Source organism: Petromyzon marinus, unplaced genomic scaffold, assembly GCF_048934315.1.
Source record: "Petromyzon marinus isolate PM22_M1 ecotype Great Lakes invasive population unplaced genomic scaffold, UKy_Petmar_22M1.pri1.0 PM_G_Scaffold_62, whole genome shotgun sequence".
In the NCBI taxonomy this organism is placed as follows: domain Eukaryota; kingdom Metazoa; phylum Chordata; class Hyperoartia; order Petromyzontiformes; family Petromyzontidae; genus Petromyzon; species Petromyzon marinus.
In genome coordinates this window covers 348,144-409,091 of record NW_027423016.1, presented here as the reverse complement: position 1 = coordinate 409,091, position 60,948 = coordinate 348,144, and the positions used below count along the sequence as shown (strand labels likewise).

Below are 60,948 nucleotides of genomic sequence, written 5' to 3'. Positions count from 1 at the left end.
CTTTAAAATATCCGACCTTTGTTGTTCCGCAAGAATATTAACGCTCAAACTCGTATCGAACTCTTCATGAATTCACTTGGTCAAACAGTTCAGGTACTCGGCAAAGCATTTCACCACCCGGTATGCAACAGTTAAACAATCTACTCCAAATCAACACCGAAATGTCTAATTATCATCCACCATTGACTTCCACATCGATGAAAGCCATTTGCCATGACGTCCAAGCCATTAAACACCGGAACAACGAACGTGCCATTCAAGTACATCTTGAAACCCATTATCTGAAGTAGTTTGTATTAAACAATAACTAAATAATAGAAATACGTTTACAATATTGAGCGAAGTTATAGTCAAGGACATTTTCCAACTTTAGCTCAACAGGACCACAAAAGCTCAGATATGTGGTGCATAATAAATGAATCAATCTGATTGAAATCATCAACTGGCTAAACACTTTTCGATTTCAACATCACCTTATAAAAGAATAACATTTTAAATATAAGCGCACAACTTTATCTATCTGTGATGAGCGCTGCACTTTCCGTTGTTTTCATGCAGGGGGCGCTGCAAACCGACGCACCCCCTGCATGGACGACGGAGGTGCAGGGACAGACGTTCGATTACGTTGGAATCGATCTGCAGACGGCGGTATTCTCGCACGGCCAGCTTCGTGTCGCCTTATCTCGATCCCGCAATCCCAAACAGGTGAAAGTCCGCATCGAACCGAACCCCCGGCAAGGCTGTCTACTTAACGTTGAGAGAAAATTCACTAGAAATGTCCTTTTCAATGAAGTCTTCCAGATGTAAATTGATACAAGCTTTTAATGAAAAAATGAAATCATCTAATTCAAAACAACACAATTCAAAGATGTTTCATTTTACAACTTCAAAACAGAGCATGGGGTACTTGCGTGAATGCGTCCTTCGTGTGCAAATGTTGTGACTTTCCTGGCCTGAAGGCCGTCAATGTGTTGGACCCTTATTGGTGCACAGCGTCTCAACAACAGCAGTGGGGTTTGCTTCAACCGATAGGTACGAACATCCAGACGTCAATCAGCAAGGACCATTTCTAGTCCTAGTTAGACAAAATCTACGTCAACACGTAAGACAAAACTACAATTCGTGTTGTAGAGAATGTACCTCCTCCTATACGTGTAACTTTTAAGTGGTAACTGATGAATGATCCGAGCGTGCTACCTATTTCAAAGACAATGAGTTGCTCCAGATGCTTCGTGGAACACAAAAACACCGTTTGACCTGTATCACAAGAACAACGGGTCTCACCTGAGTTCTCTGTACAGGTTACTTTCAAACACACACACACTTTGTCCTAACATCACTTATTCAATGTTTGACCCGTATAGATCAAATGTTACAAGTATGCACAAAACCAGACAAGTATACATTCTAAATGATTGACAGGCATATAAACAAAATTGGATTACTGCAGTGAAATATACTGCATCACGTTACATCGTATTAACAAGAAGCTTTTACAAAAAAGTTGCACAGTCTGCTTCACAGTGTAAAACATACTATTGTGTCATTCAAAACGAGTAGGCCATTGCATGCTGGCGTCTGAGTGAAAATGTAGCATATTCAAAACATTACCTACAAACTACACAACTGAGATGACACATCAATCATCGCCCAGTAAGGACAGGCTCTTGTCCACATGCAGGCCGGTGCAGGGCCACTACCTTGTGCCACACAGGGGCAGCTGCTACTTGGGGATGCTCTTCGAGTGTTTCAGACGAGGTACGACACAAAACTCCGAGTTGCTGAGACAGTTAAGCAAGCACCATGTAAAATAAATTATAACATAGTGAATGCTTGGGGGCTTATTGTCTCTTGCTCCTGGTTATAGATCTACCCAACCCACGGGTCCACAAAGTGTTCAACTTCACATTCTTGTCATTAAAGGCCCGTGACAAAGGTGTATCTATTGTAGTGACATCGTCTCTGGCTTACACATCTACCGTGTCTCCACTTGACTTTGTATTGTCTAGGAGGAAGTCCACCCACACCTCCACTTCCACAAACTGCTGGGAGTTGCCTCACTCTGCCTCAGTCAGAATTCTCCTCCTGCTTTACGATGTGAAGGTCCCATTTTGGAGTTGAATCTTCATCTTCACATTTTACCTTCACTTCTTTGCTCATCACTTCTTCACATTTCACCATCACCTCTTCATATTTCACCTTGTTACCTTTAAAAGTGTCCGAGCTGGGATTTTCGTCCGGTTCTTGTTTCATGAGGGATGGGCTCATTGCGGCATTTTGACTTTCACAAGCTGATTTCAGACTCCGACTCCATTCCTTGTGGATCTTCCGATGCTTTTGTGTTCTCTGGTGTCTTCGAAGAGTTGATGAATGTATAAACGCCATCCCGCACATCGTGCACCTGAAGGGTTTCTCTCCCGTGTGTGTTCTCTGGTGTTTTACAAGATTACATGAATCTGAAAATGTCTTCCCACACACACTGCACTTGAAGGGTTTCTCTCCCGTGTGTGTTCTCTGGTGTACTTTAAGATGTGGTGACTGTTCAAACGTGATCCCGCACAGAGTGCACTTGAAGGGTTTCTCTCCCGTGTGTGTTCTCTGGTGTACTTTAAGATTTGATGAATGTGCAAACGCCTTCCCACAAACACTGCACCTGAAGGGTTTCTCTCCTGTGTGTGTTCTCTGGTGTGTTACAAGATTATATGAATCTGAAAACGCCTTCCTGCAGACACTGCACTTGAAGGGTTTCTCTCCTGTGTGTGTTCTCTGGTGTGTTACAAGATGACATGAATCTGAAAATGCCTTGCCGCACAGAGTACACTTGAAGGGTTTCTCTCCTGAGTGTGTTCTCTGGTGTTTTTTAAGAGCAGATGAACATGAAAATGCCTTCCCACACACAGCACATTTGAAGGGTTTCTCTCCTGTGTGACTTCTCTGGTGCCGTGTAAAATTTCCAGTCCGGTCCGTGCTGTATGCACGCTGGTCGCATTGTTGACTTGTCGTACCGAGCTGCGCTGAGTGCCTTTGCTCCATCAGACCAATTCTGCAGAGGAAGCGTCAGCTGCAGACATAAAAAATAATATCCACACCATCTACACGTCAGGCACAGAGGAATGCACACGTGACTTACACGTCTATACTTATTAATATATTCATGATGTAGTGGAAAAGTTTCCCAAATTCATCAGATTTGATGAATCTGCAATCACCTTCACGCACTGAGGGCACCTGAAGGGTTTCTCTCCACGGGCTGTTATGGCACACAATGAGAGGGAAAATGTCATTAATATGCCTGGAAGCCTTCATATTTTCAAGATGAATGTTAACCCAAAACTCTAAGCACACAATTTTGGCTGTCTGACTACAAAAGGAATATTTATGAGAGCTAAATTCAGCTGACATAGCAATACTATTTGTGTTATGCAGAAATTAATGTTCAATCGCAACTTAGAGGTGTGAATCCAGGCTCAGATGTCCTTGAATGCTGGGATGAACAGTTCTGACTTCAGCTGCATGTGTGTGCTGTGTCCACCTCCTGTTTCCATTCTTACAAAGCGTTCCAGAGGAAAACAAAAATAAACTATTGTTTTGATATAACCTCCGTGTTCAACAGAGTTAATAGACTTTACTGCAAACACAAACTTGACACTGTCACACACTGCCATGGGTAAACAGGTGGCGGTGTGACCAGAACCATGCCTGGCCATCTTCATCTGCTCAGAATTAATTCTTCCTCACTCCACCAAGTAATGAATCGAGGATCAATCAACATAGCCGAGGCTATCCGTGTCTCTGTCTCTCTCTCCCCGTGGTGAAGGTGTTCCCCTTTACACATTCAGAGTCAACAGCGGCACGCGCTTAGCGTCTTTGACTGATAGACATTGACGTACGTATTGTTGGTTCTTTCAGTAAAGTCACGTAGATAGAAAATAAAAATAACAGATTAAATTCAATAAGATAAAGACCACTTGTGTTGTGATCGAAACCTCGTGGGTTTTTTGCTTCATTTTCATTTTTTTATTTTTCATTTAATTTATAATGTTATTTTATTTTCTATCTACGTGACTTTACCGAAAGAACCAAGCATATTAATTCCTGCAATCACCAAAGTTTTAAGTCAAAACATTCACACACGTTGACAAAGCCTCACCTTGTGTTGTTGTGGGCAGGTCGCTTCTGATAACAAGAGCGGTATAGCAGCTCAAGCGGGCTTGGCCAGGTAACAAAAGAACGAAAATAAAAACTGCGTGAATATTTACAATAAAACAAAGTTACAAAGTGGCGAGCCGGGCGAAGACAAATTAAACTTAAGCGAGATAATTAAAGCGAACGCAATCAGGCGAGGGCAGGAGGCAAGGCCCCGCGTGGCTAGGCCCCGCGTTGTAAAGTTCCAACCTGGACATCGATTCCCATGCTCGCTGCTACTCAACTGACATCCCTATGAGAGAGAGCGAGGCTCTACCTTGGTAAACAACAACAACAACCACCACAACCACCACCACAACAACCACAATCGCAATGAGAATTTCTCACCTCGGATTTCAGTGCAGGAAGCGATAGCTTCCTGTTACCTCGTGACGTCACGCGGCAGCAGGTGATGTGACGTCACATCCGGGGTACGAGACACGGTCCTCCCACAATGAGCGGCTCCGTAACTAAATAAATTAGAGAATGAATAAATTATGTTAATGTAACTCGTCCCATGTGTCGTAGGCAATGAACTCGTCGCAAAAAAACTCGCGACCTCTTTATCGAACACATTTTGTTAATTAGTTACCGTCACCGGGCGGAGCTTTGCCCAAATAAGGACTGGAACGCAATCGGCAGTGACCCAAGCGCAAGGTGACGTCACGCTCAAGAGCGCGGTGGACGGGGGAGGGGTGAATACCGTGGTGACATGACGTCTCTAGCGATGTACACCTCCCCATGGCGTTTCACGCCGATGAGGTATTGCAGAGTGGTGACGTCACAGAGCGGGGTTGGAGTTTAAGTTGATTTAGATTCATTTTCCATTGCTCCCTCCCTTGGGTGTGTGAGCTCAGCAACAACGTGGACTGTGTGTGTGTGTACACAATGTGTGTGTATGCACTGTGTGTGTGTGTACAATGTGTGTGTACACTGTGTGTGTATACACTGTGTCTGTGTGTACACTGTGTGTGTACACTGTGTGGACACTGTGTGTGTATATACACTGTGTGTATACACTGTGTGTGTACACTGTCTGAGTGTACACTGTGTGTGTGTACTGTGTGTGTGTGTACACTGTGTCTGTGTACACTGTGTGTGTGTACATTGTGTGTGTACACAATGTGTGTGTATATACACTGTGTGTGTATACACTGTGTGTGTACACTGTCTGAGTGTACACTGTGTGTGTGTACTGTGTGTGTGTGTACACTGTGTCTGTGTACACTGTGTGTGTCTGTACACTGTGTGTGTACACAATGTGTGTGTGTACACTGTGTGTGTGTGTGTACACTGTGTGTGTACACTGTACACTGTGTGTGTACACTGTGTGTGTATACACAATGTGTGTGTGTACACTGTGTGTGTGTACACTGTGTATGTGTGTGTACACTGTGTGTGTACTCTGTGTGTGTATAAACAATGTGTGTGTGTACACTGTGTGTGTGTACACTGTGTGTGTACACTGTGTGTGTACACTAAAAAATCTGGGACAGTCAACTCTGCTTGACATCTTATTGACAAATGCTCCTCACAATTTCGCACTGACTGGTGTTCTGGGTAATATCCTTAGTGATCACTCCTTCATTTTTGGGGTGAGATCATCAGCCAGACCCAAAGCCCCCCCTAAAATTGTTTAGAAGCACTCTTTGAGACACTTCAGCACTCAGGCATTTACTAATGATGTGCTTCACCCGGATATTGACAAGGTCTGTGATATCCATAGTTCCATTTAGTTCCATAGTTTCTATTTACTTTGTATAGCCCTGTGAGCCATTCGGCTCTTGAATCGGGTGCAACCTCAACAAACAAAAACATGAACAAGAAAACATCTTAAAGTGATTATGTGACTTTGTGCAAACAGGAACTCCAAGAAAAGACAGCAAAATATTCCTGAAATAGCACCGTACACCAACGCTGTGTGCAAAAATCATAGTGAGATGCAAGTCAAACAACAACAACAACCACAAGATAACTAAGATTTAGGCCATCAGTCTAACTCTGTACTACAATAAACAAAAACATGGCCAAAACAAAAAAAAGTTTTTGAAATCACCAAAATAAAAGCCATAAATGCAATGTAACAGTGATCATAGGGACTGTGACCGAATTTTTAACAATAAAATACATAAATAAATAATAACACCAAACCCTAGAGCCATATTTTAGGCCACTGAATAGCAGTGGCAGCTAGGAGTGTACAACTCCTCTAGAGCAGTTTTGAGTGAAGATCTCATAGGTAGTGATTCAAGTTGCAGTTTATTGGCAATAGCATTCCAGACCCTGGGGGCATCAATAGCAACACAAGCAATCGAAACGTCGAATGCTATTATATAATTTTATTTTTTATTATTTCTACGTGACTTTACCGAAAAAACCAAAGAGTAATTCCTGCAGTCACGAAAGCACCATATCAAGTTCTATGGTGCAGTGTTGAGTCTATGGTGCAGGGTTGAGTCTATGGGCAGTGCTGAGTCTATGGGTAGTGTTGAGTCTATGGTGCAGTGTTGAGTCTATGGTGTAGTGTTGAGTCTATGGTATAGTGCTGAGTCTATGGTGTAGTGTTGAGTCTATGGTGCAGTGTTGAGTCTATGGTGTAGTGTTGAGTCTATGGTGTAGTGTTGAGTCTATGGTATAGTGCAGAATCTATGGTGTAGTGTTGAGTCTATGGTGCAGTGTTGAGTCTATGGGTAGTGTTGAGTCTATGGTGTAGTGTTGAGTCTATGGTGCAGTATTGGGTCTATGGTATAGTGCTGAGTCTATGGTGTAGTGTTGAGTCTATGGGTAGTGTTGAGTCTATGGTGCAGTGTTGAGTCTATGGTGCAGTGTTGAGTCTATGGTGCAGTGTTGAGACTATGGTGCAGTGTTGAGTCTATGGGTAGTGTTGAGTCTATGGTATAGTGCTGAGTCTATGTTGTAGTGTTGAGTCTATGGGTGGCAGTGTTGAGTCTATGGTGCAGTGTTGAGTCTGTGGTGCAGGAAGCTGCCGTGTGCGCGCTTGCACTGAAATACGAGGTGAGAAATTCTCATCGTTGTGGTGGTGGTCGTTGTGGTGGTTGTTGTTGTTGTTTACCAAGGTAGAGCCTCTCTCTCTCAGGGATGTCAGTTGAGTAGCAGCGAGCATGGGAATCGATGTCCAGGTTGGAACTTTACAGCGCGGGGCCTAGCCACGCGGGGCCTTGCCTCCTGCCCATGCCTGATTGCGTTCACTTTAATTATCTCGCTTAAGTTTAATTTGTCTTCACCCGGCTCGCCACTTTGTAACTTTGTTTTATTGTAAATATTCACGCAGTTTTTATTTTCTTTTGTTAGCAGGCCAAGCCCGCTTGAGCTGCTATACCGCTCTTGTTATCAGAAGCGACCTGCCCACAACAACACAAGGTGAGGCTTTGTCAACGTGTGTGAATGTTTTGACTTAAAACTTTGGTGACTGCAGGAATTAATATTCTTGGTTCTTTCGGTAAAGTCACGTAGATAGAAAATAAAATAACAATAAAATTAAATAAAAAACTGAAAATAAAGCAAAAAACCCACGACGTTTCGATCGCAACACAAGTGGTCTTTATCTTATTGAATTTAATCTGTTATTTTTATTTTCTATCTACGTGACTTTACTGAAAGAACCAACAATACGTGCGTCAATGTATCTATCGGTCAAAGACGCTAAGCGCATGCCGCTGTTGACTCTGAATGTGTGGAGGGGAACACCTTCACCACGGGGAGAGAGAGACAGAGACACGGATAGCCTCGGCTGTGTTGATTGATCCTCGATTCATTACTTGGTGGAGTGAGGAAGAATTAATGCTGAGCAGATGAAGGTGGCCAGGCATGGTTCTGGTCACTCCACCACCAGTTTACTCATGGCAGTGTGTGGCAGTGTCAAGTTTGTGTTTGCAGTAAAGTCTATTAACTCTGTTGAACACGGAGGTTATATCAAAACAATAGTTTCGTTTTGTTTTCCTCTGGAACTCTTTATAAGAATGGAAACAGGAGGTCAACACAGCACACACAATCAGCTGAAGTCGGATCTGTTCATCCCAGCATTCAAGGACATCTGAGCCTGGATTCACACCGCTAAGTTGCGATTGAACATTAATTTATGCATATCTGCATAACACAAATAGTATTGTTTTCAACACCCTTTGCTATGTCAGCTGAATTTAGCTTTCATATATTTTCCTTTTGTAGTCAGACAGCCGAAATTGTTTGCTTAGAGTTTTGAGTTAACATTCATCTTGGAAGATATGAAGGCTTCCAGGCATATTAATGACATTTGCCCTCTCATTGTGTGCCATAGCAGCCCGTGGAGAGAAACCCTTCAGGTGCGCTCTGTGTGGAAGGCGTTTGCAGATTCATCAAATCTGATGAATTTGGGAAACTTTTTCACTACATCATGAATATATTAATAAGTATAGACGTGTAAGTCACGTGTGCATTCCTCTGTAACTGACGTGTAGATGGTGTGGATATTCTTTTTTTCTGTCTGCAGCTGACGCTTCCTCTGCATAATTGGTCTGATGGAGCAAAGGCACTCAGCGCAGCTCGGTACAACAAGTCAACAATGCGACCAGCGTGCATACAGCACGGACCGGACTGGAAATCTGACACGGCACCAGAGAAGTCACACAGGAGAGAAACCCTTCAAATGTACTGTGTGTAACAAGGCATTTGCATGGCCATCAGTTTTTCAGAACCACCAGAGAACACACACGGGGGAGAAACCTTTCAGATGCACGTTGTGCGGGATGGCGTTTACACAGTCATGTAATCTTGTAACACACCAGAGAACACACACGGGAGAGAAACCCTTCAAGTGCAGTGTGTGTGGGAAGGCATTTTCACGGTCATCTGGTCTTAAATCACACCAGAGAACACACACGGGAGAGAAACCCTTCAAGTGCAGTGTGTGTGGGAAGGCATTTTCACAGTCATCTGCTCTTAAAAAACACCAGAGTACACACGAGAGAGAAACCCTTCAGCTGCAGTGTGTGTGGGAAGGCATTTTCAGATTCATCAAATCTTCAAGTACACCAGAGAACACAGAAGCATCAGAAGATCCACAAGTAGTGGAGTCTGAAATCAGCTTGTGAAAGTCAAAGTGCCGCAATGAGCCCATCCCTCATTAAACACGAACCGGAAGAAAATCCCAGCTTGGACACTTTTAAAGGTATCGAGGTGAAATATGAAGAGGTGATGGTGAAATGTGAAGAGGTGATGGTGAAGAGCGAAGAAGTCAAGGTAAAATGTGAAGATGAAGATTCAACTCCAAAATGGGACCTTCACAACGTGAAGCAGGAGGAGAATTCTGACTGTGAGTCAGAGCGAGGCAACTCCCAGCAGTTTGTGGAAGTGGAGGTGTGGGTGGACTTCCTCCGAGACAATACAAAGTCAAGTGGAGACCCGGTAGATGTGTAAGCTTGAGACGATGTCACTACAATAGATGCACCTTTGTCACAGGCCTTTAATGACAAGAGCGTGAAGTTGGACACTCAGTTGCTAGGTGCAACCTGCAGAGTAAGGGCGGCCAGTCTTTGTGGACCTGTGGGTTGGGTAGATCTCTAACCAGGAGCGAGCCAATAAGGTCCCAAGCATTCACTATTTTATCAATTGCATTTATATGGTGCCTGCTTAATCGCCTCTACGTGACTTTACCGAAAGAACCAAGGGGTATGGGTCCCTGCAGTCACAAACTTCAAATCAAGATTGTCTCAGCAACTCGGAGTTTTGTATCTCGTTTCAGACACACGAGGAGCATCCCCAAGTAGCAGCTGCCCCTGTGTGGCACAAGGTGGTGGCCCTGCACCGGCCTGCATGTGAACAAGAGCCTGTCAGTAGGGGGCGTTGGTTGATGTGGCATCTTAGTTGTGGAGGTTGTAGGTAATTTTTCGATTTAAAGCTTTCGTGACTGCAGGGATTCATCTTCTTGGTTCTTTCGGTAAAGTCACGTAGAAGGGAAATAATAAGATAATAAAAATAAAACATAATAAAATAAAATTCTCACGACGTTTCGGCTGATTGCGAACGTCGTGAGAATTTTATTTTATTGGTTTATTATTTCCTTTCTACGTTACTTTGTAGGAAATGTTTAGAATTTTATCAATTTTGACCGAGATGCCAGCATGCAAATGCAATAGTACGTTGTACATACACTGTTAAGTAGACGGTGCATATATATTCTTTTAAATAGCTTTTTGTTAATACAATGTAACCTGATGCGGTCTATTTCACTGCGGTAATTCAATTTTGTTAAAATGCCTGTCAATAATTTAGAATGAATACTTGTCTGATTGTGCGTGTGCATGTAACATTTTGTCTGAGGGTCAAACATTGAATAAGTGATGTTAGGACAAAGTGTGTCTGTTTGGAAGTGACCTGTACAGAGAACTCGGGTGAGACCCATTGTTCTTGTGATCGGGGTCAAAGGGTACTTTTGTGTTTCACGAAGCGTCGGCCTCTGAAGCAACTCATTGTCTTTGAAATAGGGAGCACGCTCGGATCATTCATCAATTACAAGGCACACCACTTGAAAGTTACACGTATAGGAGGAGGTACATTCTCTACAACACGAATTGTAGTTTTGTGTTACGTGTTGACGTAGATTTTGTCTAACTAGGGCTAGAAATGCCCTTTGCTGATTCACGTCTGGATGTTCGTACCTTTCGCTTGAAGCAAGCCCCACTGCTGTTGTTGAGACGCTGTGCACCAATAAGGGTGCAAGCATTTTAGGGCCTTCGGCCAGGAAAGTCACAACATTTACGGCACACGAAGGACGCATTCACGCAAGCGCCCCGTGCTCTGTTTTGAAGTTTTAAAATGAAACATCTTTTAATCGTGTTGTGTTTTGAATTAGATGATTGTTATTTCTTCATTAAAAGCTTATTTCATTTTACATCCGGAAGGCTTCGTTGAGAAGGACATTTCGTGTGAGTGTTCTCTCGTCGTTTAGTAGACGGCCTTGCCGGGGGTTCGGTTCGATGCGGACTTTCACCTGTTTGGGATTGCGGGATCGAGATAAGGCGACACGGAGCTGCTGGCCGTCTGCAGATCGATTCCAACGTAATCGAGCGTCTGTCCCTGTGCCTCCGTCGTTGGTACAGGGGGTGCGTGTCTCTGTTGTGGAGTTTCTGGATCATATTTGGAATTAACCCAATTTTGACCGTCACACCAACATGCAATGACCTGTGCGTTGTGAGTGACACAACGTTATGTTTTACATCTGCCGTTTAGCAGATTGCACATATTGTGGTGAATGTTACTGGGGCTTTAACCTTGAACCTCTGCAATAAATAGAGAATGTGCTACCATATTCCTGGTTCTTTCGGTAAAGTCACGTAAATAGAAAAAAAACAAGAAAATTGGAAAATAATAAATTGATGAAAAGATGCCCATTGGTCGACTGAGATGACTGTGCCCCCCACAATGTACACACACACAGTGTACACACACAGTGTACACACACACAGTGTTCACACATACACACAGTGTACACACACAGTGTACAGACACACAGTGTACACACACACACAGTGTACACAGTGCACACACACACAGTGCACAAACACAGTGTGTACGTGTACACACACACTGTGTACACACACACTGTGTACACACAGTGTGTGTGCACACAGTGCACACACACAGTATACACACAGTGTGTACACGTACACAGTGTACACACACACTGTGTACTTGTACACACACAGTGTACACACAGTGTACATTCACAGTGTACACACACACAGTGTACACACACAGTGTACACATACACAGTGTACACACGTACACACTGTGTACGTGTACACACACAGTGTACACACACACTGTACACACACTGTGTATGTATGTGTACACACACACTGTGTATACACACAGTGTGTGTGTACACGTACACAGTGTACACACACACTGTGTACTTGTACACACAGTGTACACACAGTGTACATTCACAGTGTACACACACACAGTGTACACACACAGTGTACACATACACAGTGTACACACGTACACACTGTGTACGTGTACACACACAGTGTACTCACACACTGTACACACACAGTGTGTATGTGTACACACATACACACTGTACACACACACAGTGTGTACGTGTACACACACAGTGCACACACACACACAGCGTGTACGTACACAGTGTGAACACAATAATTTCAGTTTATATATTTTGGTATACCCCTGTGAGCCATTCGGCTCTTGAATCAAGTGCAACCACAACAAACACGAACAAGAAACACATCTTAAAGTGACTACTTTGTGTGACTCTGCAAACAGAAAATCCATGAAAAAAACAGCAAAATGTTCCTGAAAAAAGCACCGTACACCAACGCTGTGTGCTAAAAATCCCAGTGGGATGCAATGTCCACGTTGTTGTTGTTGCTGAGTTCAAGGGAGGGAGCAATGGAAAATGAATCTAAATCAACTCCAATCCCGCTCTGTGACGTCACTACTCAGCATCACCTCATCGGCGTGAACTCCAGGGGGAGGTGTCCCTCGCTAGTGACGTTATGTCACCAAGGTATTCACCCCACCCCGTCTACCGCGCCCTTGAGCGTGACGTCACCTCTGCCTGGGTCAACTTTCGTTATCTGTTGAAGTACAATCCTTATTTGGGCAAAGCTACGCCTGGTGACTGGCGGCTCATTAACATAATGCATTCGTGACGGCCGTCGCGAGTTTATTGTGACGGGTTTCAGCACCCACGCCCCCATCCCTCCACGTATGGGCCGGGCTCATTAACATAATTTATTTAAATTAGGACCCGCTCGTTGCGGGAGGGGAGTGTTCTTGTACCACGCAAGTGACGTCGTCTCCTGCTGCCGCGTGACGTCACGAGGTAACAGAAATCTGCCGCTCCGCGCGTGAACTGAAATCCGAGGTGAGAAATTCTCATCGCGGTTGTGGTGGTGGTTGTGGTTGTGGTGGTTGTGGTTGTGGTGGTTGTTGTTGTTTACCAAGGTAGAGCCTCGCTCTCTCTCGCGTAGGGATGTCAGTTGAGTAGCAGCGAGCATGGGAATCGATGTCCAGGTTGGAACTTTACAACGCGGGGCCTAGCCACGTGGGGCCTTGCCTCCTGCCCTCGCCTGATTGCATTTACTTTAATTATCTCTCTTAGTTGAGCAATCTTTGTAAGAAAGTAATCTACCAGGCTATGCGTTTATTGTGTGTTGACCGACTCTCTGTGTTGCATTGCATTACATTTCCAAGTTTTACTCAGTTTGTTTGATTAAGTGTGCTTTTGATTTAAAGCTTTCGTGACTGCAGGGATTCATATTCTTGGTTCTTTCGGTAAAGTCACCACCACGTAGAAGGGAAACAAAATAATAAAAATATAAAACAAAATTATCACGACGTTTCGACTGCAACACAAGCAATCATCATCAGGTGTGAAAACCATCAGCAAGAACATTTTCTTGCTGTGGTTTTCACGCTGTGGTTTTCACACCTGATGATGATTGCAAGAACATTTTCTTGCTGTGGTTTTCACACCTGATGATGATTGCTTCTTGTGTTGCAGTCGAAACGTCGTGAGAATTTTATTGTTTTATATTTTTATTATATTATTGTTTCCCTTCTACGTGGTGGTGACTTTACCGAAAGAACCAAGAATATAAGTGTGCTTTCTCTCTCTGCGTGTCCTCGTGTTATTATTATTTCCTGCAGTCACCAAAGTTCCAAATCTCTCATTGACACAAGGCCGTAATTATAATATATTATAATAATTATAATATATATTGGTGCGGGACATATCCCCCCCCCCCCAATAATCATATATGCTCAAAATGTCCCCCCCAATATATTGCTATAAAAGTATTTTTTTAATAATAATTGCTATGCTATGTTAATAAAAACAATTTGCTAAACCTTGGCCACAAAATGTGGACTTGTCTTCACGTAACAATGCGTAGATTTGTGTTTGTATGATTGCCTTGTACTTTATGAATCCCTAATCTCTGCCAATACATACTATGAAACAAGAAAAGTTAAAGAATAAACAACAGAGCAATGTAATACAATACAATATTATACATTATTGTATCAAATAAAACAAAAATTCCATCCCATGTGTTAGTGAAATTTTTCAATATTTTAGGAAATGTCAGGAAATTAGTTTTCAAATTTAGATTTTTCTTTCTGGGGGGGGGGGGGACCCCAGACCCCCTGGTAGATTTGGTCCCCCCCAATGTTGACTCCATGGCTACGGCCTTGCACTGACTCGTTGATTTCTCTACACCCCCTCCCCTCTCTCTCTGCCCCCCTCTCTCTCTATTTAAGGCCTCGACACTGAGGCGTTGTTTCTCTGTGTGCCTACAGTGAGGGAAAAAAGTATTTGATCCCCTGCTGATTTTGTACGTTTGCCCACTGACAAGGAAATGATCAGTCTATAATTTTAATGGTAGGTTTATTTGAACAGTGAGAGACAGAATAACAACAAGAAAATCCAGATAAACGCATGTCAAAAATGTTATAAATTGATTCGCATTTTAATTGAGTGAAATAAGTATTTGACCCCCTCTCAATCGGAAAGATTTCTGGCTCCCAGGTGTCTTTTATACAGGTAACGAGCTGAGATTAGGAGCACACTCTTAAAGGGAGTGCCCCTTATCTCAGCTCGTTACCTGTATAAAAGACACCTGTCCACAGAAGCAATCAATCAATCAGATCCCAAACTCTCCGCCATGGCCAAGACCAAAGAGCTCTCCAAGGATGTCAGGGACAAGATTGTAGACCTACACAAGGCTGGAATGGGCTACAAGACCATTGCCAAGCAGCTTGGTGAGAAGGTGACAACAGTTGGTGCGATTATTCGCAAATGGAAGAAACGCAAAAAAACTGTCAATCTCCTTCGGCCTGGGGCTCCATGCAAGATCTCACCTCGTGGAGTTGCAATGATCATGAGAACGGTGAGGAATCAGCCCAGAACTACACGGGAGGATCTTGTCAATGATCTCAAGGCAGCTGGGACCATAGTCACCAAGAAAACAATTGATAACACACTTCACCGTGAAGGACTGAAATCCTGCAGCACCTGCAAGGTTTCCCTGCTCAAGAAAGCACATATACATGCCCGTCTGAAGTTTGCCAATGAACATCTGAATGATTCAGAGGACAACTGGGTGAAAGTGTTTTGGTCGGATTAGACCAAAATGGAGCTCTTTGGCATCAACTCAACTCGCCGTGTTTGGAGGAGGAGGAATGCTGCCTATGACCCCAAGAACACCATCCCCACCGTCAAACATGGAGGTGGAAACATGCTTTGGGGTGTTTTTCTGCTAAGGGGACAGGACAACTTCACCGCATCAAAGGGACGATGGACGGGGCCATGTACCGTCAAATCTTGGGTGAGAACCTCCTTCCCTCAGCCAGGGCATTGAAAATGGATGGTGGATGGATATTCCAGCATGACAATAACCCAAAACACACGGCCAAGGCAACAAAGGAGTGGCTCAAGAAGAAGCACATTTAGGTCCTGGGGTGGCATAGCCAGTCTCCTGACCTTAATCCCATAGGAAATCTGGAGGGAGTTGAAGGTTCGAGTTGCCAAACGTCAGCCTCGAAACCTTAATGACTTGGAGAAGATCTGCAAAGAGGAGTGGGACAAAATCCCTCCTGAGATGTGTGCAAACTTGGTGGCCAACTACAAGAAACGTCTGACCTCTGTGATTGCCAACAAGGGTTTAGCCACCAAGTACTAAGTCATGTTTTGCAGAGGGGTCAAATACTTTTTTCCCTCATTAAAATGCAAGTAAATTTATAACATTTTTGACATGCGTTTATCTGGATTTTGTTGTTGTTGTTCTGTCTCTCACTGTTCAAATAAACCTTCCATTAAAATTATAGACTGATCATTTCTTTGTCAGTGGGCAAACGTACAAAATCAGCAGGGGATCAAATACTTTTTTTCCCTCACTGTATGTATCTCTCTCTGTGTGTCTCTGTGTTATCTCTCTCTGTCTATGTGTCTCCGTGTCTGTGTTTTGTCTCTCTTTCAAATTGAGCAATCTTTGGAAGAACGTTATCAACCAGGTGGGGTGTTGACTCTTATGTTGGCCGACTCTCTGTGTTGTATTGCATTACATTTCTATTCTAGATTTTAAAGCTTTCGTGACTGCTAGGATCCATACTCTTTGGTTCTATTGGGTAAAGTCACGTAGGTAAAAAATAAAATAACAAAAATCACTACGTTTCGGCCACAACACAAGCGGCCTTCATCAGGTGAAGGGACGAGACTGTCTGGAGGACAGCACATAATTACAAGTTACCGTTGTAATTATGTGTAAGATGTACCCTTTTTTGAGCTGCCGTTTTGTATTTACAAGAGATGGTCCTTTTTTGAGCTGCCGTTTTGTATGTGTAAGATGTTGCGTGTTTGAGCTGCCGCTCTCGCTCTGGCCCCTCCCCCCCTCCAACCGTATTTCCTATTTAAGCTTCTGTTCATCCCTCCCCCCCATCTCTCTCTGCCTCCCTGTCCGTCTTTCCTCCCTCCTTACCTCTTGGTGGACTTGTATATGTATTTCTACTGACCGTGTACCTCGTATTTTTCATTCTATCTATGCTGGTATCTGCAATCCAAAGGTTGAACACGAAATTTAACACTCTTCTGAAATTCGTGGTCTGCCAGGAACTGTCTAACTGTGTTGTTGGCCTGACTGGATGTGCTTCACATATTGTTTTTTCAGGTTTGTTGAATTCTAGTCTCTCATTTTTAGTTGTATTTACCTCCGTGATTTGTTCTTGACACCTGATGAAGATCGCTTGCGTTGTGATCGAAACGTCGTGATTGTTTTTTGTTTTAATATAATTTTATTGTATTTCTACATACGTGACTTTACCGAAAAAACCAATGAGTAATTTTATACAGTCACGAAAGCTTTAATTCTTTATCCTCTCCACCACCCCACCACTCTGACCCCCCCCATCACCTCCTCCTCTCTCTCTGCCTGCCCACCCCCGCCGCCACCCCTCCCCCCGCGCCCCTCTCTTTCCCATCATCCTCTCCGCGATCTCTCGTCCCCTATCGACGGATTCTCCTTTCAACCACACTCCCCGTGCCATCGATGCGGCCACCTCCAGTTCCCATAAGTGTCGAATCCTCCGACCGCCTCTGCCTTGCGTCAAAATCTCTCTGCCTCCCGGCCTCCCTCTCCCCCCACGACTCTCTGCCCCCCCACCCACCCCCCCCCCCGGTCTGCCCCGTTCGTCTCCCTCTGGGACTTCCGCTGGTCGAGCTGTATCCCGTCTGTCCCTGACGATGAACTGCCTCAGTCTCTCCGCGACTGCACGAATTCCTCTCCTCTCCCGTCCCTTCTGCCGCCGCTCTCCATCGCAGCCCTCCGGTTGCGCTGCTCCTCCGGACACCGCTGGGCCTCCCTGTACCGTCACAACCATCGCCACCGTCACCACAGCCGTCACCATCGTCGTCATCACAACCATCACCTCCGTCGCAACCATCAGCATCGTCATCATCATAACCATCGTCATCATCACAACCATCACCTCCGTCGCAACCATTAGCATCGTTATCATCACAACCGTCAACTTCGTCACAACCATCACCACCTTCGTCACGGTCACCATTACCGATGTCGCCATCGCCACTCTCACCGCCATCACCCTCAACACAGTCACCACCTCCAACACCTTGGCGATCATCATTACCAACAATACACACGCCTGTGTTTTAACTGCAAATAACCTGAAACCGAGTCTGATGGCAAACTCCAGGACACACTCCACTCATTCACTCTCACTCTGCATGATCTCCCCCTGTTCTACAGAGTGAGTGGAGTTTGTATGATCTCCCCCTGTTCAAGAAACTCCACTCACTCTGTATAACAGGGGGAGACCATACAAACTCCACTCACTCTGTAGAAAAGGGGGAGATCATACAAACTCCACTCACTCACTCTGTAGAACAGGGTGAGATTATACAAACTCCGCTCACTCTGTAGAACAGGGAGAGATCATACAAATTCCACTCACTCACTCTCTCGAACAGGCAGAAATAATACAAATTCTAATCACTCTCTATAACAGGGGGAGATCATACAAACTCCAATCACTCCCTCAGTAGCACAGCAGGAGATCATACAAACTCCACTCACTCACTCTGTAGTACAGGGGGAGATCATACAAACTCCACTCACTCTGTAGAACAGGGAGAGATTATACAAATTCCACTCTTTAACTTTGTAGAACAGGTGGAGATCATACAAACTCCACTCACTCTGTAGAAGAGGGGGATATCATACAAACTCCACTCTGAAGAACAGGGGGAGATCATACAAACTCCACTCAACTGTAGAAGAGGGGGATAATATACAAACTGCACTCTCTAGAACAGGGGGAGATCATACAAACTCCACTCACTCTGTAGAACAGGGGCAGATCATACAAACTCCACTCTCTAGAACAGGGGGAGATCATACAAATTCCACTCTCTAGAACAGGGGGAGATCATACAAATTCCACTCTCTCACTCTGTAGAACAGGGGGAGGTCATACAAACTCCACTCACTCTCTAGAACAGGGGGAGATCATACAAACTCCACTCACTCACTCTGTAGGACAGAGGGAGATCACAAACTCCACTCACTCTCTAGAACAGGGGGAGATCACACAAACTCCACTCACTCTGTAGTACAGGGGGAGATCATACAAACTCCACTCACTCTGTAGAACAGGGGGAGATCACACAAACTCCACTCACTCTGTAGAACAGGGGGAGATCACACAAACTCCACTCACTGTAGAACAGGGGGAGATCACACAAACTCCACTCACTCTGTAGAACAGGGGGAGATCATACAAACTCCACTCACTCTGTAGAAGAGGGGGAGATCATACAAACTCCACTCTGTAGAACAGGGGGAGATCACACAAACTCCACTCACTCTGTAGAACAGGGGGAGATCATACAAACTCCACTCTGTAGAACAGGGGGAGATCATACAAACTCCACTCACTCTGTAGAACAGGGGGAGATCACACAAACTCCACTCTCTAGAACGGGGATATCATACAAACTGCACTCACTCTGTAGAACAGGGGGAGATCATACAAACTCCACTCTCTAGAACAGGGGGAGATCATACAAACTCTACCCTCGCTCACTTTGCAAAACAGAAGGATATAATACAAACTCCACTCGCTATTATCAGGTAAGCTACTTTACGTAACTTTCAGCCAAGGATTATTCAATGCGCACTATAACTGCAGTTTGTGTGTTTTCATGGTTTTGGTCGAACAGTTGGTTAATATAGCAGCAGACACAACACCGTGCATTACTAGGCAAGAACCAGGCTCTTCCACGTGGGCGACCCACTAGGCCCAAACTCGTGGTCGGCGAGGCACCGATGTCCGTGTGGACGTGGAACCGTGCCTCTAACGCTGTTCTTGCCATTGTTGTTGCTGCTTCTGCTGTTGTTGTTGCTGTGACACCTCTCAGCGTGGTTGTCTCTCTTTCGTCTCATTGGGCACCCTGCCTCGTTCTCTCGTCCGGAAGACTCCACCGTCCATTTCAACTGGGTGGACCCCTTGCCCTCTGAATCTGGTTAGACCTTCACACATTCGAACCTCATGGTGGGACCTCGGGGTCCCGTAAGCCCCCAGCTCTCGCATGAACTGCGTTGCGACGCCATTGTATATCTGTTGAAGGCGAACTATTCCTCTCGACGAGCTTTACAAGATGCGCTAATCAAAGTTTTGTTCAGTCTGCTCATTCGTCCTCTGCTGCTGTGCTTGGACGACGCACGACGAGGACAGAATTATCTCAGCGCCAGGTGGGTCACGCGTTTACGTGCGCGGTGGGGACGGAGTCGCCCAAAATAAACGAATTTCGATTTTTGACTTCCGTTTGGTTCATTTCACGTCAGGGGCTCTCCGACAACATCGACCGCCACTGAGTTGTCACGTGACTGTTCATTACTGCACCCCCCACCACCCCCCACCCCCCCTTTGCATTTTACAATTCTCACGAAGAAAAATTAGTTGCAAAGAAAAATAAAATACAAACATCATCCCAATGTCTGTGTTCACTTTCATTATTTTTTTTTATCTCGAAACTTAAACTCAAAATGTCAATGCCAAGACAACTATCTCCCCATCCCCATGTAGACTGTAACAGGTTGTAGGGGCAAGTGGTGCTAGTAGCGAGCAGCAGCACCTACGGCGGCACCGCCCTCGGGGGGGGGGGGGGGGGGGCAGGGTCAAGGTCAGGCACGGGGTAAAGGTCAAAGTCAGGAGCATCAGGGTCAAGGTCACGAGCGGGGTGATGGTCAAGAGCCAATCCAGCTCGTGCCCTCACCCTTGGGGAGCAGGACCCCTCTGGAGGCTGCAGCTCCACGCCACCAAATCGCTGCACCGCCACCGCCGCTCCCACAACGCAGCAGGGACGTTGCAGCAGTCAGAACAAAGGGTTTGGATATCCACTGCGGTCATTCTCAATGCAGCAACGGACGGAGGCCTCCACCCACCCCCCACTTTACATCGCCGTCGGTAAATCACGCGTCACGCATTGAGACTCACACGAGCACTGTCAGTAGTGGGCGCAGTGGTGGCTGGGAAGTCGTGGGTTCGATCCTGACCCTGACGATGCCTGCTGCTGCTGCTGTATATTTGGAGTTTGTGTGCCTCTCATCACGGTGGCTATGAGATGTTAACTACCTCGCCTGGTGTACAGGAGGTCGTGGGTTCGATCATGTCCCTGAGAGATGTTAACTACCTCGCCTGGTGTACAGGAGGTCGTGGGTTAGATCATGTCGCTGAGAGATGTTACCTACCTCGCCTGGTATACAGGAGGTCGTGGGTTAGATCATGTCCCTGAGAGATGTTAACTACCTCGCCTGGTATACAGGAGGTCGTGGGTTAGATCATGTCCCTGAGAGATGTTAACTACCTCGCCTGGTGTACAGGAGGTCGTGGGTTCGATCATGTCCCTGAGAGATGTTAACTACCTCGCCTGGTGTACAGGAGGTCGTGGGTTAGATCATGTCCCTGAGAGATGTTAACTACCTCGCCTGGTCTACAGGAGGTCGTGGGTTAGATCATGTCCCTGAGAGATGTTAACTACCTCGCCTGGTGTACAGGAGGTCGTGGGTTAGATCATGTCCCTGAGAGATGTTAACTACCTCGCCTGGTGTACAGGAGGTCGTGGGTTAGATTATGTCCCTGAGAGATGTTAACTACCTCGCCTGGTATACAGGAGGTCGTGGGTTAGATCATGTTTTTGAGAGATGTTAACTACCTCGCCTGGTGTACAGGAGGTCGTGGGTTAGATCATGTCCCTGAGAGATGTTAACTACCTCGCCTGGTGTACAGGAGGTCGTGGGTTCGATACTGACCCTGACGATGCCTGCTGTTGCTGTATATTTGGAGTTTGTGTACCTCTCATAATGGTGGCTATGAGATGTTAACTACCTCGCCTGGTGTACAGGAGGTCGTGGGTTCGATGCTGACCCTGACGATCATCACGGGGGCTGTGAGATGTTAACTACCTCGCCTGGTGTACAGGAGGTCGTGGGTTAGATCATGTCCCTGAGAGATGTTAACTACCTCGCCTGGTGTACAGGAAGTCGTGGGTTAGATCATGTCCCTGAGATATGTTAACTACCTCGCCTGGTATACAGGAGGTCGTGGGTTCGATCCTGACCCTGACGATGCCTGCTGCTGTATATTTGGAGTTTGTGTACCTCTCATCACGGTGGCTATGAGATGTTAACTACCTCGCCTGGTATCCAGGAGGTCGTGGGTTCGATCCTGACTTTGACGATGCCTGCTGCTGCTGTATATTTAGAGTTTGTGTGCCTTTCATCACGGTGGCTGTGAGATGTTAACTACCTCGCCTGGTATACAGGTGGTCGTGGGTTCGATACTGACTTTGACGATGCCTGCTGCTGTATATTTGGAGTTTGTGTGCCTCTCATCACGGTAGCTGTGAGATGTTAACTACCTCGCCTGGTATACAGGAAGTCGTGGGTTCGATCCTGACCCTGACGATGCCTGCTGCTGCTGCTGTATATTTGGAGTTTGTGTGCCTCTCATCACGGTGGCTATGAGATGTTAACTACCTCGCCTGATGTACAGGAGGTCGTGGGTTCGATCCGGACCCTGACGATGCCTGCTGCTGCTGCTGTATATTTGGAGTTTGTGTCTCTCTCTCCGTGATCGTGTGGATGTTTCTCCGGGTCCTCCGGTATTTGGCTGCGATCCATGTCCACGTGATAAGCCAACTAAGTTGAACTTTCATTTGTGGCCAGGTCGCTTCTGAAAAAAATATCTACGTAGCTCTGGAGACTTATAAATATATTTTTTTACGTAAAAAATGGTTTATTATAACATATTAAATATAAAATATAATATAACCATTAAAATAAAATGCTATATTATATGAAATAAATCTATAAAAAGAATTATGAACAAAAAGGTGTATTATATATTTAATATTATAATATGAAATGTAATAAAACCATTAAGGGGCCATCAATTTAGTCGGCACGCAAAAATCTGTCAAAACTTGACCCCTCCCTCCCTGTACGCACGCGGAATTTTTACACCACCACCACCAGCACCACCCATCAGCACCACCCACCACCAGCAGCACCAGCAGCACCACCACTACCACCACCAGCACCACCAGCAGCAGCACCACCAGCAGCAACACCACCCATCAGCACCACCCACCACCAGCACCACCCCCCTCAGCACCACCACCAGCACCACCACCCCCCTCAGCACCACCAGCAGCAGCAGCACCACCACCACCAGCACCACCACCATTACGATCCACTACCACCACGATCCACCAGCACCACCACCACCACGATCCACCAGCATTACGATCCACCACCACGATCCACCAGCACCACGATCCACCACCACGATCCAGCACCACCACGATCCAGCACCACCACCATCAGCTCCATGGCTTCGGGATTTGTCCGCACGACGTCTCTGTACAGCAGCAGGAGGAGGAGGCGTCTGGGGTCTCTCCTCGCCGTCTGCGTCGCCGCCACCGCCGTCTACGCGGTGGTGACCGCTCACGAAGGTAACGAGACGAGTGGGGAGCTCACAAAGTGTGTCACACTGTCACACTGTGTGTGACAGTGTGACACTGTGTTAGTGTCACACACACAGTGTGTGACACTAACGTGTCACACACACAGTGTGTGTGTGTGTGACACTGTGTGTGTGTGTAACACTGTGTGTTACACACACACACAGTGTGTGTATAACACACACACTGTGTGTGTGTGTGTTACACACAGTGTGTTATACACACTGTGTTATACACAGTGTGTTATATACAGTGTGTTATATACACTGTGTGTTACACACACTGTGTGTTATACAAAGACAAAGACAAAGATCCCCCGTATAGCCTTAACAGACTGTAGGGGCAAGTGCTGTTAGCGAGCACCTATGAAGGCCGGAACGGTACACGAGGGGGTGGGTGGCCAGCACCACGCCCGACCGCCTTTGTCTCCCTAGTGACGATGTTTACACACCGCACCAGGTACTCATTTGAGGCTGAGTCGACCTAGGGGAGGCCCGGGACCGGTTCAGATAATCGTCACTGGTGTTGGCCGTGAGCAGGAATCGAACCCGGGTCGCCAGGTTCATAGCGCAGCGCGCTAACCGCTACACTACCGCTCCCTCCCTCCCTCCTTGACCCCGTGACCCCCGACGCTCGTCCTGACCCCGTCACCACCCGGGGGGCGGCTCCCCCCTCCCCCCTGCGTGCAGGGCGGGGCCAGCCCCAGCGCCCCTCCCTGCAGGACGGCCTCCCGGCCAACGTCACGGCGGTGGTGGGGAGCGACGCTCAGCTCCGCTGCGTCGTTCTGAAGGGCAGCGATGGCGGCGATGAACACCACCACCAGCAGCACCAGCACCACGTGCAGTGGCTCAAGCACGTGGAGGTGAACGGGAGCCTGGAGGCGCCCAACGGCTCGCCCTACATGCGCATTGTCACGGTGAGCGAGCGAGGCACGGGGGCACTCACTCACCACTCACTCACCCACTCACTCACCACTCACTCACCCACTCACCCACACTCACTCACCCACTTACTCACCCACTCACCCACACTCACTCACTCAACCACTCACTCACCCACTCACTCACCCACTCACCCACTCACTCACTCATCCACTCACTCACTCACCCACTTACCCACTCACTCACCCACTCACTCACCCACTCACCCACTCACTCACCCACTCACTCACCCACTCACTCACCCACTCACCTACTCACTCACCCACTCACCCACCCACTCACTGACCCACTCACCCACTCACACACCCACTCACCCACCCACCCACTCACTCACCCACCCACCCACCCACTCACCCACCCACCCACCCACTCACTCACCCACTCACCCACCCACCTACCTACCCACCCACTCACTCACCCACCCACCCACCCACTCACCCACCCACCCACCCACTCACTCACCCATCCACCCATCCAAACTCAGTGGAGGCCGACATCACCCTCAACACAACAGGACCCAGCAGCTCCCCGCTTGGCTCAGACTCTACGCGTTCGCTGAGTGACGACAGATACAAAAAAATGAACCCCACGTTGGCGTGGGAACGCAAGATTCTGACTTCCTCTCGTCTCTCTCTCTCCGTGCCGCCCGTCGGTTCGCATCAAGACGGTCGGAGTGGAGGTCACGGACGTGGAGACGAACGTCCTCTACCTGCGCAACGTCAGCACGGACGACTCGGGCCGCTACACCTGCCTGGCGGTCAACGCCGTGGGGTTCGCTCGGCGCTCCGCCTGGCTGCTCGTCGTGCCGGGCGAGACGCCGGCGGGGGGCCGCACGCTCGCCGCCACGACGACCTCGGGGGCCGGGAAGATGTTGACCACCTCGCCTGGTACGCAGGAGGTCGTGGGTTCCATCCCGACCCTGACGACGCCTGCTGCTGCTGTATATTTGTGGAGTTTGCGTCTCTCTCTCTGTCATCATCATCATCCTCACGGTGGCTAGGGAGACGTGACAACAAGAGTGACCCCGGCAGTGTCTCTCGCCACTGCCGGGGTCACCGTGTGTCACCGTGTGTCACCGTGTGTGTGTCACCGTGTGTCACCGCGTGTCACCGTGCGTGTGTCACCGTGTGTCACCGTCTGTGTGTGTGTGTCACCGTGTGTCACCGTGTGTCACCGTGCGTGTGTCACCGTGTGTCACCGTGTGTGTGTCACCGTGTGACACACAGTGTGTAACACAGTGTGTGACACACAGTGTCACACACTGTGTGACACTGTGTGTCACACTCCCTCCCTCCCTCTCCTCCCTCTCCTCCCTCCCTCCTTGACCCCGTGACCCCCGACGCTCGTCCTGACCCCGCCACCACCCGGGGGGTGGCTCCCCCCTCCCCCCTCCCCCCGGCGTGCAGGGCGGGGCCAGCCCCAGCGCCCCTCCCTGCAGGACGGCCTCCCGGCCAACGTCACGGCGGTGGTGGGGAGCGACGCTCAGCTCCGCTGCGTCGTTCTGAAGGGCAGCAATGGTGGCGATGAGCACCACAACAACCACCACCACGTGCAGTGGCTCAAGCACGTGGAGGTGAATGGGAGTCTGGAAGCACCCAACGGCTCGCCCTACGTACGCATTGTCACGGTGAGCGAGCGAGGCACGAGGGGACTCACTCACTCACCACTCACCCACCCACTCACTCACCCACTCACTCACTCACCCACTCACACACTCACACACTCACTCACCCACTCACCCACTCACACACTCACTCACCCACTCACACACTCACACACTCACTCACCCACTCACACACTCACTCACCCACTCACACACTCACTCACCCACTCACTCACTCACCCACTCACTCACCCACTCACCCACTCACCCACCCACTCACTCACTCACTCACCCACCCACTCACCCACTCACTCACTCACCCACTCACTCACTCACCCACCCACTCACACACTCACCCACTCACTCACCCACTCACTCACTCACCCACCCACTCACTCACTCACTCACCCACCCACTCACCCACTCACTCACCCACTCACTCACTCACCCACTCACTCGCCCACTCACTCACCCACCCACCCACTCACCCACCCACCCACCCAATCTCAGCGGAGTCCGACGTCGCCCTCAACACAACAGGACCCAGCAGCTCCCCGCTTGGCTCAGACTCTACGCGTTCGCTGAGTGACAACAAATACAAAAATATAAACCCCACGTTGGCGTGGGAACGCAAGATTCTGACTTCCTCCCGCCTCGCTCTCTCCGTGCCGCCCGTCGGTTCGCGTCAAGACGGTCGAAGTGGAGGTCACGGACGTGGAGACGAACGTCCTCTACCTGCGCAACGTCAGCACGGACGACTCGGGCCGCTACACCTGCCTGGCGGTCAACGCCGTGGGGTTCGCTCGGCGCTCCGCCTGGCTGCTCGTCGTGCCGGGCGAGACGCCGGCGGGGGGCCGCACGCTCGCCGCCACGACGATCGCGGGGGCCGGGAAGATGTTGACCGCCTCGCCTGGTACGCAGGAGGTCGTGGGTTTCATCCCGACCCTGACGACGCCTGCTGCTGCTGTATATGTGGAGTTTGCGTCTCTCTCTGTCATCGTCATCATCGTCATCATCACGGTGGCTAGGGAGATGTGACAACAAGAGTGACCCCAAGGTCACCGTGTGTCACCGTGTGTCACCGTGTGTGTGTCACCGTGTGTCACCGTGTGTGTGTCACCGTGTGTCACCGTGTGTGTGTCACCGCGTGTCACCGTGTGTCACCGTGTGTGTGTCACCGTGTGTCACCGTGTGTGTCACCGTGTGCCACCGTGTGTCACCGTGCGTCACCGTGTGTCACTGTGTGTCACCGTGTGTGTGTCACCGTGTGTGTGTCACCGTGCGTGTGTCACCGTGTGTCACCGTGTGTCACCGTGTGTGTGTCACCGTGCTCACCGTGTGTCACCATGTGTGTGTCACCGTGTGTCACCGTGTGTCACCGTGCGTGTGTCACCATGTGCTCCCCGCTTGTCACCGTGTAACACCGTGTGTGTGTCACCTTGTGTCACCGTGTGTCACCGTGTGTGTGTCACCGTGTGTCACCGTGTGTCACCGTGTGTCACCATGTGCTTCCCGCGTGCGTCAGCGATGTTTACCAACGTCCCTGTCACAGTGGAGGCGGGGTCACCGTGTGTGTGTCACCGTGTGTCACCGTGTGTCACCGCGTATCACCGTGCGTGTGCTCCCCGTGTGTCACCGTGCGTGTGTCACCGTGTGTCACCGTGTGTGTGTGTGTGTGCTCCCCGTGTGTCACCGTGTGTCACCGTGTGTCACCGTGTGTGTGTCACCGTGTGTCACCGTGTGTCACCGTGTGTCACCATGTGCTTCCCGCGTGCGTCAGCGATGTTTACCAACGTCCCTGTCACAGTGGAGGCGGGGTCACCGTGTGTGTGTCACCGTGTGTCACCGTGTGTCACCGCGTATCACCGTGCGTGTGCTCCCCGTGTGTCACCGTGCGTGTGTCACCGTGTGTCACCGTGTGTGTGTGTGTGTGCTCCCCGTGTGTCACCGTGTGTCACCGTGTATCACCGTGTGTGTGTATGCTCCCCGTGTGTCACCGTGTGTGTGCTCTCCGTGTGCGTGTCAGCGATGTTTCCCGATGTCTCCGTCACGGTGGAGGCCGTCTCGGCCGCTCCCTTGACGGCGGGCGACGTTTCTTGCACCGCCGGCTTCCTCCTGCTGACCGCCATCGCCGGCGTCGCCGCCTTCTGACTCACGCAGACGCGGAGGGCGAGGAGAGAGTCGACCGGCGGAGAGGTGGAGATGCAGGTACAGTTGAGGTGGTGGTGGTGGTGGTGGGGGTGGTGGTGGTCGTGGAGGTGGTGGTGGAGGTGGTGGTGGAGGTGGCGGTGGCGGTGTGTTGTGGTGGTGGTGGCGGTGGAGGTGGCGGTGACGGTGTGTGGTGGCGGTGGTGGCGGTGGCGGCGGTGGCGGTGGCAGTGGCGATGGCGGAGGCGGCGGCGGAGGCGGAGGCGGCGGCGGCGGTGGCGGTGGCGGCGGAGGCGGTAGTGGCGGTGGTGGTGGCGGAGGCAGTGGAGGTGGCGGTGGCGGTGGAGGTTGTGGTGGAGGTGGAGGTGGCTGTGGCGGTGGTGGTGGAGGTGGTGGTGGTGGCGGTGGTGGTGGTGGTGGAGGTGGTGGTGGTGGTGGTGGATTGGCAGTCACTTGTAAGTGCAATAAACTAGTTTTAATAACAATGATAATGATAAAAACAACGATAATAATGGTAACAATGATAATAAAGGGGGAGTAGTTTGCATGTCTCTGCCATCATCATCATCATCCTCATCACGGTGGCTACGTAGATGTTCACTGTGAAAAGAGTGACCCCGGCACTCTTTTTCACAACATTAAACAAACGTTAAACAAACGTTTGGCGCTGAGCAGTAATGTTTAGTGTGCCTCCCAACATGCAAAACAAACTTGAAATTTGGCATTTGGGTAGCTTCCAGACTGTACACAATGCAAAAAGTATAAAAATAGACTCGTGTATTTTGCACGTCAAGTGAGCGGTGACGTCGCGTCTGTGATGTCACCGGCATGCGGCAGCGTCACGCGGTCTGCCTGCTGACGTCATCCCTCCCCAAGCCTCCGCGTAGGCCGTGTGTCCCGCACAGACGCGCCGCATCATTGTCTCGATGTTCTGAGTCAACGCGGCTGTTTCCAGTTCGCCCTCATAAACACAAAGCAGAAGGTTCGTCTTCTTAGCTCTTTCGGTAAAGTCACGTTGAAGGGAAACAATAAAATAATAAAATAAAGTCTTCTTTGGTTCTTTCGGTAAAGTCACCACGTAGAATGAGAATAAAATAATAAATTGATAAAATAAAATAAGACAATAAAATTATCTTATTTTATCAATGTATTATTTTATTCTCATTCTACGTGATGGTGACTTTACCGAAAGAACCAAAGAAGATGAATCCTTGCAGTCACGAAAGCTTTAAATCGAAATAAAATAAAGATTCGTCTGTTTGTGCGAAGCGGCAAAAAACTCTCGAACGCTGACCCTCCAACGTCATGAAATTTCGTTTTTGGTTCTTTCGGTAAAGTCGCTGCGTAGAATGAGAATAAAATAATAAATTAATAGAATAAAATAACACAATAAAATTCTCACGACGTTTCGGCCACGACACAAGTGGCCCTCTTCAGGTTGGACGACAGGTCTGTTCCTTTCACCTGAAGAGGGCCACTTGTGTTGTGGCCAAAACGTCGTGAGAATTTTATTGTGTTATTTTATTAATTTATTATTTTATTCTCATTCTACGTGTTGGTGACTTTACCGAAAGAACCAAAGAAGATGAATCCTTGCAGTCACGAAAGCTTTAAATCGTCATGAAATTTGCACAGCTTACGCCGTCTGGAATTTCTAAGGGAACGCGACGATTCTCAGCTCGCCACATCATTCCATTTCCGAGTTGCCTGGTTAAGGTTCAATTTCCTTGAGTGAAAGACATCCGATTTAGTTAAATTGATTTGTTTCGGATGTTTTTCTTTCTTGCAGGCATCAATGTTTTTTCAGGGTTTTCCAGTGAAATAAAAGGGAATATTAAATTAATCCAAGACGATAATCCAAGTCCCGGGCGAAGCCGGGTAGTAAAGCTCGTTCGTAATAAAGGCTGTCACAAGTCCTACCTGCCTCACGTGGATTTACAATTCCAGTTACGTACGAATAAGGTGCGCAGAGGTTGATCAAATACAACTGTAAAAGCGAGGTATTGTTGTATAAGCTGCGTGGAATTAACTGCGTATAGTCTTACTCGGGGTCAAGAGGTTGATCAAATACAACTGTAAAAGCGAGGCTATTGTATAAACTGAGCGGGATTAACTTCGTATAGTCTTACTCGGGGTCAAGAGGTTGATCAAATACAACTGTAAAAGCGAGGTTATTGTTGTTTAACCTGAGCAGGATTAACTGTGTATAGTCTTACTCAGGGTCAAGAGGTTGATCAAATACAACTGTAAAAGCGAGGTTATTGTTGTTTAACCTGAGCAGGATTAACTGTGTATAGTCTTACTCAGGGTCAAGAGGTTGATCAAATGCAACTGTAAAAGCGAGGCTATTGTTGTATAAGCTGCGCGGGATTGACTGCGTATAGTCTTACTCGGGGTCAAGAGGTTGATCAAATACAACTGTAAAAGCGAGGTATTGTTGTATAAGCTGAGCAGGATTAACTGTGTATAGTCTTACTCGGGGTCAAGAGGTTGATCAAATACAAATGTAAAAGCGAGGCTATTGTATAAGCTGCGCGGGATTGACTGTGTATAGTCTTACTCAGGGTCAAGAGGTTGATCAAATACAACTGTAAAAGCGAGGTTATTGTTGTTTAACCTGAGCAGGATTAACTGTGTATAGTCTTACTCAGGGTCAAGAGGTTGATCAAATACAACTGTAAAAGCGAGGTTATTGTTGTTTAACCTGAGCAGGATTAACTGTGTATAGTCTTACTCAGGGTCAAGAGGTTGATCAAATACAACTGTAAAAGCGAGGCTATTGTTGTATAAGCTGCGCGGGATTGACTGCGTATAGTCTTACTCGGGGTCAAGAGGTTGATCAAATACAACTGTAAAAGCGAGGTATTGTTGTATAAGCTGAGCAGGATTAACTGTGTATAGTCTTACTCGGGGTCAAGAGGTTGATCAAATACAAATGTAAAAGCGAGGCTATTGTATAAGCTGCGCGGGATTGACTGTGTATAGTCTTACTCAGGGTCAAGAGGTTGATCAAATACAACTGTAAAAGTGAGGTGTTGATGTATAAGCTGAGTGGGATTAACTGCGTATTGTCTTACTCGGGGTCAAGAGGTTGATCAAACTCAACTGTAAAAGCGAGGTGTTGTTGTATAAGCTGAGCGGTATTAACTGTGTATAGTCTTACTCGGGGTCAAGAGGTTGATCAAATACAACTGTAAAAGTGAAGTGTTGTTGTAAAAACTTAGCTGTATTAACTGCGTATTGTCTTACTCGGGGTCAAGAGGTTGATCAAACACAACTGTAAAAGCGAGGTGTTGTTGTATAAGCTGAGCGGTATTAACTGCGTATAGTCTTACTCGGGGTCAAGAGGTTGAACATTCAAATGAAAGTCGAAGTTCGACTTGGGCCATAATCCGTCAGAGGTGATAACAAAAAAACCGAGCACCACAAAGGCCCTTCTCTCTTAAAAAACACATCCCGAGTAGGCGTATGTATTAATATATAACGCGAGACACGGTCGTGCACACATCAAACTCTCCCGTACTGCAGCCTGAGCTGCCAATGCGCCCAGTCGCCGCTATCCACATCTTCAGTTGCATTGTCGTTGTAAGACGCTGTTTGTAATCGTGGTCGTCTTTCGCGTCGCAGCAATGAGGGATCTTCACGACGAGCTCACAGCTGCCAATCTGGGAAGGGTGGCGGCAATGCTTGGGTGAGCAGTAGCAGCAGCAGAAGAAGAGACGCTTTGAAATGGGTTCCATTGGCAAAGAAGTCAGCGGCTCTCGTCTGGTACGGCCACCGAGGGAGGAGGAAGTGGGGCAAGCCCCCCCAAGTTCGGGGTTTGCTCCGACAAGCCCACAGCTGCGAGCCACAGCGGTCTCCGCCGCTGGCAGCAAACTCTGAGTCTGAACCGACGACGTTCCACAAATACGCAGCCCCCTACGCGCCAACACCGACGTCGCATCGAACAAACATCCACTGAATTAATCTTTGGTTTTTTCGGTAAAGTCACGTAGAAATGAGAAAAAATAAAATTACATAATATGCGACTTTTCGATTGCAACGCAAGCAATCATCATCAGGTAGAGGAAACACAACCGCAGATATATATACTGACCTTAAGGAGAAGGAATTAACACAGATATACCAGGGGATACAGAGAGACGGAGCATCACACTTATCAAACAGGGTTTTTGCAAAATTTGGAAACTGTACAAAGCAACACAGACGGTCGGTTAAAACACAACGCATGGTCTGGTTGAATACGCTATTTCAAAGATTGTTAAATTGTAAGTTGAGCGTGAAATTTAAGATAGTGATAGAATACATACCGTAGAGAGACCTATGGGGGGAGACACGCAAACAGTTAAGAGGTGAAGCAGCTCTGTACCGAGGCCTTAAATAGCCAGAGATGGAGGGACTGGGTTTCAGAGACAATGGGACATAAATTAGCATGTACCGAGGCGCAAACCGTTTAGCTATTGCGAATCGTGTGTTGTGTTTCACATCGATATTCTCGGTTCTTTCGGTGAAGTCACGTAGACGTAGACGGCAAATGAGGAATATTTTAATTCCTGCAGCCGCAAAAGTTTTCGGTGAAAATTTCATCTTTCAATAACGCGTGGGGTGGAGCGGTTGTCGCCGCGGTGAGCGCGGTGCGCGATGAACTCCACCGCCCGAGTTTGAGTCTCCGTCACGGCTAACCGTCAAGTGGCGGAGTGACACCTGAGCCAGACCTGGACACCGCCTCATTCAGTCAACCCGCACACTGTGTGTACACGCACAGTGTGTATGTACACAGTGTATACACACTGTATACACACTGTGTATACACACACACAGTGTACACACAGTGTATATGTACATTGAGGGAAATAAGTATTTGATCCCCTGCTGATTTTGTACGTTTTCCCGCAGACGAAGAAATGATCAGTCTGTAATTTTAATGGTAGGTTTATTTGAACAGTGAGAGAACAGAATGACAACAAAAAAATCCAGAAAAACGCATGTCAAAAAATGTTATAAATTGATTTGCATTTTAATGAGGGAAATAAGTATTTGACCCCTCTGCAATTTGTCGCTAATGTTTAGAATTCGCCAGCATGCAATGGCCTACTCGTTTTGAATGACACTACAATAGTATGTTTTACATCCACTGTTAAGCAGACGCTGCATATTTTTTTAAATAGCTTCTTAATCAGATATTATCTGATGCAGTATATTTCACTGCAGTAATTAAATGTTGTTAAAATGCCTGTCAATTATTTCGATTAAACACTTGTCTGATTTTGTGTGTACATGCATCATTTCATTTATAACGGTCAAACATAGATTAAGTGACGTTAGGACAAAGTGTGTGTGTGTTTGGAAGTAACCTGTAGAGAGAACTCAGGTGAGACCCGTTCTTGTGATACAGGTCAAAGGGTACTTTTGTGTTTCACGAAGCGTCTGGAGCAACTCATTGTCTTTGAAATAGGGAGCACACTCGGATCATTCATCAGTTACGAGGCATACCACTTAAAAGTTACACGTATAGGAGGAGGTACATTCTCTACAACACGAATTATAGTTTTGTCTTACGTGTTGAGGCCACGTGATGTGTCGAAGGCTCTCTGCCAGCTCACAGGACAGACCCAAGTGCCGTGTGCTCAATAAGATGACTGACAGAGGCACCACTGCACCGACTTGGTGTGGCCGGCGCTCCGCTGGTTGTTGTGAGCGTCGCTCATCCGCCCTCCGTTGTTACTGGAGGGCGACTGCCTCCAACTGCCCAGCAGCGTGCTTCACGAGCCTCCTCCACAGAGGCCGATCTTGACACCGCTGGTACCGGTCATCGGCAAGCCCACTCAGCTCCACATCCTTCTTGTACAGCATCAGTCCATACATCTTTAAGAGGGTTATCGAAATGCCATGCTACAGACAGATGGGCAGTTATGAACGAACAGAGCTAATGCATTAACATCTCAAACTTGGTTGGAAAGCGTTAAAAAGGAATGTCTTATTTGACCTGAACTGCATATTGATTGATTTGCATGTAATTTCTAAGACAATGCAAATTTGGCCCAATATGTACAAATCTTTTCCACTAAGCATACATGTTCCAGGCAACGGTTATTCACCGTGAAACGCGATGCAGTGAAGGACAATAAAAACAACTGTAATACAGAAATCGTGCACTCACATCAGTCTGGGTTAGCCCGTGAGAGGATCTGTAATACTATGATCTTCTTCTTTGGTTCTTTCGGTAAAGTCACGTAGAATGATAATAAAATAATAAATTGATAAAATAAAATAACACAATAATATTCTCACGACGTTTCGGCCACAACACAAGTGGCCTTCATCAGGTGAAGGGGGCGAGACTGTCTGGTAGGACAGCGCTGGAGTGAAAGAGCCACGTTCAGATACGGCCTTTAAGCTGTGTGAGAGGAACAAAGCGCCTTGACAAAGGAATTAGCATATAATTTAGCATTGAAATGGCTGAATGATTAGCTTGTGACTGGTCACAGAAATAGCTATGTTAAAAGTTAAAGCATACACACCCGCAGAGGCACCCATTGTTAAAGGGATTAGCATAGAATTTAGCATTGAAATAGCTAAGTTAAGGCATACACATCTTGACAATGGAATTAGCATAGAATTTAGCATTGAGATAGCTGAGTGGTTAGCTTGTACCTGCTGCAGAATACGGAGACAAATTGGCATTAATGCAGATTTGAGGCTATGCGGATGGCTTTGAACCCAATGCACCCTTCAATGGTAATGCACATAATAGAGACATGCTTTGTTCACTTTTTTAAACCCATGCTTTTAAAATAATCTCAAGCAATTTTCTCTGCCAGTCATTGCCTGATCTTATTGCACACACTCACTCACACACTCACACACACACATAAAGATCCCCCGTACAGCCTTCAACAGACTGCTGGGGCAAGTGCTGATGGTGAGCTATAAACGCCGGCACGCACGGCACTCTAGGGGGAGGGTGGCCAACACCGCACCGGGCCGCCTTTGTCTCCCCTGATATTTACACACCACACTCGGAAGTCATTCAAGACGACATCGATGTAGGGAAAACCCAGGACTGGTTTAAATATCTGCCACTGTTGTGTGTCATGAGCAGGAATCCAATTTGGGTCACCGGTTTAATGAGTGCAGTGCGATAGCCACTAAATTACCGCTCCCCACTCGTACACAACGACAAGAACAAAGATCCCCGGTAGAGCATTAACAGACTCTAGGGGCAAGTGCTGTTAGCGAGCACCTATGAAGGATGGCACGGCACACGAGGGGGTGGGTAGCCAGCACCGCGCCCGGCCATCTTTGTCTCCCGAGTGGCGATGCTCACATCACACTGGGTACTCATTTTTAGGCTGAGTCGACCTAGGGAAGGCCCAGGACCGGTTCAGATAATCGTCACTGGCGGTGTTGGCCGTGAGCGGGAAACGAACCCGGGTCTCCGGGTTCGTAGCGCAGCGTAGCGCTAACCGCTGCCCTACCGCTCGTACAAAGATACGTTTAAACACGCGCACGCAAATACACATTCTGTTTGACTAACACTTCTTTCAAACCGTACGTAGCCAAACATTTCCGTTGTAGAGTTTCTGGACAATGTTTGGAATTAACCACAATTTTTGACCGTGACACCAGCATGCAATGACCTGTGCCTTGTGAGTGACACAATACTCTGTTTTACATCCGCCGTGAAGCAGAACAGCGCATATTGTGGTGAATGTTACTGGGGTAGCCAGGTGTGCCTGTCGGATTTGAACTTTGAACCTCTGCAACAAATAGAGAATGCACTACCATATTCCTGGTTCTTTCAGTAAAGTCACGTAAATAGAATACAAAAAATAAACTAAATTAAAGATTAAAAAATAAAAAATATACAAATAAATAAAAATAATAATTTTTCTAAATTAATTGATGATAAGATGCCATGGGTCGACTGACTGAGATGACTGGCCAATGCACCGCCTTTGCCCCCCACTACACACACACAGTGTACACACACACAGTGTACACACACACACAGTGTACACACACACAGTGTACACACACACAGTGTACACACACAGAGTGTGTACGTACACACACACAGTCTGTACGTGTACACTGTGTACACACACACATACAGTGTGTGTGTACACACACAGTGTGTACACACACAGTGTATACACATAGTGTACATACACACAGTGTACACACACACTGTACACACAATAATGTCCACGTTGTTGTTGCTGAGTTCACGCACTCAAGGGAGGGGGCAATGAAAAATGAAGATAAATCAACTTAAACTCCATCCCCGCTCTGTGACGTCACCACTCAGCATGACCTCATCGGCATGAAGTGCCAGCGGGAGGTGTACCTCGCTAGTGACGTCATGTCACCAAGGTATTCACACTCCCCCAACCTGCTTCCGCGTGACGTCGCGAGGTAACAGGAGGCTGCCGATCCACGCTTGCACTGAAATCCGAGGTGAGAAATTCTCATCGTTGTGGTGGTGGTCGTTGTTGTTTACCAAGGTAGAGCCTCTCTCTCGTAGGGATGTCAGTTGAGTAGCAGCGAGCATGGGAATGGATGTCCAGGTTGGAACTTTACAACGCGGGGCCTTGCCTCCTGCCCTCGCCTGATTGCGTTTACTTTAATAATCTCGCTTAAGTTTAATTTGCCTTCACCCGGCTCGCCACTTTGTAACTTTGTTTTATTGTAAATATTCACGCAGTTTTTATTTTCGTTATTTTTTTGACCAGGCCAAGCCCGCTTGAGCTGCTATACCGCTCTTGTTATCAGAAGCGACCTGCCCACAACAACACAAGGTGAGGCTTTGTCAACGTGTGTGAATGTTTTGACTTAAAACTTTGGTGACTGCAGGAATTAATATTCTTGGTTATTTCGGTAAAGTCACGTAGATAGAAAATAACAATGAAAATAACAATAAAATTAAATGAAAAATATATATTTTTTTAAATAAAGCAAAAAACCCACGACATTTCGATTGCAACACAAGTGGTTTTTATCTTATTAAATTTAATCTGTTATTTTTATTTTCTATCTACGTGACTTTACTGAAAGAACCAACAATACGTGTGTCAATGTCTATCGGTCAAAGACGCTAAGCGTATGCCGCTGTTGACTCTGAATGTGTGGAGGGGAACACCTTCACCACGGGGAGAGAGAGAGAGACACGGATAGCCTCGGCTATGTTCATTGATCCTCGATTCATTACTTGGTGGAGTGAGGAAGAATTAATGCTGAGCAGATGAAGGTGGCCAGGCATGGTTCTGGTCACACCACCACCTGTTTACTCATGGCAGTGTGTCACAGTGTCAAGTTTGTGTTTGCAGTAAAGTCTATTCACTCTGTTGAACACGGAGGTTCTATCAAAACAATAGTTTATTTTTGTTTTCCTCTGGAACTCTTTATAAGAATGGAAACAGGAGGTGAACACACCACACACATTCAGCTGAAGTCGGAACCGTTCATCCCAGCATTCAAGGACATCTGAGCCTGGATTCACACCTCTAAGTTATGATCGAACGTTAATTTATGCATTTCTGCATAACACAAATAGTATTGTTTTCAACACCCTTTGCTTTGTCAGCTGAATTTAGCTTTCATAAATATTCATTTTGTAGTCAGACAGCCGAAATTGTGTGCTTAGAGTTTTGGGTTAACATTCATCTTGAAGATATGAAGGCTTCCAGGCATATTTATGACATTTTCCCTCTCATTGTGTGCCATAACAGCCCGTGGAGAGAAACCCTTCAGGTGCACTCTGTGCGTGAAGGCGTTTGCACAGTCACCACATCTTAAAGTACACCAGAGAACACACACGGGAGATAAACCCTTCAAGTTGCAGTGTGTGCGTGAAGGCATTTGCACGGTCATCAAATCTGATTAATTTGGGAAACTTTTTCACTGCATCATGAATATATTAATAAGTATAGACGTGTAAGTCAAGTGTGCATTCCTCTGTGCCTGACGTGTAGATGGTGTGGATATTCTTTTTTTATGTCTGCAGCTGACACTTCCTCTGCAGAATTGGTCTGATGGAGCAAAGGCACTCAGCGCAGCTCGGTACGACAAGTCAACAATGCGACCAGCGTGCATACAGCACGGATCGGACTGGAAACTTGCCACGGCACCAGAGAACTCACACAGGAGAGAAACCCTTCAAATGTACTGTGTGTAACAAGGCATTTGCATGGCCATCAGTTCTTCAGACCCACCAGAGAACACACACGGGAGAGAAACCCTTCAGGTGCACGATATGCGGGGTGGCGTTTGCACAGTCATGTAATCTTGTAACACACCATAGAACACACACGGGAGAGAAACCCTTCAAGTGCAGTGTGTGTGGGAAGACATTTTCATGTTCATTTGTTCTTAAAACACACCAGAGAACACACACGGGAGAGAAACCCTTCAAGTGCAGTGTGTGTGTGAAGGCGTTTTCACGGTCATCTGCTCTTAAAACACACCAGAGAACACACACGGAAGAGAAATTCTTCTTGTGCAGTGTGTGGGAAGATATTTTCTGATTCATCTGCTCTTAAAACACACCAGAGAACACACACGGGAGAGAAACCCTTCAAGTGCAGTGTGTGTGGGAAGGCATTTTCACAGTCATCTGGTCTTAAATCACACCAGAGAACACACACGGGAGAGAAACCCTTCAAGTGCAGTGTGTGTGTGAAGGCATTTTCACGGTCATCTGGTCTTAAATCACACCAGAGAACACACACGGGAGAGAAACCCTTCAAGTGCAGTGTGTGCGGGAAGGCATTTGCACATTCATCAAATCTTCAAGTACACCAGAGAACACACAAGCAATAGAAGATCCACAAGGAGTGCAGTCTGAAATCAGCTTGTGAAAGTCAAAGTGCCGCAATGAGCCCATCCCTCATGAAACACGAACCGGAAGAAAATCCCAGCTTGGACACTTTTAAAGGTATCGAGGTGAAATGTGAAGAAGTGATGGTGAAGAGTGAAGAAGTGATGGTGAAGAGCGAAGAAGTGAAGGTGAAATGTGAAGATGAAGATTCAACTCCAAAATCGGACCTTCACATTGGTGGAGGCAACGTGAAGCCAGAGGTGAATTCTGACTGAGGCAGAGCGAGGCAACTCCAGCTTGGACACTTTTAAAGGTATCGAGGTGAAATGTGAAGAAGTGATGGTGAAGAGTGAAGAAGTGATGGTGAAGAGCGAAGAAGTGAAGGTGAAATGTGAAGATGAAGATTCAACTCCAAAATCGGACCTTCACATTGGTGGAGGCAACGTGAAGCCAGAGGTGAATTCTGACTGAGGCAGAGCGAGGCAACTCCCAGCAGTTTGTGGAAGTGGAGGTGTGGGTGGACTTCCTCCGAGACAATACAAAGTCAAGTGGAGACGCGGTAGATGTGTAAGCCAGAGACTATCTCGCTCCAATAGATGCGCCTTTGTCATAGGCCTTTAATGACAAGAATGTGAAGTTGAACACTCATTTCCTAGGTTCAACCTGCAGAGTAAGGGCGGCCAGTCTTTGTGGACCTGTGGGTTGGGTAGATCTCTAACCAGGAGCGAGAGACAAGCCCCCAAGCATTCACTATGTTATAATAATTGCATTTACACGGTGCTTGCTTAACGCCTCAGCAACTCGGAGTTTTGTATCTCGTCTGAAGCACTCAAAGAGCATCCCCAAGTAGCAGCTGCCCCTGTGTGGCACAGGGTGGTGGCCCTGCACCGGCCTGCATGTGGACAAGAGCCTGTCAGTAGGGGGCGTTGATTGATGCGTCATCTCGGTTGTGTAGTTTGTAGGCAATATTGACTCGAAGCTTTTGCGACTGCAGGAATCCACACTCTTGAGTTCTTTCGGTAAAGTCACCACGTGGGTAGAAACATAACAGGTCACGGCGTTTAGATCACAACACGCACAATCGTCATCAGGTGGGACAACCACAGCAAGAGAAACTGCTGAAGTAGTAGGCGCCTACTCCAGCAGTTTCTTCTTATTGCTGCTGTGCTTGTCCCACCTGATGACGATTGCTTGTGTTGCCATCGAAGCGCCCTCATCTATTATTTGTAGCGTAATGTTTAGAATTTGATACATTTTGACCCAGACGCCAGCATGCAACGGCCTACTCGTTTTGAATGCCGCAATAGTACGGTGTACATACACTTTTGATTTAAAGCTTTCGTGACTGCAGGGATTCATATTCTTTGTTCTTTTGGTAAAGTCACGTAGAAGGGAAACGATAAAATAATAAAAATATAAAACAATAGTATTCTCACGACGTTTCGACTGCACTGAGAACCAAGAATATGTACATACACTGTTAAGCAGACGGTGCGTATTTTTAAAAATAGCTTCTTGTGAATACGATGGAACCTGATGCAGGATATTTCACTGCAGTAATTCAATTTTGTTAATATGCCTGTCAATAATTAAGAATTAATACTTGTCTGATTGTGCGTGTACATGTAACATTTTTTCTATGAGTGTCAAACATTGATTAAGTGTTCAAATCTAGATTAAGTGATATTAGGACAAAGTGTGTGTGTGTTTGGAAGTAACCTGTACAGATCACTCGGGTGAGACCCGTTGTTCTTGTAATACAGGTCAAAGGGTACTTTTGTGTTTCACGAAGCGTCTGCCTCTGGAGCAACTCATTGTCTTTGCAATAGGGAGCACGCTCGGATCATTCATCAGTTACAAGGCATACCACTTAAAAGTTACACGTATGGGAGGAGGTACATTCTCTACAACACGAATTATAGTTTTGTCTTACGTGTTGACGTAGATTTTGTCTAACTGGGACTAGAAGTGCACCTTGCTGATTGACGTCTGGATGTTCGTTACCTATCGGTTGAAGCAAACCCCACTGCTGTTGTTGAGACGCTGTGCACCATTTAATGGTCCAACACATTGACGGCCTTCAGGCCAGGAAAGTCACAACATTTGCACACGAAGGACGCATTCACACAAGTACCCGATGCTCCGTTTTGAAGTTTTAAAATGAAACATCTTTGAATTGTGTTGTGTTTTGATTTACATTATTTCTTCATTAAAAGTTCATTTTACATCTGGAAGACTTCGTTGAAAAGGACATTGCGCGTGAATGTTCTCTCGTCGTTAAGTAGACGATGGCCTTGCCGGGGGTTCGGTTCGATGCGGACTTTCACCTGGTAGGGGATCGCGGGATCGAGATAAGGCGACACGGAGCTGCTGGCCGTCTGCCGATCGATTCCAACGTAATCGAGCGTCTGTCCCTGCGCCTCCGTCGTTCGCATGCAGGGGGCGCATGTAGGTTTACAGCGCCCCCTGCAGGAAAACGACAAAGTGCAGCGTTCATCACGGATAAAGTTGTGCGCTTATATATTAAATGTTATTCTTTTATAAGTTGATGTTGATATCGATAACTGACACATAACCGGCATGCCATAAATAGGAAATTAACTCTGCTTATTCGAATCAATGTATTCATATATGTTGATAAACTGTTTCAAGCAGATTTTGTGTCTCTAAGGACGACTACAGGGACCACGTGATTGTTTAAAAATGTCTTTGATTATAACTATAATTGCCTACAATTCGTCATGTGTAGCTTATTTAGACTATAATTTATTCACTACCCAAAATGTAGTTACTTGAAAACATAGAGCTGATATTTGTAAGCAATGATTTTTATTTATACGTTTGAAAAAAATATTTGCACAAATTGAACTTGTTCATCAGATACAAGGTGAATTCACAAGACTTTGTTAAAAATCCAATATTTCAGAATTTTGCCTTAACGGAGAATATTTTAAAAAATGTTAGTAAAAATAAAGATTCAGAAATATATATTGTGCCGTGTCTACAATTTTATTGTAAAGTGGAATTGGTAAAAAACATTATTTGTACACGTAGAGGCGTTGTGGTCCATAAGTCTGGTGACACAGGCGTTGTGGTCCATAAGTCTATGGGCAGTGTTGAGTCTATGGCAGTGTTGAGTCTATGGCAGTGTTGAGTCTATGGACAGTGCTGCGTGTATGGGCAGTGTTGAGTCCATAGTAGTGTTGAGTCTATGGGTGGTAGTGTTGAGTCTATGGGTGGTAGTGTTGAGTCTATGGGTGGTAGTGTTGAGTCTATGGGTAGTGCTGAGTCTATGGGCAGTGCTGAGTGTATGGGCAGTGTTGAGTCTATAGTATAGTGTTGAGTCCATGGGTAGTGCTGAGTCTATGGGCAGTGCTGAGTGTATGTGCAGTGTTGAGTCTATAGTAGTGTTGAGTCTATGGTAGTGTTGAGTCTAAGGGTGGTAGTGTTGAGTCTGTGGGTGGTAGTGTTGAGTCTATGGTAGTGTTGAGTCTATGGTAGTGTTGAGTCTATGGGTGGTAGTGTTGAGTCTGTGGGTGGTAGTGTTGAGTCTATGGTAGTGTTGTGTCTATGATAGTGTTGAGTCTGTGGGTGGTAGTGTTGAGTCTATGGTAGTGTTGTGTCTATGGTAGTGTTGAGTCTATGGTAGTGTTGAGTCTATGGTAGTGTTGTGTCTATGGTAGTGTTGTGTCTATGGTAGTGTTGAGTCTATGGTAGTGTTGAGTCTATGGTAGTGTTAAGTCTATGGTAGTGTTGAGTCTATGGTAGTGTTGAGTCTATGGTAGTGTTGAGTCTACAGTGAGGGAAAAAAGTATTTGATCCCCTACTGATTTTGTACGTTAGCCCCATGACAATGAAATGATCAGTCTATAATTTTAATGATACGTTTATTTGAACAGTGAGAGACAGAATAACAACAACAAAATCCAGAAAAACGCTTCGCTACGTGGCCACGAGTGACGGTGAAATATGAAGAAGGGGCGACCTTGAAGCGTGAAGGTCAGGAATCTTCTCCGGGTGCTCATCCTCCCACGTTTGCAGTCGCCTATCAACGTCATCATAGCATCCCAATGGCAGTATTCTCGACACGAATATCTCGAGACTGAAGGAGGCTATTCTGGACAAAAATCATTCGCGTTATTATGATTATTGTAATCCTCATGTGTGTATGTTGAACTTCTTTCGCACAGTACGTAGCCAACCTTGCTATACATCTTAAATAGAATAGAAGAGTCATCCTATGCAGAGACCGGTGCCTGCCAATAAATGTGTAACTTCCACCCTCGAGCTCAGATAGATGTATATTTGACAATGGTGACACTTTGCTTTGTGTTTCTGGATAAGGTTAACATATAGGTTGCATTTTGCATTCAAACATGATTATACAGGAATACAGCTTCTGACCTTCAAGTGTGCATAACGTTAATTTTATTTAAGCCGAGATGCCATTCATTAATGTGAATGGAAATAAGCTCAAATATACGTTTTATGAAAGTATACCACATTGATGAAATTTATGGTGTGCATTATTGAAGGTCTGTGAACTTTCTAACAGTCTTCCCAGGAAGTTGAAGAAATTTGTCAAGCATTTCTAAAACACTTTATATAAACAAGGTTAATGTTTTAATGGTATCTGTGAAAGCAGAGGATGGAGCTCTTTTTTTCATCAGCGGAGTACGGTGCCCACACTCCTCTTACACAGCAACTCTGAGTTTACGGATCACGCAGAGATCGTAAAACTCTGCACGCCCGACTTGCAGGGCAGCACTGTGGTGTCTGTAAGAGCATTCATTTTTATCTATGCACGTAGTCTTCAGTCTCGGTGGTGCTTTCCTGGGTAAATATTCTAATGAAATATGGATGATGAATGTTAGCAACTGCTCAATCTGCTGTGTGTATATTTACATTTCTGCTCTAATTTGATGCGTGAGAAGGGGAGATCCATTTTTCACTTAATGGGAACCAGTCTTCCCGAAAAAAGACTGCAGTATAGTGGCTGTACAAATATACTTACAGCTTTGTTGAACAGCACCACTCACCTTCATTACAGTGGAGATAACCCATGTATATCGGTTCACCAACATTGATCTGTTGTTCACACATTACTAAGGTTGTGGTTATGGTGGTGGAGACAGAAAAATGCGCATTTGTGGGGGCTACCATCCCCCGCCATCACCGAATTGTCGGGGCCGTTGGCCCCCGACTCCTCCGTTAAATTCATGCCACTACCACAACTGCAACACCCGGTGTATGATTATGCCCGTGGGTACCCGTGTACCTCACGGCGCAGCTCTACTCACGCGGTAACCACCGCCAGCAGCATCGCGTGCTTGAATTGTGTAATCTTGTTTCATTTACCTTCGCAGCCGGTCGGAAGCAACAAATTAGGCTGCGCTGCGGAATACCCGCTCACCAATTGATCTCTACGGCGTGTGCCGTGAGCGCCGCTGCTCCTGCACGCCCCCGTACTGGCGCGGGCGAAGTGCAACCAGTACCACACGATGCAGAGGCTCACTACACCACGCACGAGTGCATTTAATGATCGAAGGACCCGTACTTTAATTCCCAGGGCGATAGCACGTTACTGCTGCCCCGGCATGCGCGTCGAGCCCCGAGTGGACCCACCCGTGCGGGCGTAAACACGTGGGTAAAATTACTCACTCACGCGCAAACAAAAGAATCACCGCGGGTAGGCTCGCCACACCATGCACCGCCCCTCCGTAATCACAGAGACAACAGGACACGGTTTATACCCTACAGACGGTTTATTCCCCACGAATAAACGAACTAGACTGTGCGTGTCAGTACGGACCAGCAGGACAGGTCTAACCTATCTCGCTACTGCCTGATACCTAATCGACCTGTCTGCCCTCTATTTTCTCTCCGAATTTCGTCCCTTTGTCTTACCTCTCTCCCTCGTACTTACGGTCCAACCTCGCAGCGATGGAGGTCGCGGATAAATGATGCTGTAAACAGAATCTGGCTGTTCTCTTCCCCATCTCACGGACGTGCGAGTAACAGTCAGGTGACGGCTCCTCGATCCCTCCCTCCTGTTGATCTCCAGTCAAATAAAAAATGGCCCGTGCTTCCCCAAAGCGTCCCTTTTTATGCTCCTTTCAAAGCCCTCGCACCACCCATCCGCGGTGCATCACGGGTCAGGCCGTTAATCCGCGGTGCATCATGGGTAGAGACGCTAGCCCGCGGTGCACCATGGGTAGAGACGCTTAACCCGCGCTGCCCCGCTCCCCACCTGTCTGCTGGTCCGCGTGTGTCTTGAGCATCTCCTCACTGCGGTTCTCAGTGAGTTCGCCGTGGTCATTTAATTCTAAGTTAAGCCACGGCGCCGCAGTGCCATTTGGCCTGGGGGGGGGTGCCAATTCCCTGACCCTGAGAAACCGTGGAGCATCCCCACGAGGGGGCCTCTCGGGTAACAACTCAGGGCAGGTGCCCCCCCCCCCTCCCCATGAGGCCCTACTTGAGTGTGTGTGTGTTTAAGGGGGGGGGGGGGGGGGTGGCGGTTGAAGTGCTGTGATGGGAGCCGGGTGGCTTCTCGGTCGCAGCAGCACAGCGACGGCCCCTATTTCGACGGAGCGGCTTCGCTGTTGTGGCACCACAATTACATCCAGCATCATCGGGCAATTCACCAGAATGGTAAAGCCCTCGCTTGCTCCCAGTCTTAAATAGAGCAGCAGCAGGCTGACGTCATCATTTAACTCATATCAGGTGCAGTGATTAGAGGCGGATGGGGGGTATTGAAATTATATAATCGATTGGTAATCAGTCAATGGTTATGATTAGTAATGAGTTGTAGATTAGTAATTAGTTGTAATGTGTGTTATTGTGATTATATGCTACGTTAGTAGTCCGTTTATTAGTATGTTTCCCCTATAAGGAATTGTAATATGTATTATTTAATAATACGCTTCCAAGCCGCACTAAGCCTGTAGCTATCAGAGCGATTAAAGTTATTTCTATTCCTCTCAATTTCAATGGATTCTCTAATTAGTCTTTGCCAGTAATAATTAGTTTTACACAACACTTCAACGTTATCAAAATCAATTGAGTGTCCTTGTTGACAAGCATGTTCTGCCACTGCCGACAGTTGTGTTTGAGATAATTTAATATTTCTTTGATGTTCTTTTAGTCTTATGCTGATGTTACACCGGTTGATAATTTTGGTAATGCGTCTTTAGTGCAAGATACTAGTTTTTGAATTTTGTGTACTGTACCAAATCTTACTGTAATGTTTTGCTTTTGCAAAACACGGGCTAATTTGTCAGTTACTCCTGAGATATATGGAATTTTTATTGTTTTAACAATCTGATCGCTTTCAGCAGTATTGCTTTGCGATCGTGATTTGGCATTCAGTGCACTGTTAATTTGAGCATTATTGTAGCCATTCTGTCGTAGTGCTTCTGTAGAGGTGTTAACTACGCGCTGTTGCGTAACCTGCATTGCCGCCAGGGCAGTGCAGCATTACCCCTGGGTACAACGGTTGGGGTCAGTCGAGGTGAAACGGATCGTGGCCAGGGTTTGGTGCGAACCAATCAGACGGTTCCACGTGGGAATGTATGATTGGTTCTACCTGGCCACGAAGGGGTATAAGACGGGTGACCCAACGGACCTCGGGGAGTTCTCTCCCCGCACGAAGATAGAAGACTGGGCTGAAGCCTAGCTAGGACCCTGGACCAGCCCTTCAGCTCGGCATACCCAGTGGTCAGAACCCACCGGGCCAGCGGTGGGTCAGATAGCCTCCCCTAGGTCCTAGCCGGAGGACTAGGATAGCGGTAGACGTGTGAGTCCCGCCAAGTCCGGAGGTTGTACCTCCTTAGGTATCAAGGAGGTTAGCGGTAGACGTGTGAGTCCCGCCAGGTCCGGAGGCTGTACCTCCCTAGGGTATCGGGTGAGGGGACCGAATATCCCTCTGTGTGTGTTAAGCATTGTATAAGGAAATAATACAATAAACAGAGTGTGCCTCCTAAAGAAGTCTGCTCGTCCTTACAACACTACAACTGGAGTCAGAAGTGGTTGGAAATGGAAACCAGAAGTTCAGCCCACGCGCGGAGCCAAAACGAAGATAACGCTGTCTCACCTGCAAGCACCGCCAGCTCCGCTGAAAACACTGCCGCGTTGACGGCCGCCCAGCCACCGGTTGAGCAGCCGGTTGCTCCCCCTGCCATGGGGGACGGACTCAGGGCAGCACACGGCCGTCTCGCTCAACTCCTACACGCCGCGGCCTTCATTTTCGAAGAGATCAACTTGGAGGTTGCGGGCAGGCCGAGTCAACAGCCGGCAGACGTTCCCGCCATCGGCCAGGGCAGACATTTTGATTTTCCCGCCGGGGAACCACGTGATTCCGCCGGAAGCGGAAGCCAGGGGCATCCTGGGAACGCGGGGGGCCAATCACAACCCGCAACGTCATCAGCACGCGACGCTGCGGATTCAAGTTCCTCAGCGGACGCCGCGTCATCACTGTACCGACACGGTACAGTAGACTCTATCGGCCGGGAAATCGCCGATCTCCGGCTCGAGACGGTACAAGCTGAGGGGGAGACGACGTCCGCCCTCCAACAACGCCTGCCCATCTTCCGAGAATTCACATCTGAAGGGGGCGACTGGGCGGCGTTCCAGCGTCGCTTCCTGAGCCACCAAGAGATGGTGGGCTGGTCGGACGCACAGGCGCTCCGAGCACTACCGGCCACTTTGGATGACGACGCTCTCGCCTCGCTCCTCACTATCCCCAGGCAACAAAGGGCGACTCTTCAATCGGCCCTCTGACGGATGTCCGACGTGTACGGGCCTCCATCCGACGTCCGCAGCCGATTTTACGACAGGCGACGCCGCCCTAAAGAGTCTCCGTTGGCATTCCGGACTGCTCAACTGGCGATGGCAAGAGCGGGTTACCCTCGCATGGACGACGAGGCCATCGATGCCATCGTTCTCCAGAAGATGCTGGAGCTGGCGCGCGAGCTGCTCATCGTCATCCAAGCGGTGGACGACGACGGTATGTGCTCGCTACGAGCCGCTCGGTGCATCCACGCACATTTGCTGCTCCACACGGAATCGACCATCGCCGCCTCGGCTTCGACGTCGGAGCCTGCCAGCAGGGGCGCCGAGTTCTCCCCCAACCGGGCCTTCATGGCGACCAGGTCAACGGGCCGGCAATCGTCCGACCACGCTGGTCCCCGCAACGACCAGCAGCGGGGACGGCCTGCTCCACGCGGCGACTTGACGTGCTTCAACTGTGGCCGACGAGGCCACATCTCCTCTGACTGCCGTGCGCCTCGACGACGCCCCTCCGCATCCCGGGGCCAGGACTACAGGACGTCCACGGCATCGCGGCAAAACCAGGCAAGTCGCGACGCCTCTCACGCTCGGCCCTCATTCACACCATACACACTGCAACGCACCATAAGAAGGGCTCGCGATTCGGCGTGTGATGGGGGGTATTCTGGCGTTTGTTCGTGGCCACTCAAACCTGGGCAGTGGTCTGAGTTGGCCCATAGGGTAGTCGCGGCGACGGCAGGTTCGTCCGTGGTTGTCGGATCAATCGAGGGTGTGGAATTTCGCGTGTTGGTCGATACTGGTGCGTCGGCTACGATCATTTCGGATCTGATTTACAATATACTGCCCGTACGATGCCGCCCCTTGGAACGGGTTTCTATCCCGTGTTTCGCCGCTAATGGCAGTTCACTTGACATTATTGGGCAAATTCGGGCGCAAATTTCGATTGGAGACATTAAATTGGCAGGGCCTATTTTGGTCTCTTCTTCCCTCGCCGTGCCGTGTTTGTTAGGCACTGATTTTCTCGCGAAAATGCCTATTAAGATCCTTGTAGATCACGGCTGCATCGAACTCCCGTCGGGTTGACGGATGGCGTTCTTGCCCACACCCTCACATCCGCGCATGGCTAGTGCCTCGGTGCAGGCGTTTGTTGCGAGCACAGTCCGCATTCCGCCAGGGACACAAATGCTCGTGCCCTTGCAACTTAAAAAAACCGCTAGCCCCGGAGGCCTCGGCACATGGCATTTTGCTGGGGCCTTCAAACGCAGCTGCTAAGGGGTTAGATTTGGTGGCTGCACAGACCCTCGTAGCAGCCGACAGGGAGCCGTTCTTGCAGGTTTTGAATGTCGGATTGTCCACAACCGTCATTCCGCAAGGAACTGTGCTCGCTCACGCGACCCCGGTGCCGTTGGGAACCGGAGTCGCGGGACACGTGCATGACACGCCGCAGGTCCCACCTCCTTCCGAATCGGATGAGAAATGGTTGGGCGCGCTCTGCACAGACACGGGTGATCTGTCTCATTCGCAGCGAATTAAATTGCGCGCTCTTCTGCGAGAATTTTCCGATGTCTTTAGTAAATCTAAATTTGATATTGGCTGCACCAAGCTGCTGCGTCACCACATTGATACTGGTGACGCTGCCCCGATTCGACAAAACCCGTTTCGGCTTAGCCCGGCGGAGAAACAGCATGTTAAATCGGCTGTGGATGACATGCTGAAGGCCGATATAATTTCTCCCTCCACTAGTCCCTGGGGTGCTCCAATAGTGCTGGTCAAAAAGCACGATGGTAGTCTCCGTTTTTGCGTTGATTTTCGGTGCCTAAATAAAATCTCGGTAGCGGACGCCTACCCTCTTCCTCGTATGGACGAGTCATTGGATGCCCTGGCAGGGGCGCACTATTTCTCCACCTTGGACCTTCTGTCGGGGTTTTGGCAACTCCCCCTCGACGAATCGTCAAAACCTAAGACTGCTTTTCGGACACCACAGGGCCTTTTCGAGTTTAATAGATTGCCCATGGGTCTCCACTCGGCCCCAGCGACGTTCCAGAGGCTCATGGAGCTGGTCCTCGCTGGGCTCCAGTGGGACTCATGTCTCATTTATCTTGACGACGTCATCGTCTTTAGCCGCACGTTCGGCGAACACATCGAACGGTTGCGTGCTGTCTTCTTGAAAATGCGGGCCGCTAACTTGAAATTCAAGCCGCAGAAGTGTCACCTTCTGCGTGAGTCTGTGCGCTATCTGGGCCACATAGTTAGCCGCTCGGGCATCTCTACCGACCTTGAAAAAACAAAATGTGTTCAACATTGGCCGACCCCTACATCTGCGGGCGATGTTCGTAGTTTTATTGGTTTTGCGTCGTACTACCGCCGGTTTGTTGCTGGCTTCGCGACGATTGCCAAGCCGCTCCACGCCCTTACGTCAAAAGGGGTGGCGTTTCATTGGGGGGACGCAGAACAGGCTGCGTTCGACTCCTTGCGGAACGCGTTCGTGATGGCACCGTCCCTTGCGTACCCCGATTTTTCCGTGCCATTCGTGTTGGACACCGACGCTAGCAATACGGGGATTGGGGGTGTTCTGTCCCAAAAAGTTGATGGCATTGAAAGGGCTGTTGCCTATGGTAGCAGAGTCTTGTCTCTTGCTGAATAAAGATACTGTGTGACCAGACGTGAGCTGCTGGCCATTGTGTTTTTTATTCAGCAATACAGGCCGTACCTGTATGGTCAGCATTTTACCGTGCGATCTGATCATTCGGCTTTACAGTACGCTCTGCGGGTTGACCAACCGTCCGGGCAGCTTTCTCGGTGGCTCGAAGTCCTTCAGGACTACGATTTCAATGTCACTTACCGTAGGGGTGCACAACACACGAATGCCGATGCGTTGTCTCGCCTTCCGCCGGCTCAAAAATGTGCGTGTTTTTTGGGCTCGGGCCATTGTAAGCCGCCACTGCCTGCGCAGGTCGCGCCTCTCACAACGGTGTCAGCCGCACTTCCCGCCGCCTCAGCGCCGATGTTGGATCACGCAGATCCAATGGCCAGTGACGATTTGCTGGGGCTAACTTTGACCAAATGGGGTCGGCACCAGGGCGAGGACATGTCGTTATTGAGGTTGCGTCGCCACGCGAATAATGCGGTTCCAAGACAGGGCAAATTTAATTCATTTGTCATGAAGCGCGGCTTGTTGATGCATTGGGATGCTGACTCGTGTCAACATAAAATCGTCGTACCATCCGCCTTGCGATGCAAGGCCGTATGGGCGGCGCATGAGCGTTTATTGCACCTGGGTGTTCATAAGACCATTGGGTTGTTGCGGTTGCAATTTTTCTGGCCGGGCATGCTGCGCGACGTCACTGACATTTTGCTGGGGTGCACCCATTGTGCGCAACGTAAACCGCCGGCTAAACCGGCATGTCCACCCCTGCAACCCATTTCGGTCTCTCGTATAAATGAGTTGGTGGCTCTCGATATTTTGGGCCCTTTTCCTACTACGCCACGGGGTAATAAGTACCTTCTGGTTGGGGTAGAGTATTTTACACGGTGGCCTATGGCCTGGGCCCTCCCCAACCAGTCGGCGGCGGCCGTTGTGGACGCCTTTGTTCAAGGCTACGTCCTGGACAAGGGCGCACCAGAACGGTTGCTGACCGATCAGGGAAGAAATTTTTCAGGAGCCTTGCTGACTGATGTGTGCCGCCTGTTGGGCACTAAGAAAGTGCGCACTTCGCCCTACCATCCCCAGACCGACGGCATGGTGGAGCGCCTTCATAGAACTCTCACCGCTATGTTATGCCATCAGGTCGATGAATCCCACCTCGATTGGGACTTGCAGGTTCCGGGGGTCCTCACCGCATACCGTATGGCACCTCACGCGGCGACGGGATTTTCCCCGTTCTTTCTAATGTACGGCAGGGATGCCTTTCCTCCCGCCGACGTTCGGCTGGAAATCGAACAGCCACCGCAAAAGTCAAAGCTCGTTGACCACTTGCGATTCAACCTCCGTAAGTTGGCCGAGGCACGGGAGGCCGCCATTGAAAATTCGGCTTCCCGCCAACGGGCGAATTTGCGACTGCGGGACCCTCGGTCGTACACGCATCGGTGGCCACCGGGAGACAGGGCATGGCTCCACTGCCCCCAGGTGCCGGTGTCCACGTCGGCCAAACTCCTCAGACCATGGCGAGGCCCGGTTGAGGTAGTGGAAGTCCTGCGTCCCCAATATGTTAAAATTAGCTGGGGACGGCGTCGCTGGTGCGTTCACCCCTCTCGGTTAAAACCCTTCGTCACGCCACGCGTCCCTCCACAACACACACGACATGGGGGCCGAGTGTGCGACGCGTCCGACGAGCCGGATGTTGCCCCGTTGGTGCCTAACCCACAGCGCAGGCGTGTCATTCCTCCTGCAGATGACGCGGGAGTGACGGCTCCATGCAGGCCACGTTCGGCCTCAATGGACCGTGGAGCAGCAGGTGTCCCCGTGGAGATGCCTAAAGGCCCACCGGATGCTCTGGCTCATCCTCCTCCTTCCCTTGTGCCGCCGACAAAGCCTGCCATCCCCTACGATGGCCCCGCGAAACGCACGCGCGCGAAATCTCGCCGGTTGTTATGTTTTTTTTGGCATGTCTAGTGCCTTGTACATACGTTATGTTGTTAAGGGGGGTATTTATAGTGGTTTAATTGTTCTTGTTGTTCGTGAGGCACACTCACAATTCTTCTACCATTGATAATTTCGGAGTTTCTCATTGTTGCAGCCGGGACGGCTGGAGCTTCCGAAGGAGGGGGTGATGTAGAGGTGTTAACTACGCGCTGTTGCGTAACCTGCATTGCCACCAGGGCAGTGCAGCATTACCCCTGGGTACAACGGTTGGGGTCAGTCGAGGTGAAACGGATCGTGGCCAGGGTTTGGTGCGAACCAATCAGACGGTTCCACGTGGGAATGTATGATTGGTTCTACCTGGCCACGAAGGGGTATAAGACGGGTGACCCAACGGACCTCGGGGAGTTCTCTCCCCGCACGAAGATAGAAGACTGGGCTGAAGCCTAGCTAGGACCCTGGACCAGCCCTTCAGCCCTTCTAAGGGCTAAGGCTCGGCATACCCAGTGGTCAGGACCCACCGGGCCAGCGGTGGGTCAGATAGCCTCCCCTAGGTCCTAGCCGGAGGACTAGGTTAGCGGTAGACGTGTGAGTCCCGCCAAGTCCGGAGGTTGTACCTCCTTAGGTATCAAGGAGGTTAGCGGTAGACGTGTGAGTCCCGCCAGGTCCGGAGGCTGTACCTCCCTAGGGTATCGGGTGAGGGGACCGAATATCCCTCTGTGTGTGTTAAGCATTGTATAAGGAAATAATACAATAAACAGAGTGTGCCTCCTAAAGAAGTCTGCTCGTCCTTACAACACTACAGAACCAAAGAAGATAAATCAAACAGAGTATAGCAAGATTTGGAAACCATATAATGCAACACAGATGGTCAAAACACAACGCAAGGTCAGGTTGATTACGTTATTATTACTGGTAGGAACGAAGTTGTAAACTGAGTGTACCAGCCTGCAATAGATTAATGTGTCCGTCCGTCCGTCCATCCGTCCCCTTTCAATACTTTAGAAGTGAAATCTCGTGCTGTTGGGTGTAAAAAAAAATCCAATGTTCCTACCAGCCCACCCTGCAAGGACCTGCTAATTTATCTTCCGTCCTGCTGTCCACGCCCCCACGCTACTCTCCCACTACTTCCTGTCTCCCTTCCCCCCTCTCTCTTCACCCAATTGGGGTAAACTGTCCCTCAAGGATCGTAGATCGAAGCCCCCCACCGCACCTCGCTCTCTCCCTCCCTGGCCCCCCATCTCTCTCCCTCCCTGCCCCCCCGTCTCTCTCCCTCCCTGCCCCCCCGTCTCTCTCCCTCCCTGCCCCCCCGTCTCTCTCCCTCCTTCCCAACTGAACCCCCCTAACCTCTCGCTCACAAGTCGCTGAAGGTGAGGCGCCCTCTGATGTCTCTCTCTCTCTTCCTGCCGTGCCCTCGCCTCCCCGTCTCTTTGCCTCTCTCTCGCCACGTCTTTGCCCCTCGACTCTTCCAGCCCCGTCGTCTCTCTCGCTCCTTCCGAACTGTGCGCCCCTAACCTCTCCCTTAAAAATCGTTGCATGAAATTGCTCTGATGGCGATCTCTCTCTCTCTCGCTGCATCCCCCACGCCGTCAGGTCTCGCTGCCTCCCGCTCGCCACGTCTCCGCCCCTCGACTCCTGCCTCCCCATCTCTCTCTCCCCTCTTCCCCTCCCGCTCCCCGGTTCCGCCAAGTTCCTGTGCCCCTCGAAGCGAGCCCCGGTCCCTCGCTGCCATTCGTCCGCCCCCCTTCGATGCTCTCCCTCAGGCCTCCCTCGCCCCGTTCCTTGGCCCCCTCTCTCCCTCGCCCCGCTCCCGCCTCTCTCCATGGAAGCTCTCCGCGGGTCGCGTCTCCTCACTCCTCCGGACGCCGTTCGGCCTCCTGCGCACACCTCCTGCACCGCCGCCACCGCCAAAGATCCCCCGTGCAGCCTCGAACAGGCTGTCGGGGGCAAGCGCTGTTAGTGGCGAGCAGCAGCACCTACGAAGGCTACCGGCACTGTGGTACACGAGGGGGGTGGGTGGCCAGAAACCACGGCCGGCACCCCTTTGTCTCCCCAGCGGTGATGTTTTACACGTCCCACAAGGTACTACTTTTAGGCGGAGTCGATCTCGGGGAGGCCCACGACCGGTTCATATAATTGTCACACTTCTAGATTTTTGTTGTTTTTATTTTTTTACCTACGTGACTTTATCGAATAGAACCAAAGAGTATAATTGTCACACTGTTTTTGGGCCGTGAGCAAGGAAATCCAACTCGGGGTCTCTGCAGAGTTCGCTCGAGTTTGCAAACGAAAAAACTAAAACGTGTAGCGCTAAACGACCAAATCGGTGATGACAATTCCTGCTGAACGCCGCAGAAGACCAGGCCCACAACGTGGATAGCAGAGCCACGCCCCACCGGCATCAAACTCTGCCCACACATTGTAAACAAATGCAACTCGTGTAACGCGTAGGCTTTTCGCAAGCAGCATTATTCGTGAATGTTTTTGGGGGTTAGTTCGCGTTATTGTTAATGTGTCGTAACCCTCCACCACCACCGCCCGACACGGACAATCAGTAAAACAAATGCCATTGCTCCACTGTAGGGGCGGCCAGGTGGATTTTCAAGAACGCCAATGTTGGTTTCACTGTTGTTAGATTTACACATTTTGGCCGAGGAGGCGAAAATCCACGAGTTGTTAATTCACGTCAAAATCTGAGAATTCGCGGTGAATCCACAAATTTGGCCTAGTCTGCTGTATCCATCAGTCACTTTCCGCATCAGATATTAACCAACATATCCATGATGCAACGTAACAACTGCAGTCTAACTGCATTTTAAATGGATTAAATAAGCATGGACTGAATGACCATTCATTATGAATATCCCGAGGTAACACCAAAACACACTTTACGCACATTCAACAATCTAACAACAATTCTACACTATGTGCCTGTGTTCAACCAAGTTAGCGATCTTAAAACCATTCAAACTCACCACCACCACCACCACAACCAAACCACCAGAATCGTCAAATCGAAATCCCAACGAAGCGAACGGCGGTCCACAGAAGTACGTCCTGGCACGAGAAAACATTCCCCGCTCAAACACAAAGAACACCACCACCCATACACTCCACACCACCACCACCACCACCACACCACCACCACCACACCCCACACCACCACCACCACCACACCACCACCACCACACCCCACACCACCACCACCACCTCCCCTACACCACCACCACCACACCCCACACCACCACACCCCACACCACCACTACCACACCCCACACCACCACCACACCACCACCACCATACCCCACACCACCACCACCACACCCCACACCACCACCACCACACCCCACACCACCACCACACCACCACCACCACTACCACACCCCACACCACCACCACACCCCACACCACCACCACCACCACTACCACACCCCACCACACCCCACCACACCACCACCACCACACCCCACACCACCACCACACCCCACACCACCACCACCACCACATCCTACACCACCACACCCCACACCACCACCACATCCCACACCACCACCACCACACCACCACTACCACACCACCACACCCACACCACCTCCCCTACACCCCACACCACCTCCCCCACCCCACCACAACACACCACCTCCCCTACACCCCACACCACCACACCCCAAACCACCACACGCTACACCACCACTACCACACCCCACACCACCACCACACCCCACACCACTACCACACCCCACACCACACTCACCACACTCACCACACACACGCTCACCACACTCACCACGCTCACCACGCTCACCACACACACCACACTCACCACACACACACCACACACACCACATTCACCACAAACACACACCACACACACCACACTCACTCACCACGCTCACCACAAACGCTCACCACACACTCACCACACACACCACACCACACACACTCACCACACACTCACCACACACTCACCACACACACACCACACACACACCACACACTCACCACAAACACACACCACACACACCACACACTCACCACACACTTACCACAAACGCTCACCACACACTCACCACACACACTCACCACACACACCACACTCACTCACCACACACTCACCACACACACACACCACACTCACCACAAACACACACCACACACACCACACACTCACCACACACTCACCACACACACACCACACTCACAAACACCACACTACACTCACCACACACTCACCACACCACACTCACCACACTCACCACAAACGCTCACCACTCTGTTCACACACACTGTTCACACACACTGCTCACCACACTGTTCACACACACTGTTCACACACACTGCTCACCACACTGTGCCCCGGAGAGGCCTACCCACCTGCTGGGAGGCCTACCCACCTGCCGCTGGGAGGCCTACCTACCTGCTGGGAGGCCTACCCACCTGCTGGGAGGCCCACCCACCTGCTGCTGGAGAGGCCTACCCACCTGCTGGAGAGGCCTACCCACCTGCCGCTGGGAGGCCTACCCACCTGCCGCTGGAGAGGCCTACCCACCTGCCGCTGGAGAGGCCTACCCACCTGCCGCTGGGAGGCTTACCCACCTACCGGGAGGCCTACCCACCTGCCGCTGGAGAGGCCTACCCACCTGCTGGAGAGGCCTACCCACCTGCCGCTGGGAGGCCTACCCACCTGCTGGAGAGGCCTATCCACCTGCCGCTGGGAGGCCTACCCACCTGCTGGAGAGGCCTACCCACCTGCCGCTGGGAGGCCTACCCACCTGCTGGGAGGCCTACCCACCTGCTGCTGGGAGGCCTACCCACCTGCTGGAGAGGCCTACCCACCTGCTGGGAGGCCTACCCACCTGCCGCTGGGAGACCTACCCACCTGCCGCTGGGAGGCCTACCCACCTGCTGGGAGGCCTACCCACCTGCCACTGACAGTGGTACCTGGAGCGTGCTGACGCTCAGCTGATGTTTCACACCGTGGCGAACCCCGCAGCTAACTCATTCACGTGGAGCAGGCCAAGAAACGACATTCCAGTCGTGGGCTGAGCTCAAAAGGGCTAACTCGAGCACCATCCTGCGGCGGGGAAAGGAGGCGGTGCAAGAGGTTCAGCCGAGCCCACAACAGCCAAGAATCTGCTGTCTGGGAGAGGGGGGTGGGCGCTGTTAAACCCTAGCACATGGGCGAGAAGCCGTGCATGTGTGACGAGTGCGGCAAGACGTTTTTCTCACGCTCGGCCTACAAGTATATATATTTTTCTATTCCACTTGTGTGTAAATCTGTGTATACCCCGGATATTTTAGAGATGGCAATTCTCCTGCTGTGTGTCCTACTGCTGTCCCTCCCGGCCATATCTAGTGTCACACTCAACTCTACAAACGGCTACCCTCGTTATTTTGCGTCAATACTTGTTGCTCGATTTGCCACTACACCTGCAAATGAAACAGCTCATAGACACTTCTACACTCCATCATTGTATCCTTTTAAACCCTATCTTTGTCCCATTACTTCACCAGCACTCCTTCCAAACTTCATTTTGCTCTTAAAAATAACACCATCTGCGAGCTGCTGCTATTCGTCCAAGGTTCGCCGCTCTTCATCCTTTCACAGAAAATACTTATGCAAACTGTTAATTCTACATTTCTTATTCCTGGGTGGTATTGAGCTTCATCCAGGCCCAAATGAAAAGAGCTCGTATAATTCTGTAGATTTTTCTGGCAGGAAAGGTGTTGGTGTTCTACATATCAACATCAGAGGGCTTGTGATTAAATTAAGTCAACTAAAACTAGAAGTGGCAAATCTTGATCCGGACATTTTTTGCCTAACAGAAACATTTCTCACTCCTGCCGTCAATAACTTGCAGATTACGATTGAAAACTACAACCTTTTTCGGCTTGACTGAGGATCTAAAGGAGGTGGAATTGCCATCTATGTTCGTAACACTATTGCATGTTCACCAGCTCACTCTTTGTTTAAAAAATGTTGCTTTGAAGGTCTGGCTCTCAGAATAACTCTCCCAAATAATCAACAGATATTGGTAGTGTGCTGCTATAGACCGCCTTGTGGGAAGGATGTTGAAGCTGCATCGGCACTGAGAGAGCTTTTTGGGGGCCTCCCTAAAGGTGAAATAATTTTAGTGGGTGATCTAAATTGGAATTGGCTAAACCTGCCGGCCGTGGCCACAAATTTTACAAATGAATTTAACTTGTTTCAATTAATAAATGTCCCCACAAGACCCAACCTAAAAAATCCGGGACAGTCAACTCTGCTTGACGTCCTATTGACAAATGCCCCTCACAATTTCGCACTGACTGGTGTTCTGGGTAATAACCTTAGTGATCACTCCTTCATTTTTGGTGTGAGATCATCAGCCAGACCCAAAGCCCCCCTAAAATTGTTGAGAAGCACTCTTTGAGGCACTTCAGCACTCAGGCATTTACAAATGATGTGCTTCACTCGGATATTGATAAGGTCTGTGATATACCCAACCTGACTACGGCTTGGGAGACTTTCAGGTACACATTTCTCCAAATTCTTAACAAACATGCTCCGTTGGTTAGATTTAAAACTAAAGGCAACCGCCCACCATGGTATGATCCTTTGATTACAAAGCTCATGAAAACTAGGGACAAGGCTTGGGCATGTGCTCAGAAAAGTAATTTGGTAAATGACTGGCTAGAAAACAGGATTTTAAGGAATAGATGCGTAAAAAATACGGCATGCAAAAAATGCCTATTTTTCCTCCACTCTCCTGGAATCACATGGAAATGCCAGGATTTTTTGGAAAACAATCAAATCTATCGAAAAGGCATCCAAAACAGAAAATCTGCCCGTTGAGCTTCACCGAAATGGGGAATATTTTTCAGATCCCAAAAAAATAGTTGACAATTTTAACCTTCATTTTTCTGAAGCTGGTAATCTTTTTGATAATGTATTGGGAGTCACCCCTGCTCCTGCAAATTCCTACACCCCTGTCCAAACATTAAACGAATTTAGTTTCCAACCAATCCACGAAAGTAATGTTCTGAAACAACTGTCCTACCTCAAAGGGTCCTCCTCTACCGGAGCAGATAGTTTTCCCGTCTTTGCTCTACTGTTGGTCACCTAATATACAAACCTATAGCCCATATTTTCAACCTGTCCATCAAAGAAGCATCAGTTCCTCTAGAATGGAAACATTCCTATGTCCGCCCACTTCACAAAGGGGGCCCTAAAGATGATCCCAATAACTACCGACCTATCTCAATTTTGTCCCCATTGATGAAAATTTTTGAAAAATTATTGAACTACCAAATTAGCAGTTTCCTGTCCACCAACAATCTACTACATCTAAAACAATCTGGGTTCCGGAAAAAATACAGCACCACATCTGCTGCATTAGACTCTTTGAATCAAATTTACAATAGCCTTGATAATAAGCAGTACTGTGTCTGTCTTTTTCTTGACCTGTCCAAAGCTTTTGATACAGTTGACCACAACACCCTGCTTAGTAAACTAAGTTGCCTCGGTTTTTCCGAGAACACAGTACAATGGTTAAAAAATTACCTCTTTTCTCGCACCCAAACTGTATTCACAGATGGTTGGAGGTCAAACAGTGTTAAGATAACAAAAGGGGTTCCACAGGGTTCCATCCTCGGCCCCCTCTTGCTCTCTCTTTATGTCAATGACTTGGGCACTGAACTGGATCATTCCAGGGTAAATCTTTTTGCAGATGACACGATACTGATTACTGCTGGCCGCTCTCCGGATGACGTGATTGCTAAGCTCCAGGGTGATTTCAACAAACTACAACATCAGCTAGTTTCTCTTAAACTAGTCCTGAATACCTCCAAAACCAAGGTGCTATGCTTCTCTCCGGGACTAAAGCAGGAAGTTATTTTTCCCCAATTACATTCCTTGAATAATTATCAAATAGAGCAAGTCAAGATCTATAAGTATCTTGGGGTCATCCTGGATTCAAAACTTAGTTTTGAAGATCACATTGATTATATTGGTAAAAAGACAAAAATAAAAATTGGTTTTCTGTATCGACACAAGCACTGCTTCCCCCCAATGTTCCGTTTGGAATTGATAAAAGCTACCATACTGCCTCTACTTGACTACTGTGACATCGTGTATAAATCAGCCCCAAGTACTGTACTGAAGAAGCTTAATTCCATCTATCACTCGGCCTTAAGATTTGCATTGAACTGCCCATATAGGACTCACCACTGTGATCTCTACATTGAGTCAAACTTAACATCTCTTAATGTTCGACGGCTTGTGCACCAGATCTTATTTATTCACGATGTCCTTACAAAAAATTCCGCAGACTACCTACTGGATCTCCTCTCTGTTTCAAAGAACAAATATGACCTCAGGTCTTCGCTCATTTACCAGCTTCACATTCCCTATTGCCGTACAAAAACTGGAGGAAGGTCCTTTGCTATTGATGCCCCCAGGGTCTGGAATGCTATTGCCAATAAACTGCAACTTGAATCACTACCTATGAGATCTTCACTCAAAACTGCTCTAGAGGAGTTGTACAACCCTAGCTGCCACTGCTATTCAGTGGCCTAAAATATGGGTCTAGATTTTGGTGTTATAATTTATTTATGTAGTTTATTGTTAAAAATTCGGTCACAGTCCCTATGATCACTGTTACATTGGATTCATGGCTTTTATTTTGGTGATTTTCGAAAAGTTTTTTTTTGTTTTGGCCATGTTTTTGTTTATAGTAGTACGGAGTTAGACTGATGGCCTTAATCTTAGTTGTCTTGTGGTTGTTGTTGTTATTTGACTTGCATCCCACTGGGATTTTTGCACACAGCATTGGTGTACGGT

At 48.4% G+C, this 60,948-nt stretch overlaps 2 protein-coding genes and 1 long non-coding RNA gene across 4 annotated transcripts in view; 1 reads left to right on the top strand and 2 right to left on the bottom strand.

The window, feature by feature from the left end:
- Window positions 1–1,048: 1,048 nt before the first annotated feature.
- On the bottom strand, window positions 1,049–3,293 carry LOC142919825 (uncharacterized). Its single transcript, XM_076062481.1, has 2 exons — window positions 3,210–3,293; window positions 1,049–3,061 (listed from the first exon to the last, which is right to left on the bottom strand). Exon 2 carries the CDS (start codon window positions 3,031–3,033, stop codon window positions 2,068–2,070), a length of 966 nt encoding a protein of 321 aa, XP_075918596.1. The 5' UTR covers window positions 3,034–3,061; window positions 3,210–3,293; the 3' UTR covers window positions 1,049–2,067.
- A 9,725-nt stretch (window positions 3,294–13,018) lies between these two features.
- On the top strand, window positions 13,019–33,208 carry LOC142919832 (uncharacterized). The gene is made up of 9 exons (XM_076062483.1): window positions 13,019–13,075; window positions 19,646–19,750; window positions 22,764–23,242; window positions 23,941–24,167; window positions 24,857–25,079; window positions 25,599–25,819; window positions 26,486–26,708; window positions 27,822–28,003; window positions 31,570–33,208. The coding sequence occupies exons 3-8, from the start codon at window positions 23,119–23,121 to the stop codon at window positions 27,944–27,946; spliced, it is 1,143 nt and encodes a 380-aa protein (XP_075918598.1). The 5' UTR covers window positions 13,019–13,075; window positions 19,646–19,750; window positions 22,764–23,118; the 3' UTR covers window positions 27,947–28,003; window positions 31,570–33,208.
- Window positions 33,209–53,450: 20,242 nt separating this feature from the next.
- LOC142919824 (uncharacterized) overlaps window positions 53,451–60,948 on the bottom strand; it is an 18,381-nt gene continuing 10,883 nt past the window's right edge. For both annotated transcript variants that reach the window (XR_012938505.1, XR_012938506.1), the window contains exon 4: window positions 53,451–54,064. This is a non-coding gene — a long non-coding RNA (uncharacterized LOC142919824). The remainder of the gene's footprint in view (window positions 54,065–60,948) is intronic.

Coding starts and splice junctions, on each gene's coding strand:
- LOC142919825 (XM_076062481.1), bottom strand. CDS start 3,033: ATGGAGCAAAGGCACTCAGCGCAGCTCGGTACGACAAGTCAACAATGC.
- LOC142919832 (XM_076062483.1), top strand. CDS start 23,119: ATGGCTTCGGGATTTGTCCGCACGACGTCTCTGTACAGCAGCAGGAGG. Junction 25,080..25,598: donor GATGTTGACCACCTCGCCTG/GTACGCAGGAGG, acceptor CCCGGCGTGCAG/GGCGGGGCCAGCCCCAGCGC. Junction 26,709..27,821: donor GATGTTGACCGCCTCGCCTG/GTACGCAGGAGG, acceptor TGTGCGTGTCAG/CGATGTTTCCCGATGTCTCC.